At 36.3% G+C, this 72,089-nt stretch overlaps 2 protein-coding genes and 1 pseudogene across 8 annotated transcripts; all 3 read left to right on the plus strand.

Annotated features, from left to right (window-relative positions):
• The first annotated feature begins 28,433 nt into the window (after positions 1-28,433).
• Positions 28,434-30,078, plus strand: LOC137935278 (bax inhibitor 1-like; annotated as a pseudogene).
• Positions 30,079-47,646: 17,568 nt separating this feature from the next.
• LOC137935279 (E2F transcription factor-like E2FE) lies at positions 47,647-49,551 on the plus strand. The gene is made up of 10 exons (XM_068779962.1): positions 47,647-47,732; positions 47,816-47,870; positions 48,116-48,258; positions 48,346-48,403; positions 48,456-48,580; positions 48,674-48,726; positions 48,845-48,912; positions 48,979-49,072; positions 49,169-49,230; positions 49,327-49,551. The coding sequence occupies exons 1-10, from the start codon at positions 47,647-47,649 to the stop codon at positions 49,549-49,551; spliced, it is 969 nt and encodes a 322-aa protein (XP_068636063.1).
• On the plus strand, positions 49,185-61,532 carry LOC137934547 (E2F transcription factor-like E2FE). 7 transcript variants are annotated; one of them, XM_068778958.1, is made up of 13 exons: positions 49,185-49,230; positions 49,316-49,403; positions 49,490-49,673; positions 49,826-49,935; positions 50,017-50,083; positions 50,182-50,458; positions 50,657-50,770; positions 50,934-50,999; positions 51,087-51,159; positions 51,245-51,318; positions 51,413-51,499; positions 51,568-51,773; positions 61,446-61,532. In XM_068778958.1, the coding sequence occupies exons 5-12, from the start codon at positions 50,064-50,066 to the stop codon at positions 51,763-51,765; spliced, it is 909 nt and encodes a 302-aa protein (XP_068635059.1). In that variant the 5' UTR covers positions 49,185-49,230; positions 49,316-49,403; positions 49,490-49,673; positions 49,826-49,935; positions 50,017-50,063; the 3' UTR covers positions 51,766-51,773; positions 61,446-61,532. The 7 variants fall into 7 exon arrangements, with proteins under 7 accessions (XP_068635059.1, XP_068635061.1, XP_068635060.1 ...); XM_068778960.1 differs by lacking the exon at positions 61,446-61,532 and having other exon boundaries at positions 50,182-50,224; positions 50,315-50,458; positions 51,568-51,941; XM_068778959.1 differs by lacking the exon at positions 61,446-61,532 and having other exon boundaries at positions 51,257-51,318; positions 51,568-51,946.
• Positions 61,533-72,089: the final 10,557 nt, after the last annotated feature.

Below are 72,089 nucleotides of genomic sequence, written 5' to 3' on the forward strand. Positions count from 1 at the left end.
TTTGTTTTGCTTAATTAATTTCTCGCAATGCAAAAGAAAAATTTATTGTTTTTCTTTTTGCACTTGGAATGAAAGTACTAAGCAGAAGAAAAAATGTACAAAAATAAATATTATTTTTCTTTTTGCACATGGAGATAAAGTATGCACAGAAGAAAAAAAAAGTACTAATTTGTTTTGCTTTAGCATGCTTGCATTACAAGGGGCAACATTTATTGTTTTTCTTTTTACATTTTGAGAGAATGTACCAAAAGAAGCAAAACAAAAGTACGACTATGTTTTGCTTTAATAAGAAAATCAAAGCAAAGGGTATTATTTTTTGTTTCTTCTTTTGGATTTGGAACAAAAGTACCAAGAAGAAGGAAAAAAGTTACGTCAATATATATTGGTTTTCTTTTGGTACTTGGAACAAAATAAACAAAAAAGTTGAAAAAAAAGGTATTACACAATATTTATTGTTTTCCTGTTTGCACTTGGAATGAAAGTACCAAGAAGAAGCACAAAAAGAATGTATGATAATATTTATTGTTTTTCTTTTTGTACTTGGAGAGAAAGTAGCAACGAAAGCAAAAAACAAGTTTGACTTTGTTTTGCTTTATTAAGCTCTCGAAAACATGGGGCATTATTTATTATTTTTCTTAATGTACTTGGAACAAAAGTGTGAAGAAGAAGAACTAAAAAGGTGCGAAAAAGTACCGAGGAGAAGCCAAAAATAAAAGTTTGACATTATTTATTGTTTTCTTTTTGCACTTGGAGTGAAATTACCAAGAAGAGAAAAAAAGTATGATAATATTTATTATTTTTCTTTTGGCAATTGGAGACAATATTTATTGTTTTTTTGTTTGCACTTGGAACAAAAGTTCCAAGAAGAAAAGCAAAAATGGTACGACATTATTAGTTGTTTTTAATTTTCACTTGGAGATAAAGAGCTAACCAAAGAAAAAAAAAAAAAAAATTCATTTTGTTTTGCTTTATTAAGCACTCGCAATGTAACGAGCAATATTTATTGTTTTCCTGTTTAAACCTTGAAAGCAAAGTACCAAGAAGAAGCAAAAAAAAGTACAAAAACATTTATTGTTTTTCTTTTTGTACACGTTGACTCCTAATCTATAAACTCTAATATTTTCATTTTGCTGTGATCTATTTGCCTTCTTCTCTTTTTGTTTATCAGAGATAAAGGGAAAGTGAAATCTAAAGTTTTGATTTAAGGAAAAAGTATACATCCAGAAAGGAAATGCATAAACGTACAGAGAGATCATTCCAAAAAGTGTCTGTAATTTTAAGGGATCGTAAACTCTATTTAGTTTTTAGATCTTAGGTTTTGCAATCATCGGGAAAAGAGGGAGGTTGTGAATTTTTAAGTGAATGTTGACTCCCAATCCAAAAGTCATTTCTTACGAAAATAGACCCCATTACGCATGATTGACCGATAAATCACTTTACAATCATCTATGATTGTTAGGTCACCTTTTTGTTAACAGGTAAAATTTTAACTCGGGTAAATATCCCATCTCACGTTCACTTGAGAATTTAATGAGGTTTGAATTCACAGGTCATTTGCATCTTTAACATGCTTCAAACATGCAATATCCATATTTAAAACATGTGTAGGATCAATTAGAAATCTCTTTCTTACAAAATTTCAAGCTATTAGGGTTGAACTAATGGAATTTCCTTAACTTGGATAAAAAAATATTTGTGTTCATTTATGGTGTGCGAATAAATTTTCTTCACAAACATTTCTTATTGTTTTAAATTTTTTCCATACATAAACTCTAAAATTTTCATTTTACTGTGGTCTATTTGCCTTCTTATCCTTTTGTTTACGAGAGATAAAAACTTAAGTTTTGATTTATGAAAAAAGTAAACATAAAAAAAGGAAATGCATACATATAGAGAGAGATAATTTCAAAAAGTGTGTATAATTTTTAGGGATTGTAAACTCTCTTTAGTTTTTATATCTTAGGTTTTGCAATCATCGGGAAAAAGGGGAGGCGGGGGATTTTTAACTAAGTGTTGACTTCCAATCCATAATTCGTTTCTTACAAAAATATAGTCCATTACGCATGATTGAGCGATAAATCATTTTAGAACCATCTATAATTGTTATGTCAGTTTTTGTAAAGGGAAAATTTTTGACTTGGGTAAATATCCCACCACACGTTCACATGAGAATTTAATGAGGTTTAGATCAACATGTTATTTGCATCTTTAACATGCTTCAAGCATGCAATATCCATATTTAAATATGTGTAGGATCAATTAGAAATCTCTTTCTTAAAAAATTCCAAGCCATTAGGTTTGAACTAGTGGAATTTCGCAAACTTGGATAACAAAACTTTTGTGTTCATTTGTTGTGTGTGAATAAATTTTCTTTACTTACATTTGTAATTATTTTAAATTTTTTCCATACATAAACTCTAAAATTTTCATTTTGCTGTGATGTATTTGCCTACTCATCTTTTTGTTTACGAGAGATAAATGGAATGTGAAAACTCAAGTTTTGATTTAAGAAAAAAAATACATCTAAAATGGAAATGCACAAATGTAGAGAGAGATGATTTCAAAAAGTGTGTAATTTTTAGGGAATATAAACTCTCTTTAGTTTTTATATCTTAGGTTATGCAATAATCGGGAAAAGGGGGAGGCGTGGGATTTTTAACAGTGTTGACTCCGAATCCATAAGTCGTTTCTTACGAAAAAATAGCCCGTTATGCATGATTGACAGGTAAATCACTTTAAAATCATCTATGATTGTTAGGTCAGATTTTTGTAAACGGGAAATTTTTTTACTCAGGTACATATCCCACCGCATGTTCACTTGAGAATTTAATGAGGTTTGGATCCACAGGTCATTTGCATCTTTAACATGCTTCAAGAATGCAATATCCATATTGAAAACATGTGTAGGATCAATTAGAAATCTCTTTCTTACAAAATTCAAAACTATTACGGTTGAACTAGTGGAATTTCCCAAACTTGGATAACAAAACTTTTGTGTTCATTTGCGGTGTGTGAATAAATTTTCTTCACTCACATTTGTTATTGTATTAAATTTTTTCCATACATAAACTCTTAAATTTTCATTTTTTCGTGATTTATTTTCCTTCTTATCTTTTTGTTTTTGAGAGATAAAGGGAAAGTGAAAACTTAAGTTTTGATTTAAGAAAAAAATATACATCTAAAATGGAAATGCACAAATGTAGAGAGAGATAATTCCAAAAAGTGTCTGTAATTTTTAGGGATCATAACTCTCTTTAGTTTTTATATCTTAAATTTTGCAATCATCGGGAAAAGGGGGAGGGAGGAGATTTTTAACTGAGTGTTGAGTCCAAATCTATAAGTCATTTCTTACAAAAATATTGTCTGTTGCGCATGATTGACAGATAAATCACTTTACAATCATCTATGATTATTAAGTCAGCTTTTTGTAAACGGGCAAAATTTTGACTCTAGTAAATATCCCACTGCACGTTTACCTAAGAATTTAATGAGGTTCGGATCCACAGGTCATTTACATCTTGAACATGCTTTAAGCATGCAATATCCATATTTAAAACATGTGTAGGATAAATTAGAAATCTCATTCTTACAAAATTCCAAGCCATTAGGGTTGAACTAGTGGAATTTCCCAAACTTGGATAACAAAACTTTTGTGTTCATTTGTTGTGTGTGAATAAATTTTCCTCACTTACATTTGTTATTTTTTAAATTTTTTCCATACATAAACTCTAAAAATTTCATTCTGTTGTAATCTATTTGCCTTCTTATCTTTATTTTTACGAGAGATAAAGGGAAAGTGAAAACTCAAGTTTTTATTTAAGAAAAAAATATACATCTAAAATGAAAATGCACAAATGTAGAGAGAAATAATTCCAAAAAGTTATTGTAATTTTTAGATATTGTAAACTCTCTTTTGTTTTTATATCTAAGGTTTTGCAATCATCGGGAAAAGAGGGAGGCAGTGGATTTTTAGCTAGGTGTTGATTCCCAATCCATAAATAATTTCTTACGAAATATAACCCATTTTGAATGATTAATTGATAAATCACTTTACAATCAGCAATGATTGTTAGGTCAGCTTTTTGTAAACGGGCAAAATTGTGACTGAGGTAAATATTCCACCTCACGTTCACTTGAGAATTTAATGAAGTTTGGATCCACAAGTCATTTGCATCTTTAACATGCTTCAAGCATGCAATATCCATATTTAAAACATGTGTACGATCAATTAGAAATATCTTTCTTACAAAATTCTAAGCTATTAGGGTTAAACTGGTGGAATTTCCCAAACTTGGATAACAAAACTTTTGTGTTCATTTGTGGTGTGTGAATAAATTTTCTTCACTTACATTTGTTATTGTTTTAAATATTTTCCACACATAAACTCTAAAATTGTCATTTTGTTGTGATCAATGTGCCTTTCTATCTTTTTATTTACGAGAGATAAATGGAAAGTGAAAACTCAAGTTTTGATTCAGGAAAAAGTATACATCCAAAATGGAAATGCACAAATGTAGAGAGAGATAATTCCAAAAAGAGTGTAATTTTTAGGGATTGTAAACTCTCTTTAGTTTTTATGTCTTAGGTTTTGCAATCATCCAGAAAAGGGGGAGGTGGGGGATTTTTAACTAAGTGTTGTCTCCCAATGCATAGGTTATTTCTTACGAAAATATAGCCCGTTATGCCTGATTGACCGATAAATCTCTTTACAATCATCTATGATTGTTAGGTCAACTTTTTTTGAACGGGTAAAATTTTGACTCGGGTAAATATCCCACTGCACGTTCACTTGAGAATTTAATGAGGTTTGGATCCATAGGTCGTATGCTTCTTTAACATGCTTCAAGCATGCAATATCCATAATTAAAACATGTGTAGGATCAATTGGAAATCTCTTTCTTACAAAATTCCAAGCTATTAGGGTTGAACTGTTGGAATTTCCAAAATTTGGATAAAAAAACTTTTGTGTTCATTTGTGGTGTGTGAATAAAATTTTTTTACTTATATTTGTTATTGTTTTAAATTTTTTACCATACGTAAACTCTCAAATTTTTATTTTTCTGTGATCTATTTGCCTTCTTATCTTTTTTTTTACAAGAGATAAACAGAATGTGAAAACTCTTGATTTAAGAAAAAAGTATACATCTAAAATGGAAATGCACAAATGTAGAGAGAGATAATTCCAAAAAGTGTCTGTAATTTTTAGGGATCGTAAACTCTTTGTAGTTTTTAGATCTTAGGTTTTGCAATCATCGGGATAAGGGGGAGGCGGGGGATTTTTAACTAAGTGTTGACTTCCAATCCATAAATCGTTTCTTATGAAAATATAGCCCATTACGCATGATTGACCGATAAATCACTTTAAAATCATCTATGATTGTTAGGTCAGTGTTTTGTAAAGGGGAAATTTTTTACTCATGTAAATGTCCCATCGCACTTCACTTGAAGTTTGGATCAACAGGTCATTTGCATCTTTAACATGCTTCAACCATGCCATATCCATATTTAAAACATGTGTAGGATCAATTAGAAATCTTTTTCTTACAAAATTCCAAGCCATTAGGTTTGAACTAGTGGAGTTTCGCAAACTTGGATAACAAAACTTTTGTGTTCATTTTTGGTGTGTGAATAAATTTTCTTCACTTACATTTTTTATTGTATTAAATTTTTCCATACATATACTCTAAAATTTTCATTTTGTTGTGATCTATTTGCCTTCTCATCTTTTTGTTTATGAGACATAAAGGGAAAGTGAAAAATCAAGTTTTGATTTAAGAAAAAAGAATACATCTAAAATGAAAATGCGCAAATGTAGAGAGAGATAATTATAAAAAGTGTCTATAATTTTTAGGGATCATAACTCTCTTTAGTTTTTATCTCTTAGGTTTTGCAATCACCGGGAAACGAGAGGGGGGGGGGGGGGGGGGGGTTGGAGGATTTTTAACTGAGTGTTGACTCCCAATCCATAAGTCATTTCTTACAAAAATATTGCCCGTTATGCATGATTGACCAATAAATCACTTTACAATCTTCTATGGTTGTTAGGTCAACTTTTTGTAAACGGGCAAAATTTTGACTCTAGTAAATATCCCACCACACGTTCATGTGAGAATTTAATGAGGTTCGGATCCACAGGTCATTTGCATCTTTAACATGCTTCAAGCATGTAATATCCATATTTAAAACATGTGTAGGATCAATTAGAAACCTCTTTCTTACAAAATTCCAAGCCATTAGGGTTGAACTAGTGGAATTTCCCAAACTTGGATAACAAAACTTTTGTGTTCATTTGTGGTGTGTGAATAAGTTTTCCTCACTTATATTTGTTATTGTTTTAAATTTTTTCCATACATAAACTCTAAAATTTTCATTCAACTGTAATCTTTTTGCTTTCTTATCTTTATTTTTACTAGAGATAAAGAGAAAGTGAAAACTCAAGTTTTGATTTAAGAAAAAAATATACATCTAAAATGGAAATGCACAAATGTAGAGAGAGATAATTCCAAAGAGTGACTGTAATTTTTTTGGATCATAAACTCTCTTTTGTTTTTATATCTTAGGTTTTGCTATCATCGAGAAAAGGGGGAGGCAAGGGATTTTTACCCAAGTGTTGACTCCCAATCCATAAGTCATTTCTTATGAAAATATAACCCATTACGAATGATTGATTGATAAATCACTTTACAATCAGCTATGATTGTTAGGTTAGCTTTTTGTAAACAGGCAAAATTTCGATTGAGGTAAATATCCCACCGCATGTTCACTTGAGAATTTAATGAGGTTTTGATCCACAAGTCATTTGCAACTTTAACATACTTCAAGCATGCAATATCCATATTTGAAACATGTGTAGGATCAATTAGAAATCACTTTCTTACAAAATTCCAAGCTATTAGGGTTAAACTAGTGGAATTTCCCAAACTTGGTTAACAAAACTTTTTTGTTCATTTGTGGTGTGTGAATAAATTTTCTTCACTTACATTTGTCATTGTTTTAAATTTTTTCCACACTTAAACTCTAAAATATTCATTTTGCTGTGATCAATGTGCCTTCTTATCTTTTTGTTTACGAGAGACAAAGGGAAAGTGAAAAGTCAAGTTTTGATTCAGGAAAAAGTATACATCCAAAATGGAAATGAAAAAATGTAGAGAGAGATAATTCTAAAAAGTGTGTGTAATTTTTAGGGATTGTAAACTCTCTTTAGTTTTTATATCTAAGGTTTTGCAATCATTGAGAAAAGGGGGAGGCGAGGGATTTTTAACTGAGTGTTGACTCCCAATCCATAGGTTATTTCTTACGTAAGTATAGCCCGTTACGCCTGATTGGCCGATAAATATCTTTACATTTATCTATGATTGTTAGGTCAGCTTTTTGTAAACGGGTAAAATTTTGACTCGGGTAAATATCCCATTGCACGCTCACTTGGGAATTTAATGAGGTTTGGATCCTTAGGTCGTATGCTTCTTTAACATACTTCAAGCATGCAATATCCATATTTAAAACTTGTGTAGGATAATTTAGAGATCTCTTTCTTTCAAAATTCCAAGCTATTAGGGTTAAACTGGTGGAATTTCCAAAACTTTGATAAAAAAAAATTTGTGTTCATTTGTGGTGTGTGAATAAATTTTCTTCACTTACATTTGTTATTGTTTTAAATTTTTTACCATACATAAACTCTAAAAGTTCTATTTTTCTGTAATCTATTTGCCTTATTATCTTTTTGTTTACAAGAGATAAAGGGAAAGTGAAAACTCAAGTTTTGATTTAAGAAAAAAGTATACATCTAAAAATGAAATGTACAAATGTAGATAGAGATAATTCCAAAAAGTATGTGAAATTTTTAGGGATTGTAAACTCTCTTTAGGTTTTTTATCTTATGTTTTGCAATCATCGTGAAAAGGGGGAGGCGGGGGATTTTTAACTGAGTGTTGACTCCCAATCCATAAGTCGTTTTGATACGAAAATATAGCCCATTACGCATGATTCACTGATAAGTCACTTTACAATCATCTTTGATTGTTGGGTCAGCTTTTTATAAAGGGGAAAATTTTGAATCCGGTAAATATCCCACCGCACGTTAATTTGACAATTTAATGAGGTTTGGATCCACAGGTCATTTGCATCTTTAACATGCTTCATGCATGCAATATCCATATTTAAAACATGTGTAGGATCAATTAGAAATCTCTTTCTTAAAAAATTCCTTTCCATTAGGGTTAAACTAATGGAATTTTGCAAACTTTGATAACAAAACTTTTGTGTTCATTTGTGGTGTGTGAATAAATTTTCTTCACTTACATTTGTTATTGTTTTAAATTTTTTCCATACATCAACTCTAAAATTTTATTTTTTCTGTGATCTATTTGCCTTCTCGTCTTTTTATTTACGAGAGATAAAGTCAAAGTGTAAAATCAAGTTTTGTTTGAAGAAAAAAGTATACAACTAAAATAGAAATGTACAAATGTTGAGAGAGATAATTCCAAAATTGTTTTGTAATTTTTAGGGATTGTAAACTCTCTTTAGTTTTTATATCTTACGTTTTACAATCATTGGGAAAAGGGGGAGGCGGGGGATTTTTAACTGAGAGTTGACTCCCAATCCATAGGTTATTTGTTCTAAAAATATAGCCCGTTACGTATGATTGATTGATAAAGCTCTTCACAATCATCTATGATTATTAGTCAGTTTTTTGTAAACTGGTAAAATTTTGACCCTTGTAAATATCGCACTGCACGTTCACTTGAGAACTTAATGAGGTTTGGATCCATAGGTCATTTGTTTCTTTAACATGCTTCAAGCTTGCAATATCCATATTTAAAACATGTTTAGGATCAATTAGAAATCTCTTTCATACAAAATTCTGAGCTATTAGGGTTGAACTAGTGGAATTTCCCAAACTTGGATAACAAAACTTTTGTGTTCATTTGTGGTGTGTGAATAAATTTTCTTCACTTACATTTGTTATCGTATTAAATTTTTTCCATACATAAACTCGAAAATTTTCATTTTGCAGTGATCTATTTGCCTTCTTATCTTTTTGTTTACGAGAGATAAAGGGAAATTGAAAACTCAAGTTTTGATTTAAGAAAAAAGTATACATCTAAAATAGAAATGCACAAATGCAGAGAGAGATCATTCCAAAAAGTGTGTGTAATTTTTAGGGATTATAAAATCTCTTTAGTTTTTATATATTATGTTTTGCAATCATCGGGAAAAGGGGGAGGCGGAGGATTTTTAACTGAGTGTTGCCTCCCAATCCATCAGTCATTTCTTAAGAAAATATATCCCATTATGCATGGTTGAACAATAAATCACTTTACATTCATATATGATTGTTAGGTCAGATTTTTGTAAACGGGAAAAATTTTGACTCCTGTAAATATCCCACCGCACGTTCACTTGAGAATTTAACGAGGTTTGGATCCATATGTCATTTGCATCTTTAACATGCTTCAAGCATGCAATATCCATATTTAAAAAATGTGTAGGATCAATTAGAAATCTCTTTCTTACAAAATTCCAAGCCATTAGGGTTGAACTAGTGGAATTTCACAAACTTGGATAACAAAACTTTTGTGTTCATTTGTGGTGTGTGAATAAATTTTCTTCACTTACATTTGTTATTGTTTTAAAATTTTTCCATACATAAACTCTAAAAATTTTATTTTGCTGTGAGATATTTGCCCTCTCATCTTTTTGTTTATGAGAGATAAAGGGAAAGGGAAAACTCAAGTTTTGATTTAAGGAAAAAAGTATACATCCAGAAAAGAAATGCATAAATGTACAGAGAGATAATTCCAAAATGTGTCTGTAATTTTTAGGGATCGTAAACTCTCTTTAGTTTTTAGATTTTAGGTTTTCTATCATCGAGAAAAGGGGGAGGCGGGGTATTTTTAACTGAATGTTGACTCCCGATCTATAAGTCATTTCTTACGAAAATATAGCACGTTACACATGATTGACCGATAAATTACTTTGCAATCATCTATGATTATTAAGTCAGCTTTTTATACATGGGCAAATTTTTGACTCGGGTAAATATCCCACTACACGTTCACTTGAGAATTAATGAGGTTTGGATCCACAGGTCATTTGCATCTTTAACATGCTTCAAACATGCAATATCCATATTTAAAACATGTGGAGGATCAATTAGAAATCTCTTTCTTACAAAATTTCAAACTATTAGAGTTGAACTAATTGAATTTCCTTAACTTTGATAATAAAATATTTGTGTTCATTTGTAGTGTGTGAATAAATTTTCTTCACTTACATTTATTATTGTTTTAAATTTTTTCCATACATAAACTCTGAAATTTTCAATTTGTTGTGGTCTATTTGCCTTCTTATCTTTTTGTTTACGAGAGATAAAGGGAAACTTAAAACTTAAGTTTTAATTTATGAAAAAAGTATACATAAAAAATGGAAATGCACAAATGTAGAGAGAGATGATTTCAAAAAGTGTGTGTAATTTTTAGAGATTGTAAACTCTCTTTAGTTTTTATATCTTAGGTTTTTCAATCATCGGGATAAGGGGAGGGGGGGATTTTTAACTTAGTGTTGACTTCCAATCCATAAGTCATTTCTTACTAAAATATAGCCCGTTACACATGATAGACCGATAAATCAGTTTTTGTAAAGGGTAAAATTTTGACTCGGGTAAATATCCCACCACACGTTCACTTGAGAATTTAATGAGGTTTGGATCAACAGGTCATTTGCCTGTTTAACATGCTTCAAGCATGTAATATCCATGTTTAAAACATTTGTAGGATCAATTATAAATCTTTTTCTTACAAAATTACAAGCTTTTAGGGTTGAACTAGTGGAATTTCCCAAACTTGGATAACAAAACTTTTGTGTTCATTTGTGGTGTGTGAATAAATTTTCTTCACTTACATTTGTTATTGTGTTAAATTTTTTCCATACATAAACTCTAAAATTTTCATTTTGTTGTGATCTATTTGCCTTCCTATCTTTTTGTTTACGAGAGATAAAGGGAAAATGAAATCTCGAGTTTTGCTTTATGAAGAAAAGTATATATCTAAAATGGAAATGCACAAATGTAGAGAGAGATAATTCCAAAAAGTGTCTTTTAGTTTTAAGATTGTAAACTCTTTTTAGTTTTTATATCTTAGGTTTTGGAATCATTGGGAAAAGGGGGTAGCAGGGGATTTTTAACTTAGTGTTGTTGACTCCCTATCCATAAGTCATTTCTTAAAAAAATATAGCCCGTTACGCATGGTAATCATGGTGGGTCCTACTTCTTATGTGGTTGGATCCATCTTGTGGGCCTTCCTTGGTCGTGTGGACTTGGGCCTATCTTATACATCATTTGGGCCCATATGAGAATCTTCGTGCATGGTCCAAAACTAGTCTCTTTTTTAGATTCCTTTGGTCTAAAATAGTCCCCTCGTGCATGGTTTGAGAAATGTAGTCAAGCCCTCACATAGTCAGGATTTTATAGATGCTCTAGAGATCACTCAGTTTTTATTAAAAACTCACCTAGAGGCAAGGCAATTCTGGCTGTATATGTTGATGATATCATTTTAACTGGTAGTGATTCCGAGGGCATCCAGGAAACAAAAGATAAAACATGTGCTAAATTCAAGTCAAAGGATCTTGGAGTACTCAAATATTTTTTGGGTATTGAAGTATTACAATCTAGACGTGGGGTTGTGCTATCCCAAAGGAAGTATGCCCTTGATCTACTGGAGGAGACAAGAATGCTGGGATGCAAACCAGTAGACACTCCTATGGACTCAAATACAAAATTATGTGCATGTAGTGGAGAAGATGAAGATATCGTGAAACATCAGAGACTAGTGGGAAGACTTATTTACTAGTGTGTAACAAGGCCAGATATATCATATGCAGTAAGTCTGGTGAGTCAATACATGCACAAACAACAACTTAGTCATTGACAAGTATTTGAAAGAATATTACGATATCTGAAAGGAGCTCCAGGAAGAGGGCTTCTCTATAAAAATCATGGTCACTTCAACATCGAAGGATTCTCAGATGCAGACTGGGCTGGATCCCAGGATGACAGGAAATCTACTTTGGGATTTTGTACGATGGTTGGAGGGAATTTGGTTACATGGAGAAGCAAGAAGAAAAATGTAGTAGCACGGTCTAATGCAGAAGCAGAATACAGAGGCACACACTGTTAGTGAACTCCTATGGATAAGATCTCTTCTCACTGAATTAGGATTCTACAAAGAAGCTCTGATGGATCTATATTGTGATAATCAATCAGTAATACACATTACATCGAATTCAGTCATCCATGAAAGAACAAAGCATATTGAAGTGGATTGCCATTTTATATGAGAAAAGTTCCAAGCGGGTCTTTAATCTCTAAAACATATATCATCGCAAAGTCAAGTTGCAGATATTCTCACCTAGCCGGTCACTCACAAGATTATGTCTACTATCTGTAGCAAGTTGGGCATCTACGATCTTTTCTCACCCCCAGCTTGAGGGGGAATGTTACAATGTGGAACCCACCATGGTCTATGAGCTGGTGGGACCTTCCATGAGGACATGGGATGCCAAGAAGAGTCTTCACCCAAGCTAGCACAAGTTAAGAAGATAAGAAGCACAAGCTGAAATGAGTTAGAAAACTTGAAGATCCAATGGGACCCACAAAGATACCCTGAGCTGGAAGATCATGTGGGACCCACAAGGATAAGGCCATGAGCTGGCCTCCTCCCTTATGTCCACGTTCTTGAAGAAGAGTTATAGTTCAACTTATATTAGAAATCAATTAGATTGTGTTATCCTTTCATGACTTATCTTAGAGAGTTAGAGTTGGAATGTAATTAGGAGATTTAAAGGCTAATTGTAAAAGGACTCTATTACTTCTTCTACTCTAAATAGAGGTGTTGTAATTCGGAATTAATCAAGTTCAATAATTCTCACTTGAGTAAATCTCTCTCTCTCTCTCTCTCTCTCTCTCTCTCTCTCTCTCTCTCTCTCTCTCTCTCTCTCTCTCTCTCTCTCTCTCTCTCTCTCTCTCTCTCTCTTTGCTTGGCGCGTACCTTGTTCCTCTTCTCTTCTTCTCTCTTCCTGAGGGCCTTCTTCCCCTTTCCTCCTTTTTTTTTCTCTTCCCTTTATTGGAATATTGGAAATGGGATCCTAAATACAACACTTATCAAATGGATTTTTCATTCCCGTTTGTGGCATCTTCACCATACCAAGGAGGATGCCCCCATAGGAGATGAGGAGTTCAGGGCAAATCATGGTGAGATGCTTGGACTAGTCGCACGACGAGCCTTAAGCTTGCAAGTTGTTGAATTTATGGAAAAGATAAATACTTCATTGACTCCATTAACTAATTATAATCAGAGTACATGAACATCTATTTATAATAGAGGAAGGTAGTAGTGTCCAATTACAATAAAACTACCTTTGTCCTAACTACACCTAAACTCTAACACTTAAAGATAAGTCCTAGAATAATAAAATAACAAAATATAAATAGAAGATTAACTTGACTAAAACGCCTTTAAACTAAAACTCCTCTATGAGACTTACTTCCATAATAATTGTGGATTTGTATGACTTCTTCTTGTGTAAGACTTCTTATTGTGTAAGACTCATAATTAGGGGTGGCATCGAGCCGAGCCGAGCCCGAACCTGCTTATTTTCGAGTCGAGCTTGATTTAAATATTCCAAGCCGAGCTTCGAGCTGAGCCTCGTCTCGAGCCTAAAATTGTTATCGAGCTCGAGCCCAATGAGTTCGAGCAGAGCTTCGAGCCGAGCTCGAGCCTCAACATACATTTAAAACTTTTCAAAAAATATATATCGAATAAAATGTATATAAAATTATGCATACATTTTACATAAAATTGGGCATGACCTCTACATAGAATTGGGCATAACTTATATATATAATATGTGTATAAGATTGGGCATAACCTCTACTTAAAATTGATCATAATCTATATATATAATACTTGTATAAAATTCGGCATGACCTCTACTTAAAATTGGGCATAATCAATATACATAATACCTGCATAAACACTCCATAAACACTCCATAAAATTGTCTATACATTTCATAAACACTTCATGAAATTTTTTATACACTCCATAAAATAATCTAAACACTCCATACACTGCATAACATTATAAATAAACTCCATACAATAATCAAACACAACAAAAATAAATAAAATATCACTATCAATTTACAATCACCCAAATAAAAACTATAAATCCTTTAAATAAAATCCTATTACTATTACAGACTTACTAGAAAATTACAAGAAATATTTTAAATTTTTCTTAGGAAAGTTAAATGGACCTCTTATTGCCTTTTCTAAGGAAATAAATAAAAATTAATAATTAATCTAATATATTATTATACTTATCGATAAATTTTTAATCACATCAAATGTCAAACACAAAATTGCTATGAAAATTGCCTCATGCTCAAAGTATTATATCATCAACTGTCAAATACTTATTCAAAATTTTTCTATATGGTTTTCTAACCCATCTTGGCAATAAAATCTTACTTAGAAAATTATATGATTTTTTAAAAAGAATTTATAATTAGAAAAATATTTTGAAAAAACATGAGGCACTAATGGTCCAAATATTTCTATTAAAAATGTCTTTTCAACATTTATTGAAAAAACCACTAATAGTCTCTAGAAACGTATTTCTACTAAAATATATTTTCAATTTATTTAAGAGCCATGAGGAAGGGACAAAGAGTTTTTTTTTTTCTTGTTTATGATCTCGCACATAGGGGTGGCTTTGAATAAATTATATATAAAATTATGCATACATTTTTAAAAAATATAATGATAGGGGAGGTTCAGGATTGAATTTCAATAATGGATTAAAATGCACCAATATTAATATTTTTTACTCCAATTGTTGTCTAGCTTGTTTTGTAATTTTTGAATCTGGCTATAATTTATTATGGCCTCCTTAGTGCCCCTAGATAAAAATTTATATTCTAGGAAAAACTAAAAATATTTTTCCTATGATACATATTCCCAAAAAAACCTTTAAATAAAATCTTATTACTATTAGTGACTTATTAGAAAATTACAGGAAATATTTTAAAATTTTCTTAGGAAAGTTAAATGGACCTTTTATTGTCTCTTCTAGGGAAATAAATAAAAATTAATAATCAATCTAATATATTATTATATTTATCGATAAATTTTTAATTAAATAAAATATCAAACACAAAATTGCAATGAAAATTGCTTCATGCTAAAAGTATTATAGAATCAACTGTTAAATACTTATTCAAAAATTTTCTATATAGTTTTCTACCCCATCTTGGTATGAAAAATCTTACTTAGAAAATTATATGATTTTTAATAAAAAATTTCAATTAGAAAAATATTTAAAAAACAATGAGACACTAATAGTTTATAGAAAATTATTTCTATAAAATTTATTTTTATTTTTTTCCAGAGGAAAAAGTTTTTTTTTTTTTTTATTTTATGATCTCGCACGTGCGAAATAGCACGTGTGAGATCATCTTCTTGCGAGGGAGGGAGGAGATTATTTCTCCCCTGTTCTAGTTTTCAGCCGAGACGACGCGGAGGGAAGGGGGTTACGGCACCGGGGAGGACCTATCGTCGGGGATGACGGCCACAATGGAGTAGGCGGTGACGGAAGCGGCGGCGATAGAAACAGAGGCGACGTCGAGGAGAGGAAGAAATCGAACGAACGGCCACAGAGGCGGCCGGCGAGCAGCTGCGACGGCGGTATAGACGCCGACGAACAGCTACGACGGTGGTAGAGGCGGTGACAACAACCGATGGGAGGGGTCGGCGGTGACGAGGGGGGAGGAAAAAATTTCACCCCCCCCCGCGCTCCCGCTCCCCCGCTTGCTCGCGATCTCGTTACCGATCCGACTCACTTCGAGCCGGCTCGTGAGCCAACGAACCGAACCTAGCTTCGGTCGAGCTCGGCTCGTTAAGGTAAACGAGCCGAATTCGGTGCTCGAGCTCAATAAATGACGAGTCGAACCAAGCCGGTACCGAGCCAGCTAGCGAACCGGCTTGGTTCGAAGCTACCCCCACTCATAATGTCATAACTGTGAGGGCCTAGGGCTTCTCCTTTGTCTATGGGCCATGAGCCCATCTTCCACATCTCTTGGATGTGTGGGACTTCCTTATAGTCTTATGGGCTTGGGCCCATCTTCCAACACACTGGGATATGTGGGCCTTCCTTGGTCGTGAGGGCTTGGGCCTATCTTCCCACACTCCCCCTCAAGCTGGGGGTGAGAGAACAACATGAACTCCTATCTTGCTACAAATGATGTATAAAATCTGTTTGTATAAAATAGCACATCTTCCAATATTCCTTCATCTTCCAACACTCCCTCGCAGGCTGTTGCGTCCTTCCATGAGGCCCTTCTGGCATAAAATAAGTGTGAACAAAAATCACTCTTGGCCAGTAAGACATTGCTCCATATTCCAGTCTTAATGCTAGATGTAGGGCACACTCCATCTTCTGTAGTTAGTGTGTCCATTGGCATTACTCTAAAGTGTCCACCACCGTGTCCCTCCACAGGACAACGACTCTCAAGTGGTAGGAGTAATAAAAGCCATTATAGGGGGGTAGTGGATTTATTTATAATGGTGTCCCAATCCGGACACTGACTCTCATGGTATCCCAACCATGATATTTTTTAGAGTTAAATTTATCATGGTGTCCCAATTCAGGCACCAACTCACATGGTGTCCCAACCGTGATATTTTTGAGAGTCAAATAAATTATGATATGAGAAAAGGTATTGATGCCACCTCTTCTTCAATAATAATGTCTCATCCAAAGAGACATAATAGCAGCAGTTGTAATGTAACACGACCATCTTCCAACACATATAACACGAACCAAAATAATAAACCTTGTAGAAGGACCCATGAAATAACCATAATCCTATATTAATATTTTTTTTAGATGTATAAGCTTCAACTTTTGTGCTCCCCATTTCTTGAATATTTTGGCCACATAAACTTATCGACAACATATGGAATAAAATACCTCTTTCTTGTACTTCTCCCCCTCAAACTGGGAGGTAATGGCAGTGATCCCAGCTTGAACCAAATATCATAGATGCAACAATAAGCCCAAATAACATAGATGTAGTAATAAGCCCTTAAACCAAGGAGAAGTGAGATATTTTCTTGATATAGAAAATCAAATAGTGACTCAAAACAAAGGACATAAGTTCATATTTTTCAATACAACAGAATACCAGCATGACCTTCGATTCTTTCGATACGAATATAGCTTTAAATACAGATCATATTGATATGAAATTTTATCCTTCTAAAAATAGACTTAAATACCTTTCATCCAAGTATAACTTCTCTTCATAAAATATAATTATCAGAAGATAATTAATTTGATAGATTTCGGTCTCTGTCATCTGGCCGAACTAAGCACTGTTTCTTCTTTTTTTCCATCAATACCATTGACTCTTCCAAGATCAATATCTCCAAATTAAAAACCCAGATCAAGAATTGGTTGAATAGGTAAGAAAATAGACTTACATATATTTCTTTGGATATATAACTATCCATATAAAGTCTTGCTCTTGATAGCATAAAACACCTCGGACGTTGAAGCTTTCTACTGCTACTTGAATCTCTTTTTTTTCAATTTGACCTTCGCTGCTTCAAATATCAATTTCTCTTTGTAGATAAATCCGATTGAAAATTATTTGAATATGAAAGATAATAGAATTATATATATATATATATATATATATATATATATATATATATATATATATATAAAGTCTCGTTCTTGATAGCATAAAATACCTCTGAAGTTGAAGCTTTCTGCTGCTGCTCGAACCTCTTTTGCAATCTGACCTTCACTCATTCAAATATCGATTTCTCTTTGTAGATAACTCTGATTGGAAGAAAAAAAATTTCCTTTGAAATTAGATTCAAATATATTTCCTTAATTATATAATTCTAAATATGAAAATCTCAGTATAGAGGTGAAAAGGCAAAGGAAACTACGGGTGTAGGGACTAAAAAAAAACTACAAACCTAGACTTAGGGTTTAGGGTTTAGAGAAAAGGATCTCATTATCTCTGTGGGTTGACCAAGTTAACTCACAGAACCTACTTTGATACCATGTTGAATTTATGGAAAAGTGAAATATTTCATTGACTTCATTAACTAATTATAATCAAAGTACACGAACCTCTATTTATTATAGAGGAAGGTAGTAGAGTCCAATTACAATAAAACTACCTTTGTCCCAATTACACCTAAACTCTAACACTTAAAGATAAGTCCTAGAATAATAAAATAACCAAAAATAAATAGAAGATTAACTTAACTAAAACACCTTTAAATTAAAACTTCTCTATGAGACCTACTTCCATAATAATTGTGGCTCTTTAAGACTTCTTCTTGTGTAAGACTTTTTATTGTATAAAACTCATAATGCCATAATTGTATAGGTTTGGGGCTTCTCCTTGGTCTATGGGCCTTGGGCCCATCTTCCACATCTCTTGGATGTGTGGGACTTCCTTTGTCTTATGGGCTTGGGCCCATCTTCTAACACAATGGGATATGTGAGTCTTACTTGGTCGTGTGGGCTTGGGCCTATCTTCCAACACAAGCTCAAGAAGAGAGAAGAAGTACAATGGGAGAATATCTTTCACACTCGTTGCCATGTGAAAGACAAGGTATGTAGTGTTATTATCGATGGCGGTAGTTGCTTTGATGTTGCTAGTACTTCCATGGTTGAAAAGCTAGGGTTCACAACACTTAAGAACCCTCGTCCATACAAGCTACAATGGTTGAATGATAGTGGTGAATTAAAGGTTATGAAGCAGGTTGTGGTACCATCTTGAATTGGTAAATATGAGGATGAGGTATTATGTGATGTGGTACCAATGCAAGTTGGACATCCCCTCTTAGGAAGACCATGTCAATTTGACCGATGTGTGACCATGATGGCTTCACCAATAAGTACTCATTCACGTGCAATCAGCGGACAATCACTCTAGTTCCGATGACACCAAAACAAGTCTATGAGGATCAAGTGAGGTTGCAACAATTGAGTGATCAAAAGAACTTGAGAGAGCAAAAGAATGAGAATGAAAAAAAAGTGAGGCCATGCATAGTGAGAGTGAGGGAGAAGAGGTAAAAACATAGAGAAAATAAAGAAATTTCTATGTAAAAATAAGTGAGGTTAAGCGAGCGATCATTTCAAAATGGCTAATGATTGTACTCATGTACAAAAGGGCTCTTTTAAACACTAACCAACTTGACGTTTTTCTGCCTAGTGTTGTTGTTTCTCTCTTGCAAGAGTTCGATAAAATTAAAATTTTAGAGTTTATGTATGCAAAAATTAAAAAAAATAATGAATGTAGGTAAAGAAAATTTATTAACACACAAAAAAAAAACACCAAAGTTTTGTATTCCTTGTCTGGGAAATTCCACTAATTCAACCCCTAATAGGTTGCAGTTTTATAAGAAAGAGATTTCTAATTGATCCTAACATGTTTTAAATATGGGTATGCATGCATGAAATATGTTGAAGATGCAAAAGACCTTAGGATCCAAAACTTTCAATGAGCACAACAAGTGCTCAATAAATTCTCAAGTGAACTTGTGATGGGCTATTTACATGAGATAAAGAAGCCAGATATTTGCCCAATATAAAAAAGATGACCTAAGAATCATACATTACTATAAAGTGATTGATCGATCAATCATGCGTAATGGGCTATATTTTTCTAAGAAATGATTTATTGATTGAGAGTCAACACTCAGTTAACCCCCCACCCCCCCTTTTCTGATGATTACAAAACCTAATATACCAAAATGTAAGGACCTTACATTACCTAAAAATTACATAAACTTTTTAGAATTATCTCTCTCTGTATTTGTACATTTCCATTTTTTATGTTCAATTTTCATTTTTAAATCCAAACTTGAGTTTTCACTCACCCTTTTATTTTGTACACAAAAAGATAAGGAAAATAGATCACAACAAAATGAAAATTTTAGATTTTATATATGCAAAAATTAAAAACAATAATAAATGTAAGTAAACAAAATTTATTCTCATACCACAAATGAACACCAAAGTTTATTTTTTCCATTTTTGGGAAATTCTACTAGTACAACCCCTAATAGCTTGGAATTTTATAAAAAAGATATTACTAATTGATCCTAACATGTTTTAAATATGGATATGGATGCATTAAACATGTTGAAGATGCAAATGACCTAAGAATCCAAAACTTTTAAGGAATACAAGAAATGCTCATTAAATTCTCAAGTGAACGTGTGGTGGGATATTTACCCGAGCCAAACAACCCATTTTTTGCCCATTTACAAAAAAGTTTACCTAACAATCATAGATCATTGTAAAGTGATAGATCGATCAATCATGCGTAACAGGCTATAATTTTGTAAAAATGACTTATGGATTGGGAGTCAACACTCAGTTAAAATTCCCATGTCCCCACCCCCTCCCCTTTTTTCGATGATTAAAAAACCTAATATATAAAAACTAAAAGAGTTTAAAATCCCTAAAAATTACTGAGACATTTTGGAACTATCTCTCTATACATTTGTCTATTTACATTTCTGATGTACAATTTTTGGTTTTAAATCCAAACTTCAGTTTTCATTCATCTTTTTTTGTCGTAAAGAAAAGGATGAGGAAAATAGATCCCTGCAAAATGAAAATTTTAGATTTTATGTATAAAAAAAATTAATAAAAATAATAAATATAAGTAAAGAAAATTTATTCACATACCAAATATGAACATCAAAGTTTTGTTATCCATGTTTGGGAAATTCCTGTGTTTAAATCCCTAATAACTTGGTATTTTATAAAAAAAAAAGATTTCTAATTGATATTAAAAACCCCTAATAGCTTTTAATTTTATAAAAAAGAGATTTCTAATTTATCCTAACATGTTTTAAATATGGATATACATGCATGAAACATGTTGAAGATGCAAATGATGTAAGGATCCAAAATTTTCAAGGAGCACAACAAATGATCATTAAATTCTCAAGTGAATGTGCGGTGGGATATTTTTACCTGAGCCATACAAGTCATTTTTTGCCTAATATCAAAAAGATGACCTTACAATCTTAGATCATTGTAAAGGGATTGATCGATCAATCATGCGTAACGGGACATATTTTTGTAAGAAATGACTTATGGATTGGGAGTCAACACTCACTTAAAACTCCCCCATCCCTGCCATTTCTGATGATTGCAAAACCTAATATATAAAAACTAAAAGAGTTTACAATCCCTAAAAATTACAGAGACTTTTTAGAATTATCTCTCTCTACCTTTGTGCATTTTCATTTTAGATGTTCAATTTTTGGTTTTAAATCCAAACTTGAGTTTTCACTCACCTTTTTTTGTCGTAAACAAAAAGATAAGGAAAATAGATCACAACAAAATGAAAATTTTAGAGTTTATGGATGCAAAAAATTAAAAACAATAATAAATATAAGTAAAGAAAATCTATTCACACACCACAAATGAACACCAAATTTTTTATTTTCCATGTTTGAGAAATTCTATTTGTACAACCCCTAATAGCTTGGAATTTAGAAAGGGATTACTAATTGATTCTAACAGGTTTTAAATATGAATACAGATGCATTAAACATGTTGAAGATCCAATCGACCTAAGGATCCAAAACTTTCAAGGAATACAAAAAATGCTCATTAAATTATCAAGTGAACGTGCGATGGGATATTTACTAATATGAACCACGTCAACACGTGATGAAACCCCATACCAAATCTAGAAATCGACCACAATACCTTTCAAGTTTGATGGAAACCGTGGCCTATTGCTTATCAAAGCAAGGACCTTGGTATGGTGAAGACACCACAAACGGGGATGGAAAATCCGTTTGATAAGTCAGTTTGAATGCCACAAGGAAACCTTGATAAGTTCAAAAATTTTCCTCAAGAACTCAAAAAGAATACCTCACAATATGAATAAATCTAGAAAATTGTCCCTAATCCATGTACAAGGTCCTCTATTTATAGTAGAGGACGTGGTAGAGTCCATGTATAATTAACTTCATTCTCCTAATTACATTCAACCTCTTATACTTAAAAATAAGCCTATCATGATAAGATAACTCACGTAAACTAGAAGTCTAATATAAATCAAACTCTAACTCCTTCTTATGATGACGTGACCTCTAGGATAAGATGCCAGCTTGTCGCAATCCTTGTGGGTCCCACGAGAGTTTCTAACAAGCTTGTGGTTCTCTTTAGGATCAGATGTCAGCTCGTGGCTATCCATTTGGGTCCCATGAGATCTTCTAACCACATGCACGTTGGTCATGCACTTGCTCAATTCACGTGTATGGCTGCTTGGCTCTCTTCTGGATCAACTTTGATGAGTAAAACCAGCCTTTGTTAACCCTCTATAGTGACCACACTCTCTTCTTATTGTAGAACTCTCCAGACTAAGTTATTCAGCATTTCTTTGAATCTTTTAGTTCGACCCCTCATCACTGGACCAACTGAAACTTGAATTGGTTCATGAGTATTTTGTGCAGCCATGATGTCCTCATCAAGAGATGTTGAAACGCTTAAAGCCTTTGACTTAGAAGAAGTTGAGAAAATTACAAGCCATGAGCAGGGTAGTGAGAACGATTTCTTGTAGTGACATCGGTAGATTTAAATCTTGAACTTTACTGTCTTCTAAGACCAGGTAGGGTTTCTCTATCTAATGTTTAAATCAGTGCCTTTTATCTAAATTGTTTTGTTTAGAAATTCACAGTTGATAATTTGTCTTTTTTGTTTGCCTACGGTTGGTCTCATTGAGATGATGCCATCTTGCTATTCTTTCCCAAGTAAGTTCACCTGGGAGGATAATTTCTGTAACATGGGAGTGGAGGATGGAAGGGGGCAGGGAGCCCCCTCCCGAGGATTCGGGGACTCCACCCCCGAAAGGTCCAAGATATATTGGCTATTGTTTCATTAAGGGTGGTTTAGGGATTTCACTCTTATATTGCGGTTGCCCTAGTTTTCTCTTTATATTTTGGTATGGCTATTAGAGTATATGATCAAAGAAGGATCTTGAGTTGCATCTTGAGAGAAGTTAGAGAAAAAACACATGTGAGTGTATGAGATTTCTCCTGTAAACCGTTTCATCTTCATAGTGGATTATTGCATCAATGGAAGATGAGACGCAGTGTCACCTTGAGCCAAACCAGTATACATCTTATTGTCTTTCTTTGTGCTTGCTTTTTATTTTCTTCTGTGATTATTACTATTTCTCTCGTTATTTTGGAAGTAGGGCGTCTAATTCCTACATGTACTAATTACAAGTGTGCAGTTCCATCTGAAATGCTTATTTTTATTTTGTTACAATGTGGGACCCACCATGGTGCACGAGCTAGTGGGACCCACCATGAGGACGTGGGGTACCAAGAAGAGTCCTCACCCAAGCTAGCACGAGTTAAGAAGATAAGAAGCACAAGTTGAAATGAGTTAGAAGACTTGAAGATCAAGTAGGACCCACAAAGATACCACGAGCTAGTAATCGTATCAATATGAGTTGGAAGATCATGTGGGACTCACAAGGATAAGGCCACGAGCTAGCCTCCTCCCTTATGTCCACGTTAATGAAGAAGAGTTATAGTTTAACTAATATTAGACCTCTAGTAGATTGTGTTATCTTTTCATGTAGACTTATCTTAGAGATTGAAAGGTTAATTGTATAAGGACTCTATCACTTCCTCTACTATAAATAGAGCTGTTATAATTCGGAATTAATCAAGTCACACAACTCCTCATTGAGTAAATCTCTCTCTCTTGCTTGGCGCACACCTCTTTTTTCCCTCTTCTCTTCTCTACCCGAAAGTTTTCACCCCTTTTTTTATTTTTCTTTTTTTCTTCTCTTGCTCAAAATATTGGGAAAGGGATTCTAAATTCAATATGGTATCAGAGCATTAAATTTACGATCCCACATCAAAAGGAATGCTCTAAGATGATATGATCAACACCACTCAAAGAAGACTCTTTTGTGAAGAAAGATCAAAAACTGTGAGATAAGTTCTTCATTTTTTTTATTACTTCATGTTACTGGTTTCCGAATTTAGAAGATGATTTAAAGATGAGTATGTGAATGCTTTTCATCTTATGATGTTATGGATATGCATGTCTCTCTATCGAGAAGAAGCTATCAAAATAGTTTTATCGGTTTGGAATTTTTGTTAATCGAGACAAGTCCATGATCAGATTGTTGGAAAAAAAATAATTTGAAGGAACAAGGGTTCCCTGATATAGAAGATTGATATTGAGTCTCTTATGAGTGGAATTTAAGAAAAAAATCAGAATACTAATTTAGCGTTAATGCTAAAGTTCTCCATACATCGAGTTGTTATTGTTAGAATTTTTTTTGGAGAGTTATTTTCGTTAAAGGGTGTATCATGGCCGAAGAGGTTATGAATATAAAAAGTGATATACTAAGAATTACCACTATACCCTTACAAGGGGTATCAAATCTTATGACTTGGTCCACATCTGTTCGGAGGTTTCTTATAACGAAGGACCTACTTGGTCACTTCACCAACCAAGGACCACCTATTGATGAAGAAAACATTTTTTATAACAAATGGTTGAAAAATGATACCTTGGTGATTAGTTGGCTAATCAACAACATGAAAGAACATGTCTCCAACAATGTCATTCATCTTGACATTACTAAACAAATTTGGGGGACATGTGCTAGCCCGGATACTCTCCAAATGATGTTGAATACTAGGCAAGGAAAAAATATCCGTGCGTACTTGGCCCACTTTAGAGGCTTTCTTCAAGAGTGGAAGTTAGCTCAGCCTTCAACCACAGATATTTCCGTCCAAGACAAGCAGAAGGAAGCCTTAATTACTACTATTTGCCTTGAAAATATTAAACCACATCTTGACATTTCCAAGAGTCAACTTCTGAATGCTTCTATTGTCCCCATGTTTGATGACATATGTGCAACACTACTCCGCATTCCAGATACTTCTTCCTCCACTACTAACGTATCATCCACTATGTATTTAGATCATAGGGGAACATCCTCTGACTGCGGCCGGGGCCGAGGCAGAGATTATAGAGGGGGTTGAGGAAGAAGTGGAAAGAATAGCTTCAGCAAAACATATGGGAAAGAATGTACTCATTGTAAGAGATTTGGTCACACTTTAGATCAATGCTATTACAAGGAATACAGTTATTGTGGACAATATGGTCAATATAAAGAAATATACAATAATGCCAATGGAAATCAGAATTGATAAAGGCTAATAAAGCCTTTGTAAGTGATACAAAAGAAGAACAACCCACAAAATTAGTAGCACAAAAAACTTTTACTGATGAAGAGTATGAGCTATTTCAGAAAATGAAGACAATGTTGGGTTCTTCTTCGAGTTCCTCAGCAACTACTATTGCTGCTACTGCTTCAAGTATGCTATCTGCCTCATCTTCATCCTAGATAATTGACTCAAGAGCCTCCGAGTATCTCACAAGTAACAAAAATTTATTATATTCTCTATCTCCGTGTCTTTCAGACAAGTTTGTTACCATAGCTGGCGGTTCTCAAACCAAAGTCCAAGGGAAAGGATCCACTTCGATCTCACCATCAGTTATGCTCACTGATATTTTATTCGTTCCTACTTTCCCTTTGAATCTATTATCTGTTAGTCAGCTAAAAAAATATTTTAATTGCTCTATTACCTTCTGACCCACTTCATGTGTATTTCATGATCTTATAATGAAGCAGGTGATTGGTGGAGGCTATGAACAAGAGGGGCTTTACTACCTGGACATCCATTTGCACAGTTTCTTTATTATATGTTTCCTACTCTTAAAGTAAGGTCAGAATTTCATTGTGAGGTTTGTCAAATGAGTAAACATCAGAGGATACTCTCCTCGTCCAGAAGTCAAGAGTGCTACTCCATTTTTTTTAATTCATACTGATGTCTGGGGAAGCCATGAGTGTCTCAAACATTTCTCAAGCAAAATATTTTATTACATTTGATGATAATTTCACTCACATAACTTGGTTGTTTGTATTTAAGAAGCATTCTGCAATACCATTGATTTTTAAGTCATTTCATGCTATGGTACTCGCACAGTTTGGTCAGAAAATAAAAATACTATGGTCTAATAATGCCAAAGAATACATTTCCAAAGACCTTGACTCCTTTTGTCAAGAAAATGGCATTATCCATCAAGCATAATGTGCCTACACTCCTCAACAAAATGGTGTAACCGAATGGAAAAATTGTCATATTCTTGAGGTAGCTCAAGGTTTATTATATGTCATGAAAGTTCCCTACTTTTATTAGCCTCATGTCGTCCTTACGGCTTGCTTTCTTATAAATCGTCTATCATCTTCCATTCTTAGTAATAAATCTCCTTACTCTAGATTATTACCAAATGGTGATCTGTTTTCACTACCTTTGAGAGTCTTCGGATGTTAATGTTTTGTTCATAATTCAATTCCCAGACACAACAAACTTGATCCTAAATCTATCAAGTGTATCTTCTTGGGATACTTTCGCACACAAAAGAGTTATGTTTGTTATAGTCCCACTCTTCAACATCTACTTGTGTCAAGGGATGTAACATTTTTTGAAGACTCCTCATTTTATTTTGACAGTACTCCTCCTAGTCTATCCTCAGTATCAGGTTCCCCTCAACTAATTGTGCCCCGTGATACAAAGATTATTCAACCCCTAGAGCAAGTGGCCGACACCACACCTGTCGAGTTAATAGATCCCATAGAGGTAAGTCCTTCATCTCCAGTTTTTTTTGGCCCTCAATATGATACTCGTCTTATTGCTATAAGGAAAGAGCCTAGATCATGCACTAGACCTTCTACTTCTCATCCTATTTCAAATTTTGTGTCTCATCATTGCCTCTCACCTCTGTGTTGTCAGTTTTTTCTTCTATTTCCTCCATATCTATTTCACAATTCTATCAAGAAGCTCTACAACATCCAGGGTGGAAGGCAACAATGGATGAAGAAACAAAGGCACTTAATGACAATCAGACATGGTCACTGGTTCCTCTTCCAAAAGATAAGAAACTCGTCGATTGCAAGTGGGTTTATACTATCTAACATAATTCAGATGGGTCAATAGCACGGTTGAAGGTTCGACTGGTAGCTAAAGGTTATACTCAGTGTTATGGTATTGATTATGAAGAAACCTTCTCTCCAATGGCAAAAATGAACTCGGTACGTATATTATTATCTCTAGCAACCAATTCTTCATGGCCGATATATCAACTTGATGTAAAAAATGCGTTTTTGAACGGGGACATTAAAGAAGAAATTTATATACAACAACCACCTGGGTGTGTGGTTGAGGGGGAGTTAGTATGTTGACTAAAAACATCAATGTATGGTCTCAAGCAGTCCCCTTTGGGCATGGTTCTAGAATTTTAGACAAGCCCTCATACAGGCCGGATTTTACAGATGCTTTGGAGATCACTCAGTATTTATTGAAAACACAGAGAATTAAGGTAATTCTAACAGTATATGTTGATGATATCATTTTAACTAATAGTGATTCCAGGGGCACCCAGAAAACAAAGGAAAAGATATGTACTGAATTCAAGACAAAGGATCTTAGACTACTCACAATTTTCTAAGTATTGAAGTATTATAATTCAGACATAGGATTGTTCTATACCAAAGGAAGTATGCCCTTGATCTACTAGAGGAGACAAGAATGATGGGATGCAAACCAACAGAAACTCCTATGGACTCAAATACAAAATTATGTGGAGGCATTGGACAAGATGTAGATATCAGGAAATATCAAAAACTAGTGGGAAGACTTATTTACTTGTGTGTAACAAGGCCGGATATATCATATGCAGTAAGTGAGGTGAGTCAATACATGCACAAGCCACAACTTAGTCACTGGCAAGCACTTAAAAGAATACTACAATATCTGAAAGGAGCTCCAGGAAGAGGGCTTCTCTATAAAAATCATGGTCACTTCAACATCGAAGGATTCTCATATGCAAATTGGACCGGATGGCAGAAATCTACTTCGAGATTTTGTACGATGGTTGGAGGGAATTTAGTTACATGGAAAAGCAAGAAGCAAAATGTAGTAGCACGGTCTAATGCAGGAGCAGAATACAGAGCCATGGCACACACTGTTAGTGAACTCCTATGGATAAGATCTCTTCTCACTGAATCGGGATTCTACAAAGAAGCTCTAATGGATCTACTATTGTGATAATCAAACAACAATACTCATTACATCAAATCCAGTCTTCCATGAAAGAATAAAGCATATTGAAGTGGACAGCCATTTTATACAAGAAACGTTTCAAGCATGCTTTTTATCTCGAAGGCATATATCATTAGAAATTCAAGTTGCAGATATTCTCACCAAGCCGGTCACTCACAAGATAATGTCTACCATCTGTAGTAAGTTAGGCATTATAATGTTTTCTCACCCTCAACTTGAAGGGGAGTGTTACAATGTGGGACCCACCATGGTGCACGAGCTAGTGGGACCCACCATGACGACATGGGATGCCAAGAAGAGTCCACACCCAACCTAGCACGAGTTAAGAAGATAAGAAGCACAAGTTGAAATGAGTTAGAAGACTTGAAGATCAAGTGGGGCCCACAAAGATAGCACAAGCTGGTAATCTTATCAATATGAGCTAGAAGATCATGTGGGACCCACAAGGATAAGGCCACAAGTTATCCTCCTCCCTTATGTCCATGTTATTGAAGAAGAATTCTAGTTTAACTTATATTAGACCTCTAGTAGATTGTGTAATCTTTTCACGATAGACTTATCTTAGAGAGTTAGAGTTGGAATATAACTAGGAGATTGAAAAGTTAATTGTACAAGGACTCTATCACTTCAGAATTAATCAAGTCACACAACTCCTTCTTGAGTAAATCTCTCTTTCTTGCTTGGTGCACACCTCTTTTTTCCCCTCTTCTCTTCTCTCTACCCAAGAGTTTTTCTCCCCTTTTTTTTTCATTTTTCTTTCTATCTTCTCTTGCTAGGAATATTGGAAAAAGGATCCTAAATTCAACACATTTTTATCTCTATTTTTGTTCTTTGGAAAAATCTACAACCACAAGTTTCCAGACAAGTCAATCCATACTTGTCTTCATAATTTTGTGACAAATCTGCTCATCATCTTCATCTATCCCACATTTTCTTGTCAAAATTATTGTCTATTGGTGTTTTTGGTTGGTAGTTCATTGGGTGAAGGAAGTTGTGTGAGGTTCTTGCCTAGTTTTATGATATTATGATGGTTTCCATTGGGATTCCTATTGCTCTGTTGGCAGAACATTAGTTTTTCTTTCTGAGTTGATTGTGTTACATTGCGGGTATTCATCTTAGTGCCATGGATAGCAATAACTCTTTCTTTTGGTAGTTTTCCTTGGTTTTTTCTTACCTTTCTGTTCATAACCAGAAAGCAAGTTTGAATTCAATCTTATCATATGCACCATCCTCATAAGTGCCTTCATTGGGACTATTGTGGCATTTGGATGTTTCTCAGTTGCAACCACCCTAGCAAGATGACAGGAGTTCCTTTACCTAGGGGTTTTGCTTTATGCGGGTCTATTCATTCTCTTGAGGCTACGCTTTGCTTCCTCAAATTTTGGATTTTCCATGGCCATCTTCAAATTTGAGGTATATTTAACTTTTCTGTGACCCCATTCTAATCTTTTTGGTACATTGTTGAGGTTGTTGATTCTATGTTTTCTCTTATCCCATCTCTTCAGTTGTACTTCAGTCTACCGGTTTTCCTGGGTTACATGGTTGTGGACACTCAAGAGATTATTGAGAGAGCATGCTATGGGGATCTAGATTATGTGAAGCATGCTCTGACCTTGTTCACAGATTTTGTTGCTTTTTTTTATTTTATCAAAATCCTTATTATCACGGTAAGTACTTGTACTAAGATGTTTGGCTCGCATTTGATTTGCACTTCTAGCTCCAATGATTCATATATCATGTTCTTACCATGAATGCAGCTAAAGAACACTGGTGAGAAGTCTGACAAGAAGAAGAAAAGGAGGAACTGAAGAGTTGTAAGTTGGACAGAGTTCTTAGCTTACTCTAAAACTTGATTCCTCTGTCTAGAGGCTAATGAATATGTAAATTGCCAATCTTAGACAACACTTTTCCTCGTTTTAGATGAATCATGATATTTTTAAATGACACAGGTTTAGGAGAGATGTTTTCTCATTGATGTGGAATGAATATTATACCAAACACTTTTTTTGGATATCTTGTGCTTGTGGAATTGAATGTCCACCTTCTTTTTCCATCGGGATTCGTATTGCTCTGTAGACACAACCTTAGTTTTCCTTTCTGAGTTGATTTTGTTACATTGCGGGTATTCATCTCAGTGCCATGCTTTTTCTTACCCAGCAAAAATAGAGGTCTTACACCTCATTCAACTACAATTTGAGTTTGACAAAGGGTGAGGACTTTAATTGATCATTTTGGTAACAAACAATAGTTCTAAAATTTAAATCACAGTGAGTTATTCATTTTTTTCTCGTTTAGGTTTATGAAGAAGAGATAACTTTTCTGCACATTCAATAAGAAGAAAGAGATCTTTAGGAAAGTTAGAAGAGTCTTTATACAAATGAACTATCTTCTCACTTTCCTAAAGATCAAGTCATTGTTGAATTCTTAAGAAAGGATTTACTAAGTGATCTTAATATCTTACAATTTGGTGTACCTAATTTTTTCCTTCTTCCTCGATGGTGTACCCCCGTGGCACCTTACAAATTGCATATGATACATAGCTGTTTTTTTTTAAAATATAAAAAAGATTATATGATTTGAATATTTTTCTATAATCTATGTAAAATATTAAGAAAAGGTTCTTTATCTATTAAAAAACAATAGGCAAGTTAAAATTATCCTTCATTTTTTAAAGTTAAAGAAGAAATTCTCTACCAATCAAAGAAAATTAATTGAACTTTTAAAAAATTATAACTGAGAAAAAATATTATTAGTAGGAATATTAGACTCTTTTAGTGTGACTTGCCTGAGATTGATCACATTATTAATGTGCAATTTTTGTTGGATATATCTTGCGCAAACAAATCCAATTTCTCAACTCGCTTCAACTGTAAAACCTTTGTGATTGTAAATTTGAAAGTGGTGCAGAACAAAGATAAACCGAAAAACCATCAACCCACCAGCTAGGATTCCATACAATTCACAACCAACTAGGAATAAATGCAGGTCAAGATAGTTTAGTCAGCTAGGAATTTATGTTTGGACAAAAAAAATTAAATGGAAATATCTGTTGAGAGACCATGCATGAGAAAGCTGAAGAAAGGAATGACAAAAATAGATGTTCTCTCAAGTGTTAGAATACGTGCATGAGAAGAAACGAGCAACAAGAATCAAAGTTTGAACTTGAATAATGAAAGACTACGAGCTGATTATCCTTTACCAAAAACTCAACAAACCAAAAGATTTAAATGGAGTAGAAACTTATCTTTAAGAGGAAGACACTTGCCATAAAAAAATCTTTCATGATATGACATGAACTTTCTTCCAACGTGCTCTTTCTTTAACTAAGAGAAAGAAATTTGAATAGCTTTCAAGCAAGGTCGTAGAAGGTTTTCTCTGTTACCATGTTAACTTTTAAAGCCTTGTCACATAATTACAAATGTATAAAGAGAAGAAGAGAAGAGAGAAAAAGAGGGAGGAAAAGGAGAAGAGAGAGAACTCTAGCTCATGGGAGAGGAGACTAATGAAAATCTCAAGAGAGGAATGAAACCAAGAAAGCTAGAGCATGATGCTCTAACCAACGCCTTATGACTTTTATTTATATTGGTGAAAAAGTGTTTACAATAGTTACAATACCATTAGGGCTACCTTGCCCTGCCTTTGTTGCGTTCCCCTTCTCCTCAAACCCTATTCTATCCCTACTTTAGTCCATAGCTCACTCCATTTTTATTTCCCTTTAAATTTTTGTGATATAAAAGTAAATAATAGTCTAAAATACATATAAAAATTACCAAAATTTAATTTTTTTTTACAAGGATGTTAGTCTCAGGATCCTCCTTCCACCAAATTTTATGGATTACAAAAATTTGGTACTAACCATATATATGTTTTCAACGATATTTCAAAGGGTTTCAAATCATTTCTATGCTCATAAATTCAATTATCAATTAATGGAAGAAAAATAAGAGAAATACTAGAAATGAGTCCAATAAGGAGTCCCTGAAGGAAGTAGTGAAGTAGTGTAGTCCAATAATTACTATATGTATGTTTAACAAATTGAAAAAAAAAGAGAGTTGGGAAGTGTCAAGCAGTCATATGCTTTTCAAGAAGTGGACTGCATTAGGATAAGACAAAAATCTTACTTTTAGATGTTAATTCAAGTTCGTGTGTCCAAATTTAGTAACTTCTATTCAAAAGCTCAAGGCATTATTATTAGGAATATTTGACTCTTTTAGTGTGACTTACCTAAGATCGATCACACTATTAAGTGTGCTAATTTTGTCGGATAAATCTTGTGTATACAAATCCAATTTCTCAACTTGCTTCAATTGTAAAACCTTTGTGATTGTAATTGTGAAACAAAGAAATCCTTGGTCTCAAAAGAGTGATTAGAAAGAAAAGATTAGAACAGTTCTAGCCTTCTAACTATCAGAATAAATAGAGAGATAGAGAGACTGTTGGCTCAATCCACCACCTAGGTTAGCCATTTTTTATTCTAACGAGATCACCTCCCCTTCAACTTTCATTTAAGTAAAAATAGATATAAATGACGATTAATCATGTATCGTCTTCAATTAATAGCGACAAGTTACAACTCTCCTTTTCATTCCAGGGTATAATTCTAGTTAATAGGAAGATTGACCTATTAACCTTGTTCATGAAGAACTTAATAACCTCTTTGTTCTAGCCTCCTCGAATCCGTTGGATGATCATGATTCCCAATGTAGTCTTGCGAATTAAAAAGACAAAATTTAATAAAGACGACGAGGCCACAGTGAATGGTAGAAAGATAACGCCTTCAAATGGCGAGGAAGAACTGCTTTTGGCCAGAACAATTCTAGGCTTCTAAACATTAGAATAGAGAGAGAGAGAGAGACAGAGAGGATCGATTCTCTCTAACATCTCCCCAATAGAGATGCCATAATATTTCTAGCATTCTAAGCCATTGAGACTTCCAAACATTCTTAATTTTCATTCGAACCACTATCTCATATTTTTACCTGCAAGTCTAGCCTCCTTAAAATATTTAAGAGAGAGAGAAACGACTCCTTCAAATCAGCCAAAAAGATTAGAAACAGAAATAGAAAGGATGACTACCCAAAAGCTTCGTGAATCGTATTAGCAACGAGAAGAAGAACACTAGAGAACATATAGAATTTTTTGAAACTGAGAGGGAATTCCTCCCAGAGAATGAACTGGAAAGAGAAGCTACAAAGGAGGGAAACTATCACGGGCTCTAGGTAACAAAGTAACAATACACCCGATACTTGTGACGTTCTGGCTTTTTGGAGAAGGAGGTGGAATCATATCTTGCGACACCGACTTGTTTTCTCCTCTGTTTCTTCGTGCTTCCATATGAAGGGGGTGAAAGATTGGTCGTATTGCCTTCATCCAGAAGAAAGATGTTTAGAAATAAAACAAGTAAACAGTCAAAAATAATACTTCAATTTCAGTTTTTCTTTCTCATTCACATCATCAGCTTAAATAGCCATTTTACAGAATATACATGGAAGAATTATGATTGATTAACGAGATTACACAATCACTGGATTTACAGAATATTTACATGATTTCTCCTTAAGGGAAGAAATCTCAGAGTAAATCTTAACACTCCCCCTCAAGTTGGTGCATAGATATCACTCATGCCCAACTTGTTAAGACATTTGTTAAAAGCTCAGTAAGACGTTGCCTTGGTTAGCACATTGGCAAGCTGATCCTCATATCGAACATGAGGGACTTAAATGATTCTTGCTTCTAACTTTTCTTTAATAAAGTGTCTATCAACTTCAACATGTTTAGTTCTATCATGTCGGATTGGGTTGTGGTCAATATCACATGTTGCCTTATTGTCACAATATAATTTCATAGGACCTGTCTGCTCAATAAGTAGTCCTTGTATCAGATTTTTTATCCATAATAATTCACATATTACCTTGGTCATTCCCCTGTATCCAGCTTCAACTGACGATCTAGCCACCACCTCTTGTTTCTTACTTCACCAAGTGACCAAATTTCCACCTTCAAATGTAAAGTATCCAGATGTTGACCGTCGATCTTCTATTGACCCAGCCCAATCGGCATCAGTATAACCTTCAATTTTCAAGTCACCTCCCTTTTTAAATAAAATTCCTTTCCCTGGAGATGATTTCAAGTAGCTCAGGATATGGTTGATGGCATTCATATGTTCTTCACTCAGAGAGTGCATAAATTGACTAACCACACTTAGTACATAAGCTAAGTCTGGTCTGGTATGTGCAAGATACATTAACCTCCCAACTAGTCTTTGATAACACTCCTTGTTAGTAGGGACTTGATCTAAATGTGTTCCCAGTTTCAGATTTTCTTCCATAGGAGTACTGACTGGACTATATGTTGTCATACCATTTTCCTTCAATAAATCCAAAGCATATTTTCGTTGAGATAGAAAATTCCTTCCTTGGATTTGGACACTTCAATACCAAGAAAATATTTTAAGCAGCCAAGATCTTTCATTTCAAATTCTCTAGCAAGACGACTTTGCAATGATTTATTTTCTTCTAGATCATTCCCAGTAACTATCATATCATCAACATATACAATAAGATTTGTGATGGCCTCAGAGTATGATCTGAGTTGTTTTGCTTGTATCCGATAGATTTCATAAAATTTGTGAACCTTCCAAACCATGCCCTCGGGGACTGCTTCAAACCATATAAGGATTTCCTCAGTTTACATACTTATTTGCATCCTTTGTTTTACATAATACATCCAGGAGGTAATTCCATATATACTTCTTCTTGGAGATCTCCGTGCAAAAATGCATTTTTAACATCAAACTGATATAAGGGCTAGTCAAGATTCATAGCCAGACATAGTAGAATCCGAACAGTGTTGATTTTGGCCACTGGTGTGAATGTCTCCATATAATCGATCCCGTAGGTTTGAGTATATCCTTTGGCGACAAGCCTTGCTTTGAACCTTCTAATGGTGTCATTGGCTTTATATTTAATGGTAAATATCCACCTGCATCCAACTGGTGTCTTTCCTACAGGTAGGTCAACCACTTCCCGTGTTGAATTCTTTTGGAGGGACCTCATTTCTTCATTCATGGTTTCTTTCCACTTAGGATATTTCAAGGCTTCCTGCACACTATTAGGAATAGATATAGCAGATAATTGATTCACAAATACTTCATTTGCCTTTGACAATCTATGATAAGACACAAAATTATGCATGGGATACTGAGATTTAGAGGTGAGAAGAGGTTCATAATTGACTCTAGGTTTTCCTTTTGTGGTTCGATGAGTTAGCACTCTTAGTTGAGTTTCGGAACTTACCTGAGGCTCAGACATGGACTTGGACTCAGAAGGCAATTGATCCATTGGTATATCAATTGAAGGGGGGAAGATGGCTGCTGAGACTCTGGTTGCATCACTTCCATTTGGTTTTGTCTGTCTCTATCTTGTGAAGATGTCGGTTGAGACTCTGGTTGCATCACTTCCATCTGGTCTTGTCTTTCTCCATCCTATGAATCATGCTCATTTGTATCATTTTGATGTCCATAGCTGTAATCTGAATATTTACCACTTGTAGTATCCAAGATATCCAAATGATGATTAAGGGTCTTCAATTCAATCCTATTCTCCCCCTGTATTGAAGACTCGGGAGTAGAATAATACATGTAATCTTCGTGAAATACTACATCAAGAGTGACATATAATTTGTGAGAAGAAGGATGATAATAACGATAACCTTTCTGATGTTGAGCATAACCAACAAAAACACACTTGAGAGCTTGGGGTTCCAATTTATTTCTCAATGGCTTATGGAGGTGAACAAAGGCTACACACCCAAAAACTCTAGGTGGCAGATTCCACACAACAGGTGAACTTATGGTTTTATGCAGAACACTCAAGGGAGTCTGAAATTGTAACACACTCGAGGGTAATTCGATTGATAAGGTAAGCTGCAGTTGTGATGGCTTTCACCCCAGTAACTAGCCGATATATGAGCTTCAAACAAGAAAGCATGAACAACCTCAAGAAGGATGCGGCTTTTTCGCTCTGTAACCCCATTTTACTGAGGGGTGTGCGGACAAGTAGTTTGATGATTAATACCATGATCATCTAGATATTCTTTTAAATTTTTATTCACAGATTCTCCACCATTGTCACTTCGAAGAGTTCGTATTGTAGAATGATACTGAGTGACTATCATTTTGTGAAATTGTTTGAACAACGAACTAACTTCACTTTTTGACTTCATTAAACAAATCCAAGTCATACGAGTGTGATCATCAATAAAAGAAACAAACCACCGTTTATCACTAAGAGAGGCAATATTTACTGGACCCCACACATCAGAGTGAATAATCATAAAGGGTGTTGGACTCCTATTCATGCTTATTTGGAATGGAACACGATGGCTTTTCACCAATTCACATATATCACACTTAAAATCTGAAACAGATAATTTTTCAAAAAGTGTAGGAAACAATTTCTTTAAATAACCAAAGGATGAATGACCCAACCGTTTATGCCATAACCAAATTTCAGAATCTGCAGATTTATTCTTCATGGAGAACGCTTGGACTAACTAATGAAAACTCTCTGGCTGCAAATCAAGGTAATAGAGTTTCCCCCTTCTAGTACCATACTCAATTGTCTTCTAAGTTCGAATGTTCTTAAAAACACAAAGGTTAGGCCAAAAAACCACAATAAAATGCAGAGTATGAGTTATTTGAGCAACTGATAATAAATTATGATTGAGGGTTGGAACAACTAATACAGAATCAAGACTCAGATTTTCAGTGAGAGTGATAGAACCTTCTCCAATAATGTGAGAGGGAGTACCATTTGTTGTAGATACGATATGTTGTTCAGATGGTTTCATACGTTTAACATGATGATTGTCAAAGGTCATATGATCAGTAGCACTAGAATCAATTATCTATTCACTATTTCTAATAGGAGCGGAAATATTAAGAACCTTACCAGATGTAGCGATTAAGACTGATGCATCCTCAGTTGTGTGAGAGGTGGAAGCTTTTGCTACTACAACGGAAGCATGATTATTTGATTTGGAGTTCCGTTTGTGAGGCGCTTTGGTAGGATCCTACCATTCTGGATACCCGATAAGTTCATACATCGTGACTTTGTATTCCCAGTCCCACCACAGTGAGTAAAAATGCACTCTGGTTTGGTTGTTCCAACCTCATAGCTACGATTCTGAGATCCTGATGTTCGATTTTGATCACTGTTAGGACCAGTTGGTCGAACTGTTTTAGTCTTAGCTCAACATTCTACCATTGCAGATGTCTCAACACGATCAACTTCACTATTTAAAGTGGTTCTACGAACAGAGTCACGACATACATAAGTATAGGCTTCTTCAGGATCCAATATCGGGTCTTTTCTGAGAATTTCGCCACGGACTTGTTCGAATTCTGCATCCAATCCGTTTAAGAAAATATGAACACGCAATCTTTCAACGGATTTTCTATAAGTGATAACACCATCAGGATCTTTCATTATAATCCTGTCACAATGATCAAGTTCTTGAAAATTTTCCACAAGATCACCATAATACGTTGATAAAAGGCGACTAGTCTGTTTGGTGGAGAAAACTCTCTGATTCAATGAAAATAATTGTGATTCATCTGACCCATCATAGAAAGCTTTTTCTAGAGCATTCCATATTTCGCGTACTGTACACAGCTGAATATAACGCTTCATAATATCTGGTGACATAGAGGTTAACAACCACCCCTTGACTTTTTTATTTTCAGCATACCATTTCGAATAGGAGGTATCTGTTTCTTGTGGGAATAGTGTTTTTCCCATAATATATTCAAGTTTTTCACGTCCCGCAATTTGCATCTCCATGATCTGGGACCATACATCATAGTTGACTTCGGTAAGAGTGATGCTGGTTGTAAAACCAAAGTTTTCGGATTGCACATCAATAATCGGTGTTGATTCCTTCCACATGATGAAAAGAAGATTGGCAGGGATAAAAAATCACCCAAAAAATATTGGTCCGGTCCGGTCTGTAAACTAATTCGGTCTGGTCCGATTCGCTTTCTTTTGCTCGGCTGATCTAGATCCGTCCGAGACCGGGTCGCTCAACAAAATAATAACAATCACGGACCTAAGTTAAGCAGAAAAATAAAATTTCTTGTACCTCTTCTTCATCGAGACAGTGCATCTCTTGCCCTTCGTCGGCACCGATTGGGCTAACGGTTTACTGGAAGGTCGAGCGGTAACTCGACTGCAGTCATCGGTGCGTCCAGAAGGTCTGTTGAGGTCCGTCTTCGTCGAGACGCACGCTAGTGCGGCGCTGGTGAGGCTTTTTGTCATCGGTTGGCGATGCTTTCTGATGGAAGGTCGAACGGTGGCTCGATTGCGATCGTCGGCAGCCTACAGAGGTCGTCATCGGCTGTTCGCTGCAAAACAAAGTTTATAGTTTCTCCGGTGACTAAGATTACGGGACAGAGCTTTTGCTCTGTTCTTCGGCTACTATAGACTATGGAACAGAGCTTTCGCTCTACTCTTCGGCGACAAGAAGGAGAAGGAGATGATTCTCCCGCTCTGATACCAAGTCGAAAATAATACTTCAATTTCAGTCTTTCTTTCTCATTCACATTATCGGCTTAAATAGCCGTTTTACAAAATATACATGGAAGAATTATGAGTGATTAACGGGATTACACAATCACCGGAGTTACAGAATATTTACATGATTTCTCCTTAAGGGATTTACAGAATATTTACATGATTTCTCCTTAAGGGAAAAAATCTCAGAGTAAATCTTAACATAACCACGGGGAAGAACAATTCTAGCCTTCTAAACAACAGCACAAAAGTAGTTATGGTTCTCTCTAGCCATTTACGCCATTCTAGAATTCTGACGGTATAGCAAACTGTCACGGCTCTAGGTAACAAAGTAACAATACGCCCGATATAGATTGATATCGCATAAAATATTAACGCCGCACCACTCACTCTTGAAAGCAAGGGGAAGCAGAACGCTGCAGCTTTGTATTTGCCGAGAAAAAAATAAACAAAGAAACTAAAAAAATAAGGAAAAAAACAAAGAATGGAAGAAATATCTGGAGGAAGAGAACAGAAAGAAAAGAAAATAAAAGAAACATTAGATGATCGAGAAGACAAAAAAAATAATAGTGTCTGGGAAGGAAAAGAAAGAAACACCATTAATAGTATAACCATCATCCTCCCCATCGGATTTTGGTTCTGCCCTGAATAGTATAACTATTAATGTCAATGCTGGAAATCCCCATTCATCATCGCCGTTGTCGGCAACGTGCACTACTCCATCTTCACAGCATGTCTCCTATCTGAGACAGAAATCCCCATCCATGATCGCCGACTTCGGATAAAATGGGTTATAAGAATTAACATTCCTCATCGCATAAAATGTTAATGCCCACAACTCTTGCAAGAATGGGGAAGCATAGCACTAAAGCTCTGTATTTACCGAGACAAAAACAAACGAAAAACTACAAAATATAAGGAAAAAAATAAAATGGAAGAAATATCGGGAGGAAGAGAACGGAGAGAAAATAAAATAAAAGAAACATTAGGCGATCAAAAAGACAAACAAAAAAAAACGAAGAACCTGGGAAAGGGAGGAAAGAAAAATGGAAGAAATTAAGATCAAGAGAACAAGAACGAAGAGAGAGAAACAAAAGAGTAGAGAAAATTAAAAAAGAGACTCATTGGAACTCAAGGCCGACTACTCATTGATAGAGATAAAGAAGGTAAGGATAAGAGAAGTTAAGATTGTCTCAACTTGTAACTCTACAGTCATGTACTAACTCTATAGTCATGCACTAACTCTACAATCATGTAAATCCTCTTATCATTTTGTACCTATAAATAGTTGTATCAATGAAAGTAATATATCAAAAAATATTCTTTTATCTATTTCTATATGGTATCAGAGCTTACGACACCACAAATTATTTTAGCTGGAAAGTTCAGATAGAGGTTATTCTTTTTGGTTATGTTCTCCTCAAGTTCGTTGATGGTTCTTATTCTCTGTCGCCTGCTACAAAGATGATCAATAATCATGCCATTCCAAATCCTGAACACACTACGTGGCTTTGTCAGCATAAAATAATTTTTGGTGTTCTTATCGGTATTCTCATGTCATCTATTATTCCACTTATCACTCACTTAAGCACCTCTCATGAAACCTGGACTATTTTGGCCAGTACATATGCTCGGCCCTTGTGAGGTCACATCAAACAGATCAAGAAGCAACTCAAACATACCACTAAGGGATCTCAATCGATTTTCGAGTATATGCAGTATATTAAAGTGTGAGCTAATGAACTTGCGGCCCTAGGAAAACCCATGGATCAAGAAGATCTCACTGAGACAATTTTGGATGGGCTCGATGATGGATACAAACCACTTATTGATAATATCAATGGTCGTGACATGCCCCCATCTCTTTTAATGTGTTGCATGAAAAACTCATCAACAAAGAAGTCTCGCTACGTGTTCAACAAGCTCACTCCTCTCCATTTCCAGCTTCTACAAATCCTACCAGTGCTCGGTCTAATTCCTGTAGGACCGATAATCCTAATCACCGACAGCAAGGGGAGCCCTCATCACACTCACAACCAGGTACTACCTCTAATCTCTACAATATCGTCACTCTGAATGGTCGATCTCAACCTCGACCTTATCTCAGTCATTGCTAGAGTTGCTAGGTTAAAGGATACAACGTTCCACAGTGTCCTGTCTTTCGCTAGATGCAACAGTCTCTGCCACCTCCCCAGGCTCCTCGGACCACCTCTCATTGGCAACCTCGTCCTACGACATCATGGCAACCACGTGCTCATCTTGCAACTATCACCACTCCTACTGGTTCTCTTTGGCTTTTGGATAGTGGAGCATCACACCATGTCACCACTGACTTGAGTAATCTCTCTCTTCATACTCCTTATGACGGTACTGGCGATATTATGATTGGTGATGGCACGGGTCTTCCTATTATTCACACTGGTTACAAATCTCTCTCTACATCCTCTAGTATAGTTTTTTATTAAATAATGTTCTTTGTATTCCGACAATGCAAAAGAATCTTATTTCTATTTCTCAAATTTGCCAAACTAATCATACTTCCATTGAATTCTTACCCACTTCTTTTCGTGTGAATGATCTTAGTACAAGGGTAACTTTTGCTGGGTTGAACTAAGGATGATGTGTATGAATGGCCATCGTCCCAAGTCCAGTCTCCACCAATAATTGATTTCTCTATTGTCAAGACCACTTTGTCTGCATGACATCATTGTCTAGGTCATCCTTCGTCTCCGTTTCTATGGCATATCGTGTTCACTTTTTAGTTAGACTTGTCTCACCCTTAATTTTACTGGCAACTCTTGTCAGTGCAATAAGAGTAACAAATTACTTTTTTCCACTCCACACTTGTCTCTTCTTCCCCTCTTGATATTATATTCTCGGATGTCTGGACCTCTCCAATTTATTCTATTGATAATTTCAAGTATTATGTTATTTTTTCGGATCATTTTACAAAGTATATATGGTTTTATCCTCTCAAACAAAAAACACACGTACTTGATACCTTTATCCGATTTAAATCTATAGTTGAAAATTTATTTGGTAAACTGATTAAGACACTCTACTCTGATAATTGGGAGGGGAGGCAGCGGGGGGGAGGGGGAGTTGGGGGAATAGCAATGTCTTCTTTTCTTGCGACCAATGGTATCTCTCATCTTACGTCTCCTCCTCATACACCTGAACACAATGGGTATTCTGAACGACGACATTGTCACATTGTACAAAACAAGTTTGTCTCTTCTTTTGCATGCCTTTATACCTCTCTCTTACTAGTCATATGCCTTCTCCACTACTATCTATCTTATCAACTGGCTTCTCACACCTACACTATGTCTTCTTTCACCCTATGCCAAACTTTTTGGCAATCCTCCTAACTATTCTAAACTACGCAATTTTGATTGTCTTTGTTATCCGTGGCTCCGACCATACTCTTCTCACAAACTTACTCCTCGTTCCTCTGTGTGTGTTTTTTTAGGGTATTATACTACTCAAAGTGCCTAACTATGCCTTGATCCCACTACATCTCGTCTTTATGTGTCACATCATGTTAAATTCGTTGAATATAACTTCCCCTTCACTTCACTCTCATTTTGACCACCCCTCATCTGACACACTCTCCCATTGGTGTTCCTCTGTGTCTTTCCTAAACCCACAACTGTAACTCAAACTCTCACCAATCCCAAATTGCCTCAGGCTATGTCTGATGAGTATGATGCTCTTGTTCGGAATGGTATATGGGAACTTGTTCCCTCGGATCCCTCGTAGAATCTGGTTGGTTGCAAATGGATTTTTTGTACTAAATATCTTTTTGATGGCTCCATTGACAGGTACAAGGTTCGTTTAGTTGCCAAAGGGTTTCACCAATGCCCTGGTGTTGATTATCATGAAACACTTAGTCCTGTTGTCAAGCCTACCACTATTCGCATTGTTCTTAGCCTTGCAGTAAGTTGTGGCTTGTCGCTTCGCCAACTTGATGTCAATAATGCATTTCTCCAAGGCACTCTATCTGAGGATGTATTTATGATACAACCACCGAGTTTCATTGACCATGATAATCCAAATCATGTATGCAAACTTCGCAAGGCTCTCTACTGTCTTAAGCAAGCACCTCGTGCTTGGTATCATGAGTTACGCCAGTTTCTCATTATCTCGGGCTTCACCAACTCTCATGCAAACTCATCTCTATTTATCTCACACACAGGTTTAGTTGCGTTGTATATTCTGGTCTATGTTGATGACATTATTATTTCAGGAAACAATGATCAAGCTATGGTGATATTCATCCACCTACTTGCTTAGAGATTCTCACTCAAGGACCTTGGCCCCTTGCCCCCTTGGCTTATTTTCTCGGTATTGAAGTTGCTCCTCATTCTCAAGGCTTCCTTCTATCTCAACGCCTATATATCTGTGATCTCCTTGCTCGCACACGCATGACCAATGCAAAGCCTATCGCTACACTACTTGCCACATCATCTACACTCACACTTCAGTCTGGCACGACACTCTTTGATGCATCTGAATATCGAACTGTTGTTGGAAGTCTACAATATTTGTTTCTCACTTACCCTGACATTGCTTATGTGGTAAATAAGTTATCTCAGTTTATGCATTGCCTCACTGTGGGATGTTGTCAAGCGTGTGTTACGATATCTCTGTGGGACTCTGGATCATGGTATCGTCTTACATCGACGATCTTCTTTGTCCCTTCATGTGTTATCTGATGCTAATTGGGTAAGTAACAAAGATGATTTCACTTCAAACGGTGCCTATATTTTTTACCTCAGTCACAATCCTATCTATTGGAGTTCTAAGAAGCAACGAACTGTGGCTTGATCCTCTACCGAGGCGGAATATCGATCTGTTGCAACCACTACAGCTGAGATTCGTTGTATTTATTCTCTTCTCACTGACCTTAGTGTTTTTCTTTCACAACAATTGGTCATTTATTGTGACAAAATAGGTGATATCAATTTATGCTCCAATCCAGTTTTTCACTCGTAAATGAAACATGTAGCTTTGGATTATCACTTCATTCGATAACACATTCAGAGTGGTGCTCTTCGGGTGACTCGTGTATCATCTACTGGTCAATTAGTAGATGCTCTTACTAAACCGCTTCCCCGAACATGCTTTCTCCTCTTGAAGACCAAATTGGAATCTCCTCTTAGAGCTTCATCTTGCATGGGCATGATAGAGATAAAGAAGATAAGGATAAGAGAAGTTGAGATTGTCTCAACTTGTAACTCTACGGTTATGTACACTTGTAACTCTACAATCATGTAAATCCTCTTATCATTTTGTACCTATAAATAATTGTATCAATGAAAGTAATATATCGAGATATTATTCTTTTATCTATTTCTATACTCTTCTCTCTCTTTCTTCGTGCTTCCATGCCAAGGGGGTGAATTGTGATCGTTGCATTAAACCTCACTCACACAAATTCTTCTCTAAAAAGAATCAAAGAGCGATATGTGACAACGAAACATAATTAAATGGACAGAAAGATGAGAAAGAAAGGGAGGGAAATCCATGGATGTAAAGTATTCCGTGAGTTAAAAATTGATCTTATATTCCTTGATAAGTTTGGAAAATAAAAAAAAAATCAGTCATGTGCCATGATTAGTAAACTAATGGATTCCCTCGTAGCTTGGTAAAAAAAAGGTTGTCGTTAAACAGATTTGGTTGGCTTCAATAGGAGGATCTTCACATGTCAGCCTCCTTGCGTCTCGGATGGCCTCTGTAGAATATATGTTTGTCAAAAAGTCGACAAGAAAGCCATAAAAGAATCGAATGGCAGCAAGAGCCGCCAAATCGGAAACACCCCTATCTCCTTCTGTTTAAATTCCACCCCACTCCATTTGCCTTCTTTCTCTCTCCCATTTTTAATTCCTCGGTGCAGTTCTGTTGGCTTTCTCTATAGGTTCTCGTTCCAAGGTTATGGTAGGTGTTGTAGTTAGACCATTGAGTCTAAGATTGTAGATGTTATTTATCATTTTAAAGACATAGAGCGAAATCCCACTCTCCCTCCCCTCTTTTCCTTCCTCCATTGACATTTTTTTGGTTTTTATTTTGATTTAACTAGGTTGAATTAAACTTAGTCACTTAGTAGGGTTGGTGAAGGGTAGGGGTGGCATCGAGCCGAGCCAAGCCCGAACTTGCCTATGTTCGAGCCGAGTTTGATTTAAAAATTTTGAGCCGAAGCTCGTCTCGAGCCTAAAATTGTTATCGAGCTCAAGCCCAAAAATTTTAACCGAGTTCGAGCCGAGCTCGAGCTTCAACATACATTTAAAACTTTTCAAAAAATATATATAAAATAAATTGTATATAAAATTATGCATATATTTTACATAAAATTGGGTATGACCTCTACATAAAATTTGGCATAACCTGTATATATATAATACATGTATAAGATTGGGTATGACCTCTACTTAATATTGAACATAATCTATGTATATAATACTTATATAAAATTCGGCATAACCTCTACTTAAAATTGGGCATAATCTATATACATAATACCTGCATAAACACTCCATAAACACTCCATAAAATTGTCTATACATTTCATAAACGCTCCATGAAATTGTTTATACACTCCATACACTCCATAAAATAGTCTAAATACTCCATACAATGCATAACATTATGAATAAACTCCATACAATAATCAAACACAACAAAATTAAATGAAATATCACTATCAATTTGCAATCACCCAAATAAAAACTATAAATCCTTTAAATAAAATCCTATTACTATTAGAGACTTACTAGAAAATTACATGAAGTATTTTAAATTTTTCTTAGGAAAGTTAAATGGACCTCTTATTACCTTTTCTAAGGAAATAAATAATAATTAATAATTAATCTAATATATTATTATACTTATCGATAAATTTTTAATCAAATAAAATGTCAAACACAAAATTGTTATGAAAATTGCTTCATGCTAAAAGGATTATATCATCAACTGTCAAATACTTATTCAAAATTTTTCTATACGGTTTTTTGGCCCATCTTGGCAAGAAAATCTTATTTAGAAAATTATATAATTTTTTAATAAGAATTTATAATTAGAAAAATATTTTCAAAAAACATGAGGCACTAATTGTCCCTATATTTCTACTAAAAATGTCTTTTCAATATTTATTGAAAAAACCACTAACATTCTCTAGAAACGAATTTCTACTAAAATATCTTTTCAATTTCTTCAAGAGCCATGTGAAAGGGACAAAGAGTTTTTTTCCCTTGTTTATGATCTCGCACGTATGGGGAGGTTCAGGATTGAATTTCAATAATAGATTAAAATGCACCAATATTAATCTTTTTTACTCCAATTATTGTCTAGCTTGTTTTTTAATTTTTGAATCTGACCATAAATTTATTATGGCCTCCTTAGTGCCCCTAGATGAAAATTTATATTCTAGGAAAAACTAGAAATATTTTCCCTATGATACATATTCCAAAAAAAAACCTTTAAATAAAATCCTATTACTATTAGTAACTTATTAGAAAATTACAAGAAATATTTTAAAATTTTCTTAGGAAAGTTAAATGGTCCTTTTATTGTCTCTTTTAGGGAAATAAATAAAAATTAATAATCAATTTAATATATTATTATACTAATCAATAAATTTTTAATCAAATAAAATATCAAACACAAAAATGAAAATTGCTTCATGCTAAAAGTATTATAGCATCAACTATTAAATACTTATTCAAAAATTTTCCATACAATTTTCTACCCCATCTTGGTAGAAAAATCTTACTTAGAAAATTATACAATTTTTAAAAAGAATTTTCAATTAGAAAAATGTTTAAAAAAACATGAGACACTGATAGATCATATAAACTTATTTCTATAAAATGTATTTTTAATTTTTTCAAGAGCTATGAGGAAGGAGAGTTTAAGGAATTTTTTTTTTACTTTATGAGTTCGCACGTGCGAAATCATCTTCGCGCGGGGAGGGCGGAGATTATTGCTCCCCTGAACTTACTGGTTCAAGTTTTCTATCGAGACGACACGGAGGGAAGAGGGTTACGACGCCAGGGAGGACCTGTCGTTGGGGATGACGGATACAGAGGTGACGACGATGAAAGGAAGAAATCGAACGAACGGTCACAGAGGCGGCCGACAAGCAGCTGTCGACGGCAGTAGAGGCGGCGACAGTAGAGGCGGCGACAATAGCCGACGGGAGGGGCTCGGCGGTGATGAGGAGAGTAAAACATTTGCCCCCCCTTGCTCTCGCTCCCGCTCTCGCTCCCCCACTACCAACCCGATACTGATCCCGACTCACCTCGAGCCGGCTCGCGAGCTAACGAATCGAACCTGGCTTCGATGCGGTTCGAGCTCAGTAGATAACGAATTGAACTGAGCCGACACCGAGCCAAACTCGAGCCGCTCGTGAGCCAGCTTGGTTCAAAACCACCCCTATTGAAGGGGTTTTGTAAAATACTGCAACCAAGACAAGCGGGCCCTGTGACTAACGTATACTTTTAAAGTTGCCTCCGTCTCCCGCTCCTTATTTCACATGATCAGCGTGCACAAGCGAGAGAAGGACTTACAACGGTCACCGCGCGCAATCTGAAGTCTCGCCTCCGCGCTCATCTCACCCCGAGCCTCACCGCCTCGGTTACGAACCTAAATTCGAAATTTCCAAACCGCCAATGGAAAATCATCATTAATAAAAAAATCACCATAACTCTCTCTGTATCACTCTCACCTTTAATTAACGAGCGGTCTCCGTTCCCTCTTCTAACCCTCGTAATCAAGTTCCAGATCTCGTACCCACTCACCGCAGACATGTCTTCGTCTTCTTACCTCGATCCTGCATCCAGGCATCATGCGTATAGCAGGAAGCAAAAGTCTCTCGGGCTTTTGTGCTGCAAGTACCTTCAGATCCTTCTCAGTGTCATTTTCTTAGAACCATATAATGTTTTTATTAGTTTCTTATGAATTTAATCTGTTGCAGTTTCCTGAACCTGTACAATCGAGATGATGTTGAGTTAGTAGGGCTGGATGAAGCAGCAAATAATTAGGTATTGGACGGATGTCGGCTTGATCTCTACATTGAGCGTGGTTGACTTCTTTTACCTGGTATTTAAAAATTCTTTTGTGTTGCTTCAGGTGTTGAGAGGCGGCGGATCTATGATATTGTAAATCTATTGGAGAGTGTTGGTGTAAGATGTCCTTTTCTATGTACTTTTTTTTTATAAAAAAGTTAATCTTTTTTCTGCGTAGGGTTGTCAAAATTTTGTTTGAATTAACTCAGGTTCTCGTGAGGAAGGCTAAGAATCGTTATTCTTGGAAGCGTTTTGATGGGATCCCCAAGGCTTTACAAGAGCTTAAGGGGAATACACTATTTTTATTTCTTCTAATATTGTTTACAACGAATGCGGCCTATATGGTTGCAAGGTGAGAGCCATGTTTTTGGTCGATTTTGATCCAATTCTCCTGGCTACAAGAGGAGGCGCATAGGGATGTTTTTTTGCTGTACTTTAGAAAATTCTTGCAATTATATGAAGGTAGCTTCCTTATGGGGCATGATGTTTTATTTTCGGTTGCTGAGTGCTTGGTGAAGTGAATTTCCAGAATTCATTGTTTGTTATCAGGTTTGCGTGTCTGACGAAGATGATAAACCATCCATTCAAAGGATAGGGGAAAATGTACAAGAGCAAGGGAGCTCCAAAGATTGTCAACCTTCATCCATTCAAAGGATAGGGGAAAATGTACAAGAGCAAGGGAGCTCCAAAGATTGTCAACCTTCCTAATATTTCTTTCAAGAAACAAATTGGTACGTCTTCTGCTTCTGGATTTATTTTGTCTGTAGAAAAGAGAAGGGAATGACTCTGTTAGAAACCTTTGTTGGGCGGAAACCGGACGGTCCCTAAGAGATGCTGGGTCATTATTGGAAATTTCATCATATAATTCTATCTGTTGCGTTATTTACGTATTTGATAATTGTATTATTATTATTATGGTTTTTTCTTTGGTTGAACAGACAATAGGAGAGAGAAATCACTCGGCCTTCTAACACAGAATTTTGTTAAATTATTCCTGTGCACCAACGTAAGCCATCTACTTTGGTTCCAAAACTGTTAGGTTCAATTGAAAAGTTTCGTCTTTCGAACTCAGTCCATCCTTCAAAAATTTCGGGCAGATATGGTGTCTCTTGATGACGCTGCAAGACTTTTGCTTAGAGATGCTCCTAAATCTGCACAGGTGCGAAGTAATGAAATTTCTTTGCATATAGTTCTCTTGTTTTTAAGCTATAAAAGACCCAAAACCTTAAGACTAACCGCTTAGTCATAAGACAACTCTGCAGCAAAAGTTCGGAGATCATATGATATTGCAAATGTGCTGTCATCAATGAATCTCATAGAGAAGGTATTTCTAAACCACGAATTATTTCTGTGAAACAGTATGGTAACGCTTCTGGTATAATATTCTCAACATTTTAAATGATCTGCAGACCCATTGAAGCCGGCTTTCAGATGGTTGGGTCTCATAGGAAAACCAGACTCGGATTCGGTGCCTTGCGATAAAACCCTAGATGTGAGGCAAGCCTTCTCCAATTTTAAAAGGGTATTTGGAACAGATATTACTAATATTGATTTTAAGAGGACCAAGGTGTTTTATCCAATAGATGAGAAAACTATTAAAGTGCCAATTAATTGCGAGGCAAGTGGTCAACATGATCCTATTTAGTAAAAGGGGTCCAGAGGTCACGTCTATGGTCCTTTCGACAAAGAGCAAAAGGAGACTGGGAAATGAGTTCAAGGTCGGGAGAACTTGGCATATGCCTTTACACACCTCGATATCACAACAAGGTAACTTTTACTTTTCTCTATTTTTTTATTTTTAGGTCGTGAGCAAACCTTAGACGTTTATTCTAACAATATCTTTCGAGAGCTTTCTTTATGGCTCTTTAATTAACGAGCGGTCTCCGTTCCCTCTTCTAACCCTCGTAATCCTGTTCCAGATCTCGTACCCACTCACCGCAGACATGTCTTCTTCTTCTTACCTCGATACTGCATCCAGGCATCATGCGTATTGCAGGAAGCAAAAGTCTCTCGGGCTTTTGTGCTGCAAGTACCTTCGGATCCTTCTCAGTGTCATTTTCTTAGAAACATATAGTTTTTATTAGTTTCTTATGAATTTAATCTGTTGCAGTTTCCTGAACCTGTACCATAGAGATGATGTTGAGTTAGTAGGGCTGGATGAAGCAGCAAATAATTAGGTATTGGACGGATGTTGGCTTGATCTCTACATTGAGCGTGGTTGACTTCTTTTAACTGGTATTTAAAAATTCTTTTGTGTTGCTTCTGGTGTTGAGAGGCGGCGGATCTATGATATTGTAAATCTATTGGAGAGTGTTGGTGTAAGATGTCCTTTTCTATGTACTTTTTTTTTTTTAAAGTTAATCTTTTTTCTGCGTAGGGTTGTCAAAATTTTGTTTGAATTAACTCAGGTTTTCGTGAGGAAGGCTAAGAATCGTTATTCTTGGAAGCGTTTTGATGGGATCCCCAAGGCTTTCCAAGAGCTTAAGGGGGAATACACTATTTTTATTTCTTGTAATATTGCTTACAACGAATGCGGTCTATATGGTTGCAAGGTGAGAGCCATGTTTTTTGCTCGATTTTGATCCACTTCTCCTGGCCACAAGAGGAGGCGCATAGGGAATTTTTTTTGCTGTACTTTAGAAAATTCTTGCAATTATATGAAGGTAGCTTCCTTATGGGACATGATGTTTTATTTTCGGTTGCTGAGTGCTTGGTGAAGTGAATTTCCAGAATTCATTGTTTGTTATCAGGTTTGCGTGTCTGACGAAAATGATAAACCATCCATTCAAAGGATAGGGGAAAATGTACAAGAGGAGCTCCAAAGATTGTCAACCTTCCTAATATTTCTTTCAAGAAACAAATTGGTACGTCTTCTGCTTCGTGATTTATTTTGTTGGGCAGAAACCGGACGGCCCCTGGAGATGTTGGGTCATTATTGGAATTTCATCATATAATTCTATCTGTTGCATTATTTACGTATTTGATAATTGCATTATTATTATTATGGTTTTTTCTTTGGTTGAACAGACAACAGGAGAGAAATCACTCGGTCTTCTAACACAGAATTTTGTTAAATTATTCCTGTGCACCAACGTAAGCCATCTACTTTGGTTCCAAAACTGTTAGGTTCAATTGAAAAGTTTCGTCTTCTGAACTCAGTCCATCCTTCAAAAATTTCAGGCAGATATGGTATCTCTTGATGAAGCTGCAAGACTTTTGCTTGGAGATGCTCCTAAATCTGCACAGATGCCAAGTAATGAAATTTCTTTGCATATAGTTCTCTTGGTTTTTAAGCTATAAAAGACCCTAAACCTTAAGACTAACCGCTTAGTCATAAGACAACTCTGCAGCAAAAGTTCGGAGATTATATGATATTGCAAATGTGCTGTCATCAATGAATCTCATAGAGAAGGTATTTCTAAACCACGAATTATTTCTGTGAAACAGTATGGTAACGCTTCTGGTATAATATTCTCAACATTTTAAATGATCTGCAAACCCATCAGACAAATACTAGGAAGCCGGCTTTCAGATGGTTGGGTCTCGTAGGAAAACCAGACTCGGATTTGGTGCCTTGCGATAAAACCTCAAATGTGAGACAAGCCTTCTCCAATTTTAAAAGGGAATTTGAAATAGATATTACTAATATTGATTTTAAAAGGATCAAGGCCTTCTCCAATTGATGAGAGAGCTATTAAAGTGCCAATTAATTGCGAGGCAAGTGGTCAACATGATCCTATGCAGCAGGAAAAGGGGTCCAGTGGTCACGTCTATGGTCCTTTCGACAAAGAGCAAAGGAGACTGGGAAAAGAGTTCAAGATCGGGAGAACTTGGCATCTGCCTTTTGACCTCGATATAACAGCCAAGGTAACTTTTACATTTCTCTATTTTTTTTTTTTTTTTAGGTCGTGAGCAAACCTTAGACGTTTATTCTAACACTATCTTTCGAGAGCTTTCTTTATGGCTCTTAAATATGGATAATTTTTGCGTGGAGACCCTTGTAGGTACTTTATGATGAGTTTTTTTCCAAATAATAAGTACAAGATTATTATTATCTCAAGTTTATGTGAGATTATTCTAACCATCTAAATTGTTGGCCTTCGCAAGTATAACTAAGATGATGTCATGTTGTTGAGAAAAGTTTATTGGTCAGATTGGGTAGTTTTGTGACTTAGTGTGTTACGTTCTTTTGAACCCATACTTGGTTCTAGTCTTCAAATTGCATATTGCTTTGAACCAAGGCAGATGCCTACTACACATGGCCGCTCCAGTTTGCTTTTTTACACTTTCATTGCTAATTTATCATATTTTTAAGACGAGTGTACAACTATGTGTTGTTTGTTTCTCACCATCAAGTCATATCTCTATAATATCACTCCAATGTTGGTTTCATCTTGGAAAATTATGCCTGGGTTGTTAAATATGTTTGAGTTGATATGAATGAAGGAGCAAAACTAGAAATAGAGACGTTTTCTTCATAGGTCTCTGTTGATCAGGTCTATCTATTTGACAATACTCGAACATATAGCTATTGTTTGATGATTGCATGTTTAAGCTTCGTATTGCTAAGCCAATGGCCTTATCTTGTTAGTCCATCGTGAAGGTACCAACTAATGTAGGTCATCCAATAGGGTTACTTCTTTGGTTTTCACTATTCTACCTAGCCAAACGTATAGCCGTACATGTTTGGTGGAATGCTCAAAGGGGTCATTGTGGATGAGAGCGGTCTCGATGTGCTGTATTGGAAGAAAATAGATAGTGGAGATGGGAAGAACATATTCAGCGAAAAGATGTTGGGTGCACATGGTCAACAATGGGGGCTTCAGAAACTCGAAAGTTGAGCGTGTTCAAGAGCTGCCATTGCTGTATGGGGAGCTATGGAATTCATTACGTCATCGGGTTTTTCAGGACTCAACGACCTTGATGATCATCGTGATCTTCCTTCTAATCCCGCGGCCGGTTGTCGTCCTTCTTGATCGTACACCTCCTCTGCCAACAAAGGAATTAAACCTACTTCACCATCAACTCCGCCCATGGCACAAGCTTACAGGTGCTCGGTGCTCCCAACCAGGACAAATCACTTTCATACATCGCAAGGATATTTTTACCGTTTTGGTTACAAGTTGCCAGGAACAAAGAAACTGCATCAGCATAACTCAATGATTTCTTTCTTATTCCTTCCTTCATTTCTTTGTCTTCCTAAAACAAAAGTCATCCTCCTACATGGCTTCTCTCTTTCAATACACAATCCTTAGCTTTCTCATTGTTTCCATCATATGCATGCTTCCTTTTTCTTTCGATTCTCTACAAAACATTGAGATGTTCTTCCTTCGGGTTACTCTTCGGATTTCCAAAAGATTCCACCAAGTGAGGTCAAAACATCTTTGATGGAAGTTTTAGCTTCTCCGTCCAGAGTTCCGTCACCATTTCCACTATCTAGAGGCAAGTCTAGGAAGTCAAACGTGGGAAAAGCCGTTGGTGTCACTGCGATAAGGACTCTTTTGTTGTTTCAGAGTTTTATTTTTTCTGTTGCACAAGTTTGCGTGTTTACCCAGGAGGCAAAAGACGGATGAGGAGGATGTACTCAACTCCGCCCATGATAGAAGCTTACAGGTGCTTGGTGCTCCCAACCAGGACGAATCACTTTCATACCTCGTATGGATATATATTCATTGTCGTTTTGGCTACAAGTACACAAAGAACTGCATCAGCATCAATGCAAGAATTTCTTTCTTACTCCTTTTGTCTTCCTTCCCTTTCTTCCCGAAACGAAAGCCATCTTTCGACGTGGCTTCTCTCTTTCAATCCACCGTCCTCAGCTTTGTCATTTTTCCATCATCTTCCTGTGTCCTTTTTCTTCTTCCAATTTTTTTGCAAACCATTGAGATGTTCTTCCTTTGAGTTGCTCTCTAGGAAGTCAAATGTGGAAAAGCCGTTGGTGATAGTGACAACTGGCAACAATGGTAAATCTTAATGGAAATCGACAAGAGGAGAAGAGCGAAGGTGGTGGCTCTGGTTGATGAGGGCGGTGATGGTGGTGGAGTTGTAGAGGAGGGATAGAAAGTTCCGAAAGGGTTGCAGGGCCCTTGCCAACGATAGTGGGCGACGATTGTGTCAACTAAGGCAAATCTCGATGGTGACATTGGAAATGCCGAAGATTGTCTTTAGCGACAACGTCAGGAGAGTTGAGCAAAGAGCGGATGCTTTGTGATGGCTCGACATGGCACAAGTGTGTGGCATCAAGCAATGGGATTGGAGTTGTTCTAGAGGTACGATGGTGGGAGAGAGCATGGCGGATGGGTTTGAGAAGGTTGTTGTTGCTATTGTCAATTGATGGAACCAATGGTAGAGAGGCAGAATTGATAGGTAGTGGCAGTGATGGGAGAGGAATCAAAGAGAATGCATCGTCATGTGAAGAAATGTGGAAGAGGAGCAACACAGTTAGCGGGTGGGGCAAACAAAATTGTATCGTCCGGAGAAGAGAGGTGGTAGAGTAGCGGCATTGGTAGCGGTTGGGGAGGACAAAATCGCATTGTCTTGTGAAGAGATGTGAAAGAACAACAATACTTGTAGTGGTTGGAGCGGGCTAAATTGTATCGTTTGGTGAAAGAGTAGTGGCATTGGTAGTGATTAAGGCGGATTAAATCGCATCGTCTGGAGAAGAGATGTGGAAGAATAGCAATAGGGGTAGACGAAATTGCATCATTCGGTGAAGAGATGTGGAAGAGTGGTAGCACTGATAGCGGCTAACCAATACAACCCAAGAGACCGATCTTTTAGGTGCGAAAAACTACCACCTACAAGAGTGGACAGAACCACTCTGACACACACCCCGCCCATTCTTGACCGCCTCTCTCGGGATTCGAATGTGGGACGTAGCGTGCTCAGCTTCGATACCATGACAAATAAATGATTTGACGGGAACGAACGATCCGACGAAACTCACGGGACTGATGGAACAGTCCGAAATACCAACGAGAGAGAGCTTTGAACTCTTTGGTTTCATGGCGAACACGAGCGATGAAGGAAAAATGTTTCCGTTGGGGTTTTTCCTTTCATTATGTATTTAAGATTTAGATTTCCCTGTTACAAAATGGCCCATGCGCCCAATACAATACCACCCACCCCATTAAGTCTAATCTAATAACCCTATTTACATAACCCAAAGTATACAATAATTATGAACATAAATTACATTTAATATATATTTTAACATATCGTAACATCCCCCCTCAAATTGATGGTGAGTCAACCAACAACAATTTGCCAACCAAAAAATTATGTCGGGATTGAGACAATGCTTTGGTGAAGACATCAACCACTTGAAGATCCGAAGAAATGTACGGAAGAGATATTACCTGGCACTCCAAAGTGTCGCGGATGGAGTGACACTCAACCTCAACATGCTTGGTATGCTCATGAAAAACCGGATTGGCTACAATCTGGATAACACTTGTATTAATTGCATGAAGCGATGTAGATGAGGGCTGAGGAAACTAGAGTTCAGTAAGAAGACCGTGGAGCCAAATAACTTCAGAACACGCAGTAGACATAGCATGATACTCGGCCTCGGTAGATGACTTGGACACCCGATCTTGTTTCTTATATTTCCAAGAAATCAATGCATCCCCTAAAAACATACACCAACCTGTAGTAGAGCGACGGGTATCGGGGCACCCTGCCCAATCAGCATCACTGTAGGCAACCAGGCGTAACGCAGAGCTGATAGGAAAGAATAAGCCATGAGCAGGGGAGCCGCGTAGATCACGGATGATGCGCTGAACTGCCGCAAGATGAAGGTGCCGAGGAGATGACATAAACTGACTGACCTTATGAACAACATAGGAAATGTCCGGGCGAGTAGTAGTCAAGTATATGAGATTCTCGACTAGTGGTCGATAGATAGTCGGATCATCAAGGAGAGTCCCTTCATCTTTCTGATATTTAACATTGACCTCCATAGGGGTAGGCACCGAAGATGTGTTCTCCAACCCAGCGAGAGTAATAAGATCTTGAATATACTTATGCTGGTTTAAGAAAATACTTTTGGGTGTGTGATGTACCTCCAGCCCTAAGAAGTATGTGAGTTGTCCAAGATCCTTCATATGAAAAGTGGCATGCAACACCTTCTGAAGCTTGGTAATTAGTCTAGAGTCAGTGCCAGTAATGATGATGTCATCCACATAAACCAAGAAAATGACCATGCCCACGGTAGACTTATGATAGAAGAGAGATGAATCATACTGACTCTGGGTAAACCGGTGGAGGATGAGTATGTCGTGAAACTTCTAAAACCAAGCCCGGGGGGCTTGTTTAAGCCCACAAAGGACGACGTAATTTGCAGACAAGATCAGGAGAGGATGTAGACATACCCGAGGGAAGTTTTATGTAGACATCTTCCTGTAGATCACCGTGGAGAAAGACATTCTTCACATCCATCTGATGCAGTGGCCAGGATTGAGATGTTGCAATGGCTAAGATAGTACGGATTATGGTCATCTTGGTAACTGGGGCAAAAATTTCCTCATAATCAATCCCATATTCTTGCCTATTCCCTAGGGCCACAAGGTGGGCTTTGTACCAATCCAACGATCCATCTGACCGCAACTTGATAGAGAAGACCTACTTACTTCCAAGAGGCCGAATAGTAGGAGGGCAAGCCACAATGTCCTAGGTGTGATTCTCCTCTATAGCTTGTTTATAGCTAAAAAGAATGGAAATAGAAGACAAAATAGCTACCAGAGATACAAGGGAGGGAAAACCATACCGGGCAAGAGTGTAAGAACGATGCGTGGATCTACGAACAGGGATGGGAGCAGGAGTAGAGGGAGAATCAGGAGCATGTGTCATGTCAGGATGAGGAGAGGGCAACGAGGCAATGGGGTGAGGCTCATCAAAGCTTGACAAACTAGACCGAGGCAGACGGTGAGTAACTTGAGATGGAAAGAAATATTGATGTTCAAAGAAGGCCTCATTCCGAGAAACACAGACTTGACGCGCCTGGGGATCATAGCAAACATAACCCTTTTGAGAACCGACATACCCAAGAAATGCTCATATAACTGATTGGGCTGTAAGTTTATGTCGTTTATGATCAGGTAAATGCACAAAAAAACACAACCGAACGTCTGAAGATCAGTGTAGGACAGAGAATAACCAAATAACCAGTAGCGGTTGAGGTAGACGAAATTGCATCGTTCGATGAAGAGGTGGAATGCATCATTTCAACATCGAGAAAACATCATTTCACACTCATCACAGACATTTTGAGTTTGTTGTGATGCCATTTGTCTAATGCCCCATCCACTTTTCATGCGTTAATGAATGAGGTATTCCGAAACTATCGTTGTAAATTTGTGATTGTATTTTTTGATGCGTCTAGTGGGAGCATTGGGGATTCATGGTATTTCAATTGCTACGAGCTCACCAACTTTATTTGAAAAGATCTAAATGGTCCTTCGCCAAGGGGATTCATGGTATTTCAATTGCTACAAGTTCACCAACTTTATTTGAAAAGATCTAAATGGTCCGTCGCCAAGTCTCACGTGGCCTATCTTAGCCATATTATTTCTAATGCAGGGATCGGTTGACTCCGACAAGATTCAAGCCATTTTCGAGTGACCACAACCTCTGAATAGCTCGACTTTTAGAGGCTTTTTTGGGGTTAGTCGGATACTACAGAAAATTCATCCAGAATTATGGGCCATTGGTAGCACCATTGACCAACCTTCTTAAGAAAAAATTCCTTTATTTGGAGTGAATAGGCAGCACAGTCCTTCCAAGTACTCAAACTAGCCCTCACGTCTGCACCAGTTCTGCAACTCCCTAATTTTGAGGAATTATTTGTGATCGAGTGTGACGCGTCCGGTGGGGGCATTGGGGCTATACTACAGTAGCACTACCATCCCAGTGCATATTTTAGCAGGATACTATATAGAATAGCAGGTCATCGTTGACTCTGACAAGATTCAAGCCATTTCTGAGTGGCCACAACCTCCGAATAGCTCGGCTTTGAGAGGTTTTTTGGGTTAGCCGGATAATACAAAAAATTTATCCAAAATTATGGGCCCTTGGCAACACCATTGACCAACCTCCTTGAGAAAAAATTGCTTTATCTAGAGTGAACAAGCAATAGTCCTTCCAAGCACTCAAACTAGCCATCGCGTCCGCACCAATTTTGCAACTCCCTAATTTTGAGGAATTATTTGTGGTCGAGTGTGATACGTTTGGTGGGGGCATTGGGGCCGTCCTATAGTAGCACTACCACCTCATTGCATATTTTCGCAAGCAGTTGGCCGAAAGGCATCACAAATTAGCAGCGTCTGAAAGGAAATTAATCGGCTTGGCCAAGGTTGTGCAACATTGGTGACCTTACTTGTGGGGCCGTGCATTTCTCATACGCACCGATTATTACAGTCTTAAATTTGTGCTCAGAGCAGCGCCTCACTACTTCTCCTCAACAGTATTGGATCAATAAATTGATGTGTTTTGACTTTTTGGTGGAGTACCGAGTTGGGAAGTTAAACACGACGGTAGATGCTTTGTTAAGGCGATTGGAGAATCAACAACTCATCTATGTAGTAAGCCAACCTCTTTTTCTCCTCTTAGAATTAGTTAAGGAGAAAATTAAAGATACTCTGGCACTATAGGAGTTGCACAAACAAATTATCGAGGGGGCAATGGACTCTTAAGTGCTCAATCCAAGATACTCTTATTTGCTACAACAATCGTATATATTTATCACACACGTTAGTGTTGATTATAACAATTCTATCTGCCTACCATGACAACGCACATGAAGGCATCCAGAAAACCTTGCATCGTATTTGGGCGGATTTTTATTGACAGTCCATGAAGACCACCATTGCTGAATATGTCACAACCTGCCAGGAATGTCAGCACAACAAGGCTGACCATTTGAGTCCAGCAGGACTTCTCAGACCTCTCGCTCTCCCTACCCAATTTTGGGCCAATATCTCTATGGATTTTGTTGAGGGTCTTCCCAAGACATCGGGCAAATCAATGTTATTTGTCGTGGTCGTTCGATTCTCCAAGTATGCTCATTTTATTCCAATGACACACCCCTATACAACATCTAGAGTGGCACAAGTCTTCCTCGAGAATATTGTTCGGTTGCATGGCATTCCGGAATCAATTGTCAGTGATTGGGATGTGATCTTTACTAGCCATTTCTAGTGGGAACTTTTTCGTCTGTGCGGCACCAAACTGAACTTTTCCTCCTGATATCATCCTCAAATAGACGATCAAACAGAGGTAACCGTACTGTGGAGATGTATCTAAGGTGCCTTGTGGGCGATCGTCCTAAACACTGAGTTCAATGCCTACCATGGGTTGTGTATTGTTATAACACTTCATTCCACACAACATTGCAGTCTATTCCACTCTGGGTTCTATATGGTAGAGATCCACCTCGACTTTACTCTTATACTCCAGGCTCCACTAGAGTGGAAGCCATTGATCAGACCCTTATTGACCGCGATCGGATGCTACATGATATTATTGATCGCTTCCAGAGGGCCATCTCATACAAGGAAGAGGACTATGTGTGGCTACGCCTGCATCCTCATAGACAACACTCCCCTGCTATTATTAAGTGCATTGGAAAGGTTGTCTATCAGTTGAAACCTTTAAGGGCTTAGCCCCTCCTCCCACTTCGTTCTTTCCTTCAGTGGACAATGGACGAGTTCTCCTTACTCTAGCCTTAATGTTGCGTGCCAGACTTATTAATGACCAATGGAAATTCTAGTCCAGTGGATGGACACAAAACCAGTAGCAACTACTTGGGAACGCTTGGAAAACTCGTAGCAGGTTTAACCAGCTTACGAGCTTGATGACAACCTCTTTCTTCAAGGGGCATAATCGTAGGGGCATAATTGTAATTCTTCATCTTGAACTCAGTTTGCATGAACCCTACTATGAAGGGAAAGAAGTAAGTCTGAATTTAGGTTAAATAAAGGGTTTTGAGTTCTCCTAAACAAGCTCAGGGGTGTGCGAGACTCAAAGAACCAAGGGTTACAGGTTCCCTTACGAATCTGATTCTATCTCTTCTCCTGTTCTCGAAATCAAGAGTGACATTGACGGAGAAGAAATCATGCTCTAAACACTAGATTATCCTTCTCAGCACCGTGTTATTTGATCAATGACTCGGGATCGTAACATTATGTTCTTACTATGAATGAAAGTATCAAGAAGAACCCAAAAAATGAAAACGATAGTATTTATTGTTTTTATTTAAATACTAGGAACGAAACTACCAAGAAGAAGCAAAAAATAGAAGTACGACAATACTTAATGTTTTTCTGTTTGCACTTGCAACGAAAGTACCAAATGGAAGCAAAAAAAAATAATAAAAAAGAAATAAGACTTTTTTATTATTTTTTTTACACTTGGAGATTAAATACCAACAAAAGCACAAAAAAAGTATGAATTTGTTTTACTTTATAAAGTTCCCACAGTACAAGGGGGAATATTTATTATTTTTCTTGTTGTACTAGGAAAGAAAGTACCAAGGAGAAGCAAAAAAAAAAAAAAAAATGTACGACAATATTTATTGTGTTTCCATTTTCACTTGGAAGGAAAGTACCAAAAAAAAGGAAAATAAAGGTACAATTATATATAATATTTTTCTTTTTGCAATTGGAGAAAAAGTACACAAGCAAAAAAAAGTTTAGAATTTTTTATGATTTTTTTTCACTTGGAACGAAAGTATCGTGCAGAAGCAAAAAAAATGTATGACAATATTTATTGATTTTTTTTTTTTTTTGCACTTGGAATGAAAGAACCAAAAAGAAGCAAAAAAAAGTACGACAATATTTTTTGTTTTTTAGTTTTCGATTGGAATGAAAGAACAAAAAAGAAGGAAAAAGAAAAAACAAAGTACGATAATATTTTTTGTTCTGCACTTGGAGAGAGTACCAATAGAAGTAAAAAAAATAGTATGACTTTGTTTTACTTTATTAAGTTTTCACAATTCAAGGGCAATATTTATTATTTTTTTGTCTGCACTAGGAACAAAAGTACCAAAGGAAGCAAAAAAAAAAAAGTATAATAACATTTTTTTTTTATTTGCACTTGGACCAAAAGTACCAAAGAAGAAAAAAAAAAAAAGTGCAACAACATTTATTGTTATTCTTTTTGCACTTGGAGAGAAAGTACTAATAAAAGAGAAAAAAAATTACGATTTTTTTTGCTTTATTAAATACTCACAAAGCAAGGGGCAATAATTATTATTTTCTTTTTGCACATGGACCGAAGATACGAAAAAGCAAAAAAAGTTTGACAATATTAAATGGTTTTCTTTTTGCATGTGGAACAAAAATCTAAAGAAGAAACAAAAAAAAGTAAGTCAATATTTATTATTTTTCTAAGGAGCAAATAAAAAAAGTACGACTAAATTTATTGTTTTTCTTATTGCATTAGGAGAGAAAGAACTGTTAGAAGAAAAAAAGTATGACTTTGTTTTGTTTTATTAAGCTCTTGCAATACAAGGGGTAATATTTATTGTTTTTCTTTTTGCAGTTTGAATGAAAGTACCAAGAAGAAGCAAAGAAAAAAATGTACGAAAATATTTATTATTTTACTTTTTGCACTTGGAAAGAAAGTACCAATAGAATACAAAAAAGTATGACTTAGTTTTTCTTTATTAAACTCTCACAATGCAATGAGCAATATTTATTATTTTTCTATTTTCACTTAGGAGCGAAAGTACCAAGAAAAAGCATAATAAAAGTACAACAATATTTTTGTTTTGTAAGTGGAGAAAAAACCCTATAGAAAAAAAAATTATAAGTTTATTTTTCTTTATTAACCTCTCATAGAGCAATGGGTAATATTTATTGTTTTTCTATTTTTACTTGGAATGAAAGAACCTAGAAGAACCAAAAAAAAAGTATGACATTATTTATTGTTTTCCTGTCTGCAGTTGGAATGAAAGTACCTAGAAGAAGCAAAAAATAAAAGTATGACTATATTTATGGTTTTTCTTTTTCCACTAGGAGAGAAAGAACCAATAGAAGCCAAAAAAAATAAAACTACAACTTTTTTTAGCTTTATTAAGCTTTCGTAATACAAGAAAACATATTTATTGTTATTTTGTTTTCAGTAGGAATGATAGTGCCAAGTAGAAGAAAAAAAAAAGTACGACAATATTTTTATGTTTGCTTTTTGTACTTTGATGGAAAGTACTAAAAATAAGTAAAAAAAAAGTACGAAATATTTATTATTTTTATATTTGCACTTGGAACGAAAGTACGAAGAAGCAAAAAAATGTACAACAATATTTATTATTTTTCTTTTGGCACTTAGAGAGAAAATACCAATTGAAGAAAAAAAGTTCAATAATATTTATTATTTTTCTTTTTGTACTTGGAGAGAGAGTTCCAACAAAAGAAAAAAAAAGTACGACTATGTTTTGATTTATTAAGGTCTTGCAATGCAATGAATAATATTTATTATTTTTATTTTTCTCACATGGAGAGAAAATACCAACAGAGGCAAAAAAAAAGAAGCAAAATATAACTTTATTTCGCTTTATTAAGCTATTGCAATGCAAGGGCCAATAATTATTACTTTTTTTATTTTAAGTTGGACCGAAAGTATCGAGAAGAAGCCAAAAGAAAGTAAGATTATATTTATTTTTTTTAATTTTTACACTTGGATAGAAAGTACTAACAATGGAAAAAAGTACGACAATATTTATTGTTTTAATTTTTGTACTTGGAGAGAAAGTGCCAATAGAAGTAAAAAAAGAAAATTCGACTTTATTTGGCTTTATTATGCTCTAGCAAAGCAAGGGGCAATATTTTTATTTTTATTTCTTCACTTAGAATGAAAGTACCAAGAAGAAGGAAAAAATGTACGATAATATTTATTCGTTTTATTTTTGTACTTCGAACAAAATTACCATGAAGAAGCAAAAAAAGGTTATGACAATATTAATTTTTTTTAGTTTGCACTTAGAACGAAAGTACTAAGAAGAAGCAAAAAAAATTGTACGATAATATTTATAATTTTTCTTTCTACCTTGGAGAGAAAGAACCAATAGAAGCAAACAAAAAAGTATGAGTTCCGTAAGTAGAGAGAAAGTACAAACAGAGGCAAAAAAAAGATGTATGATTTTTTTTTCTTTGTTAAACTCTTACAAAGCAAGGGGCAATATTTAATGTTTTTCTTTATGCATTTGGAATAAAAGTAGCGGGAAGAAAGAAAAAAAAGTATGATAATATTTTTCATTTTTTTATTTGTACTTGAAGCAAAAGCACAAAGAAGAAGCAAAAAAAAAAAAGTATGAAAATATTTATTATTTTTCTTTTTGCACTTTGAGAGAGTACTAACAAAAGAAGAAAAAAATACAACAATATTTATTGTTGATTTTCATAACTCCATGAAATTAGGTCACGGAGAAAAACAGAGGGACCCATTGGAAAAAAACTAGGGGAAGAAGAGGTTATAGACTTAATGTCCCCTAACCTTCACCTTGAAGCTCTATTTATAGATGAATGAAACTATTGTATTATAATAATACCTCTGAACTTAAGGTTTAGGGTTTAGGGTTTTAACCCTAGAACTTTAACGTAATTACATCAATGCTATCTCTATGAGATAACTCTTTATTTACCATCTTGCATTCATTGTATGTGGGCCTATGAGCCTTTTCCTTGATCTATGGGCCTTGAGCCCATCTTCTATATCTCTTGGATGTGTGGCCCTTCCTTGGTCTTATGGGCTTGATTGAACCTATCTTTCAACATACTTGGATATGTGAGCCATCCTTGGTCGTGAACACTCCCCTTCAAGCTGGGGGTGAGAGAACAACATGAACTCCTAACTTGCTGCAAATAATGTATAAAATCTTTTTTGTATAAATAACACATCTTCCAATATGCCTTTATCTTTCAACACTCCCCATCAGCATAATATAAGTGAGAGTAAATCACTCTAAGACATTGCTCCATACACGAGTCTTAACTCATGCTGGATGTAGGGTACACTCCGTCTTCTATAAGTAGTGTATCTATCAGCATTGCTCTTAAGTGTCCACCTCCACTATGGTGTCCCTCCACAAGACAATGACTCTCAAATGGTAGAGTAATAAATGACATTAATGGGGGGAAGTAGGCTTATTTATCATGGTGTCCCAATCCTGACACCGACTCTGATGGTGTCTCAATCGTGATATTTTTTAGAGTTAAATAAATGATGGTGTCCTAATCCGGGCACCAACTCTTATGGTGTCCCAACCTGTGACAAAATAATCCTTGTAAAATTGATCCCTGAAATAATCTAATGCACATATCTATACCAAATAATATGCTAACCAATTAATAATCTATCAATTCTTTAAAATAATAATCCAACCAGAGAAAAATTTACCGAGTCGCGCCAAAATATGTATAAACTTGGACATGTATACTGAGGCCAAAAATAAGTGGGTCATGTCTGATTTGACTCACTGAATTGACCCGGATCGAGTTGGCTCAGTCGGAACATAACCAAGACCCTCGGGTTGACTCGACAACACAGAAGTATGCTCGGTTTGGCGGGTTTGCTGGGTTGACTCGGACTGGTCGGAGTTAGCAGAACCAGTATTGGATTTAAGAAGCGCTTTGTAACTTAGGAACTCCTTTAATCAGTAAATATATCATCTTCTTCCCCGATGCCGAAGGACTCTCGGCAAAAACAGTCCAGAAACGGCAACCAACCTCGCGGGATCAATCAGCCGGTGTTTTCGGCAAGATGTCGTTGTCTTCAGCCTCCAAAAAAGGGAAACAACTTGTTTTGCCGCTGAAACATGAATTCCGGCAATGGAGCTGGCTGACTGTTGTCAGCAAAGAGTTTCCGAAATAAGAAACAACTTGTGAATTTTAATGTTAGCAAAGAGGACCCAATGAAGGAGAATATATCTTCTAGCAATAGTGTCCGTAATAAGTGGACAAGAGCCAGCGGATTAGTTTCCAAAATAGCAGAGTCAAGCCCAAAAAATCGGATTTGACTGCAACTTTCTGAACTTGAATATAAGCAGAGATCTCCGACTCTAGCTTCGACTCAATCACCGGTGCAAAAGAATCTCACAGATTTGCATAGACAAAGGAGAACAATCAGCATCAAAAAAATTTCTGGATGCAGGCTGACAGAGATTCTCTCTCTCTTTTGTAGATTGTCTCTGTTCTCGGCTTGCCAAGAAATAAACAGAAAAACTCACTCTCAGACGAGGATGCCGCACCATCGGCCATGGAACTCAACGGAAGCGACGCCTTGATAAGGCCAAGGAAGGATGATATGGACTCACAAAATTAATCCCGCCAGTAGGTTTCTGGTTGAGTTTTCTGGAACAGAGGCTGGTGAAGCAGCATGGGCAGCGTAAAACTAGCAAAAACTGTTATCTTCTCCTTCCACCTTTCTCCAACTTCTTTTTTCGCCTTCATAGAGAAAGAGATTGAAAAAGGAAATAATCTCTGCCATGTACGAGCAACAGAACCAGATAACTTCCCCGACGCCGAATGGAGCAAGATAGCAGTAATTTTAAAATACCAGCAGTAGATAACAAAATCTAAAACCTGAATTCTAGCAACTATAAAAAAACATAGATACGGGAAAAGAAAAAAAACGGGTTTCAGCAATTCTGAAACTTTACTACGAGTCTTGAAAATCAAAATTCTGATACTATGTTGATTTTATGAACTCCGTGAATTTAGCTCACGGAGAAAAGGGAGAAAGACCCATTGGAAAAAAATAGAGGAAGAATAGGTTATGGACTTGATATCCTAATCCTCCCCTTGAAGCTCTATTTATAGATTAATGAAACTATTGTATTACAATAATACCCTTGAACTTAGGGTTTAGAGTTTAGGATTTTAACCCTGAAACTTTAACTTAATTATATCAATAACATCTCTATGAGATGACTCTTTATTTACTATTCGGCCATCATTGTATGTAGGCCTATGGGCCTTCTCCTTGATCAATGGGCCTTGAGCCCATCTTCAATATCTCTTAGAAGTATGGGTCTTCCTTGTTGTTATGGGCTTGAGCCCATCTTCCAACACACTTGGATATGTGGGCCTTCCTTGGTCCTGTGAGCTTGGATCCTATCTTCCAACACTCCCCCTCAAGCTGGGGGGAGAGAACAATATGAACTCCCAACTTATTGCAAATGATGTGTAAAATTGTTTTTGTATAAAATGGCACATCTTCCAATATGCCTTCATCTTCCAACACTCCCCCTCACGTTGGTGTTCTCGTTCATGAGGCCCAACCAGCATAATATAAGTGTGAGTAAATCACTCCTAGCCGCTAAGACATTGATCCATACTCCAATCTTAACTCATGCTGGATGTACGCCGTCTTTTGTAAGTAGTGTGTCTATCGGCATTGCTCTTAAGTGTCCACCTCCACAACGACTCTCAAGTGGTAGAGTAATAAATGACATTAATGGGGAAAGTGAGCTTATTTATCATGGTGTCCCGACCGTGATAATTTTGAGAGTTAAATAAATGATGGTATCCCAATCTGGGCACCAACTCTCATGGTGTCCCAACCGTGATATTTTTGAAAGTCAAATAAATTATGGTATGAGAAAAGGTACTGAGGCCACCTCTTCTTTAATAATTTTTGAATTTAGGACCCCTTTTCCATAATCACGAGCAAAATAAAGAAGAAAGAAAAAGAGAGAAAAGGGGAGAAAAGCTCTCAGGTCGAGCAGAAAAAATTAAAAAGGAAAGGATGAGTTGCGCCAAGCAAGGAGAGGGTGAGAGAGAACAAACCCGGGATTGAATGTGTTGCTTGATTAATTCCGAATTACAACCTCTCTATTTATAGGAGAGGAGGAGGTAGAATCCTCATACAAGTTGTCATTCAATCCTAATTACATTCTAACTCTAACTTTTCAATATAAGTAAGTTTAAATATAAGTAAATCTATTCAAACTAGAACTCCTAGAAGACTAATTGGAGTAGAACTAGGAGTTCTTTACTATCCACGTGAATATAAGGGATAATCCAGCTCGTGGCCTTATCCTAATGGGCCCCTCATGATTCTCCAGTGCACCTTGATAATTGTACCAGCTCATCAGATCTTTTGGGCCCCACTTGATCTTCAAGTCTTCTAAATCAACTCAGCTTATGCTTCTTGATTCCTTTACTCGAGCTTGCTTTGGGAGAGGACTCTTCTTGGTGTCCCAAGTCCTCTAGGATTCTTCTTGATGGCCTACGTCCTCATGGTGGTCCCACCAACTTGAGTACCATGGTGGGTCCCACAATGTAACACTCCCCCTCAAGCTGGGGGTGAGAAGACGTCATAAACACCCAGTTTGATGAATATGGTAGACATGATCTTGTGAGTGATTGGTTTGGTGAGAATGTCTGCAACTTGATTTTGCGAGGAGATGTGCTTCAGGGATAAGAGACCAACTTGGAATTTTTCTCGTATAAAGTGGCAATTAACTTCAATGTGCTTTGTCTTGTCATGGAAGACTGGATTTGATTTAATATGTATTGCTACTTGGTTGTCAGAATATAGATCCATTAGAGCTTCTTTATAAAATCCCAATTTAGTGAGAAGGGACCTTATCCATAAAAGTTCACTTACAGTGTGTGCCATGGCTCTATATTCTGCTTTTGCACTGGACTGTGCTACCACATTCTGTGTTTTGCTTTTTCATCTAACCAGATTTCCTCCAACCATCGTGCAAAACCCAGAAGTAGATTTTCTATCATCTGGGAATGCAGCCCAGTCTGCATCCGCGAATTCCTCAATGTTAAAGTGTCCATGTTTTTTATAGAGGAGCCCCCTTCCAAGAGGCCCTTTCAGATAATGTAGGATCCTCTCAAGTGCTTGCCAGTGACTAAGTTGTAGCTTGTGCATCCCAACATACCTGTTTCTTCTAGTAGATCAAGGGAATATTTTCTTTGGGATAAAATAATCCCATGTCTGGATTGTAAGACCTCAATACCCAAAAAGTATTTCAGTAATCCAAGATCCTTTGTCTTGAATTCAACACATATTTTTTATTTTATTTTTTGAATGCCCTCAGAGTCACTTCCAGTTAAATGATATTGTCAACATAAACAACTAGAATCACCTTACCTCTTGCTATGTTCTCAATAAATACTGAATGGTCTGCAGAGCATCTGTAAAAACTTGCCCATATGATGACTTGACTAAATTTTCAAACCATGCCCGTGGGGATTGCTTTAGCCCATATAAAGATTTTTTAAGGCGACATATGGACTCCCCCTCAACCACATATCCACGTGGTTGTTGCATATAAATTTATTCTTTTATATCGCCATTGAGAAAGGCGTTTTTGACATCCAGTTGATATATTGGCTATGATAAATTAGTTGCCAAGTATAATAATAAAAATACCAATGTCATATTTTGCCACTGGAGAGAATGTCTCATCATAATCAATGACATTGCATTGAGTGTATCCTTTAGCAACCAGTCAAGCTTTCAGTCGTGCAATAGTCCCATCTGGATTATGTTTAATTGTTTAAACCCACTTGCAACCAACAAGTTTTTTTGTCTGTAAGTAGAGGAAACATTGATCATGTATAATTCTCATTGAGTGCCTTCATTTCTTCATCCATTGCTGCCTTCCACCCTGGATGTTGTAGAGCCTCCTGATATGACTGTGGAACAGATGTGGAGGAAATAGTAGAAAGAAACTGACAACATAAAGGTGAGAGGCGATAATGAGACACAAAATTGGAGATAGGATGAGAAGTAGAAGGTTGAGTGCATAAACGAGGTTCTTTTCTGATAGCAATAGGGTGAGTATCAAATTGAGGACCAAAAACAACTGGTGAGGAAGGACTTACCTCTGGTGGATTCGACAACTCGGCAGGTATGATATTGGCCATGGTCTGTGGGGGCTGATCAATCTCCGTATCACGAGGCACAACCGGTCTAGGAGAATTTGGTACTGACATACTAGGTGGAGCGTTGTCAGAATAATATGATGAGTCTTCAAAGAATATGACATCCCTAGACACAAATAAACGTTGTAAAGAGTGACTATAACAAACATAACCCTTCTATGTACGAGAGTATCCCAAAAAGATACATTTTATAGATTTAGGGTCAAGTTTGCTGTGTCTAGGTAAAGTATTATGAACAAAACATTGACAACCGAAGACTTTCAATGGTAATGAGAATGGATCATCATGTGGTAATAATTTATAATAAGGGGATTTATTCCCAAGAACAGTAGACGGTAGACGATTTATAAGAAAGCATGCTGTAAGGACAACGTGGGGCCAATAAAAATAAGGAACTTTCATGGCATATAAGAGACCTCGAGCTACCTCAAGAATATGACGATTCTTTCGTTCGGCTATTCCGTTTTGTTGAGGAGTATAGGCACATGATGTCTAATGGATAATGCCATTCTCTTGACAAAATGAGTCAAGGTCTTTTGAGACATACTCTTTGGCATTATCAGACTGAAGGATTTTTATCTTCTGACCAAATTGTGTGAATACCATTGTATAGAAAGATTTAAAAATAGATGGTATCTCAGAACGCTCTTTAAAAGTAAACAACCAAGTTGTGCGAGTAAAATCATCAATCAAAGTGATAAAGTATTTAACTTGTGAAATATTAGAGACGCTCAAAGGCCTCCAGACATCAGTATGAATCAAAGAAAAAGGAATGTTACTTTTGACATCTGGACGAGGAGAGTATGTACTCCTTTGATGTTTGCTTAACTGACAAACCTCACAACTGAATTCTAAAGTAGTAGAGCCAACCGATTGTGCCATAATCATGTCTCATTCTCAGTCGTAGACACCATATTGACTTTTGGCATGTCCAAGTAGTAGAGCCCCCCTTGCGCCTAGGCCAGTCCCGATCTTCGTTAGCTATATGCAACTTAAGTAGTTCCATACCCACCAAACCTAGTTTAGTACCCACAAACAGTATCTGGGTAGACAGGATTCTGAAGCATGCTTTAGACACCGTGTCAATCAGCCTATCAAAATTGGCGGGGGATCGTCCAAGAAGAGAGCCACAGAGATAGGGCAATGTAATCATTCATTTTGTGGTGATTCCCGAAAGAAAGGGAAGTGAGGTTGCCTATGGCGATGAACGGTACTTTGAAATAACTATTTGTCACGGTGGTTGACAACCTGGTCGAAGAAACTGGGGTGTACTATTCGTCGTTTTGCACCCCAAAAAGTGGAGGATGGCCTCCACTAATCACCTGCTTCATTATAAGAGAAGGTGAGAAGGTGACCGAGCAATTAAAATATTTTGTAAGCTGACTCACAAAGAGTAAGTTTAAAGGAAAGGAAGGAACAAAAAGAATATCATGATGCGGAAGTGATGGGGTGACAGAAGTGGAACCTTTTCCTTGGACTTTTATTTGTGAACCGTCAGCTATGGTAACAAACTTGTGTGAAAGACTCGGAGATAAGGAATGTAATAAAGTTTGTTACCTGTAAGATGGTCGGAGGCTTCTGAATCAATTATCCAAGATGAAGAGGAGGCAGATAGCATACCTGAAGCAGTGGTGTCTCATCCAAAGAGACACAATAGTAGCACCTGAAATGGGTTTGGGCCCATTTAACACGAACCAAAATAATCCTTGTAAAATGACCCATGAAATAATCTAATGCACATATCTATACCAAATAATATGCTAACCAAGGAATAATCTATCAATTCTTCAAAATAATAATCCAACCAGAGATAAATTTACTGAGTCACACCAAAATATGTATAAACTTGGACACATATACCGAGGCAAAAAATAAAGTGGGTCATGTCTAATTTGACTCACTGAGTTGACCCAGACGGAGTTGGCTCAGTTAGAGCAGAACCAAGACCCTCGAGTTGACTCGACAAAACAAAAATACGCTCTGGCGGGTTTGCTGGGTTGACTCGGGCTGGTCTGGGTTGGCAGAACCGGTACTGGATTAAATAGGCGCTTCTAACTTAGGAACTCCTTTAATCGGGAAATATATCATCTTCTTCCCTGATGCCGAAGGACTCTCAGCGAAAAAATTCAAGAAACGGCAACCAACCTCGCGGGATCAATCAGCCAGCGTTTTTGGCAAGATGTCGTCATCTTCGGCCTCCAAAAAAGGGAAACAACTCGTTATGCCGCTGAAACATGAATTCCGGCAATGGAGCTGGCTGACTGTTGTCAGCAAAGAGTTTCCGAAATATGAAATAGGTCGTGAATTTTAATGTCAGAAAAGAGGACCCGGTGAAGGAGAATATATCTTCTAGCAATAGTATCCGTAATAATAGAACTAGAGCCAACAAATTAGTTTCCAAAACAGCAGTCAAGCCCAAAAAATGGGATTTGACTGCAACTTTCTGAACTTGAATATAAGCAAAGATCTCCGACTCTAGCTTCTACTCAATCACCAACGAAAAATAATCTTTCGTATTTGCATAGACAAAAGAGAATAATCAGCAGCGAAAAAAATTCTAGATGCTGCCTCACAGAGGTTCTCTTTCTCTCTTCTGTAGTTTGTCTCTGTTCTCGGCTTGCCAAGAAATAAACAGAAAAACTCTGTCTCAGACGAGGATGCCGTACTATCGGCCATGGAACTCAACGGGAACGATGCCTTGATAAGGCCAAGGAAGGAAGATATGGATTCACAAAATTAAACCCGCCAACAGGTTTCTGGCTGAGTTTTTCGGAATAGAGGCTGGTGAAGTAGCACGGGCCGCGTAAAATTAGCAGAAACTGATATCTTCTCCTTCCGCCTCTCTCCAACTTATTCTTTCGCCTACATTGAGAAAGAGATTGAAAAGGGAAATTATCTCAGCCATGTACGAGAAACAGAACCAGAGAACTTCCCCGACGCCGAATGGAGCAGGATAGCAGGAATTTAAAAATACTCCCACAACAAAATCTAAAACCTGAATTCTAGCAACTATAAAAAAAAACATAGATACAGGAAAAGAAAAAATGGGGTTTCAACAATTCTGAAACTATACTAAGAGTCCTGAAAATTAAAGCTTTGATACCATGTTGATTTTTCAGGACTCCATGAATTCATGGCAAGAAAGGGAGAGAGACCCATTGGAGAAAATAAGCGGAGGAAGAGGTTATGGACTTGATGTCCCTTTGAAGCTCTATTTATAGATTATTGAGACTACTAAATTATAATAATACCCCTTAACTTAGGATTTAGTGTTTTAACTTTA

This window comes from Aristolochia californica, unplaced genomic scaffold (assembly GCF_029961685.1).
Source record: "Aristolochia californica isolate CCGP_79_NKW_82.1479 unplaced genomic scaffold, dmAriCali1.0.hap1 SCAF_6, whole genome shotgun sequence".
Classification (NCBI taxonomy): domain Eukaryota; kingdom Viridiplantae; phylum Streptophyta; class Magnoliopsida; order Piperales; family Aristolochiaceae; genus Aristolochia; species Aristolochia californica.

Coding starts and splice junctions, on each gene's coding strand:
- LOC137934547 (XM_068778958.1), top strand. CDS start 50,064: ATGAAGCAGCAAATAATTAG. Junction 50,771..50,933: donor TTCTTTCAAGAAACAAATTG/GTACGTCTTCTG, acceptor TTGGTTGAACAG/ACAACAGGAGAGAAATCACT. Junction 51,500..51,567: donor CTTGCGATAAAACCTCAAAT/GTGAGACAAGCC, acceptor TGATTTTAAAAG/GATCAAGGCCTTCTCCAATT.
- LOC137935279 (XM_068779962.1), top strand. CDS start 47,647: ATGTCTTCGTCTTCTTACCTCGATCCTGCATCCAGGCATCATGCGTAT. Junction 48,913..48,978: donor AATTATTCCTGTGCACCAAC/GTAAGCCATCTA, acceptor TTTCGAACTCAG/TCCATCCTTCAAAAATTTCG. Junction 49,073..49,168: donor TAAATCTGCACAGGTGCGAA/GTAATGAAATTT, acceptor ACAACTCTGCAG/CAAAAGTTCGGAGATCATAT.